Here is a 72,089-nt window from a genome sequence, read left to right as displayed (position 1 = left end):
TAATACACCTTTACCTCAGAAGTCCTTTACCTCGAGACCTACTTACTCTTTCCCTTACTTCCTCAATATTAGATCAATTTTATCAATTCCATAACTGTACAGGGGGCTGAAAACACTTCTGGGTTAAATATACATACCAATTGGTTTCAAGGTGCATCTCAGTTTCAGAAATGTGAAATGCAAGAGAAAAAATTATCTCAGAAGAAATACGGTAACAGATGACTTGGAAAACTAAGAAATTCCTGCAATATCCAAAGAACTGAATCTCTAATGGTTGGAATTAAATTGAAATCATTGTAGTCCATGACAAAGGGATGGGAAGATGGCATCCCATGTAGACACTGATTTAGACCGGTTAGCTACACCTTCGAAAGATTCTTAACATCACTAAAGAGATTTTCAGTGTCCATTGGACCTGGAGAGTGAGCAAGGAAACAAGAGAGCAAGAAAGCTGCTCGTACTCACATAGAGTTCCTTCATTAAGAAACAGAGCACTGTAGGGGCGCCTGGGTGGCTCAGTCGGTAGCATTTGCCTTTGACTCAGGTCATGATTGCAGGGTCCTGGGATCGAGCTCCACATCAGGCTCCTTCCTCAGCAGGAAGCCTGCTTCTCCCTCTCCTTCTGCCTGCTGCTCTCCCTGCTTGTGCTCTCTCGTTCTCTCTTTCTCTGTCAAATAAATAAATAAAATCTTAAAAAAAAAAAAGAAATAGAACATTGTACATAGACTGCTCTATTAGACACAGGGTTTTTTGTTTTTGTTTTTGTTTTTTTTTAACCAGAACCTTCTTTTTAGATTCTTACAGTGGTCTAGTTCCTCCTCATAGGAATTCTATAAATACCCAGTAGGCAGCCAATAAATAATGAGTAACTGATTTGATATCCACTTGAAGCATATTAACACAGGAGCAATATTAATGCCAAGTAGCCTCCATCTTTATTTCTGAGGATGAGGATATGTAGCTGTGTTCCTTCTTGATCTTATTACCCATTTCTAATCGAGAGGAAGAGTTCCCTGTAAGGACAGCCACCTCCCAAGGGAAAATGTGAAGCCAAAATTCCAGTCTCTTTCAAGTACTTCTCTTTCTACTTCAACACTTCACACTCAAGTAAATCACTTCAGTGTTCAAACTGGACATTAAACATTGAACAAATAGAAACTGAACTCTAAATGCTTATCTTGACTGATTTCCCCAAGACGGACAGCCTCCAGCTGGCACTGCTATCTCTCTCGAGGCTTTTGCTTACCCCCCAAATTCTGCCACCAGCTCCACCTTCCCGCTCGCTTCTTCAGGAACATTTCGAATGACTGAAGGCAGGTGAATAACAAAATCGATGTCTTCTCTCCCACTCCGAGCATTTACTCGTTTCTGCAGTTTCTAAAATAACCCTCTTTGGAAATCATCTGAAAAGGGTGTCATTCTCATTTTGATGTTTCTAACCACAGAACCCATGTCGGGACTGCCCTGTAATTGTTTTTCTTTGGTGAACTGATCAAAAGTCCCCTGGCTAATTATATCATCTGGGAAGCAGGGAGAGGCCGTGGAGGAAAGTGAGTGCCATTCATACTAATTTGGCTTCAGCGAAGAGGTCGCCACTGTGCAAACAGGTTAATTCTTTGGATGTTGACCAAAAAGAAACAAGAGGGAGAACCAGCACAAGCAAGACAAACAGGCTGCTATTCCTGGATCCATAAAAATATACCTTTGGAAGTGGCCTAGGGAGGAAAAAAATATTTTGTAATTCCCACCACGGCATTTGTCAGTCTCGTGTCTCTTCTGAATAAACAGTGCTCGGTGGGAGCCAAATGATACATGCAATTTTCCAGCTACATGCCTTTTTTGTCTGTTATCAAGGTTATGAATCCATGTGGATTGCTGCCCGGTCACTTGCTCATCCAGGTTTAAGGCAAAGGCATAAATTGTGCCCATTTAATCCCTTCGCTTTTAAGAGAAGGGGCGTGAGGGCAATCATGAGGCATTTAAGTGCTGGGAAACTTCTGAGCCTGAGCGGTCTTTCTCAGGAGTCAGCTTTCTCCACCAGTGCCTCTATTCATGTGGGATATAATGTTATTTCATTTTCCTCTGGTCGTCTTACATCCCTGGAGAGAGCTTGACTCATGATATAATTATATGCTCGGCCAGTTCCCACTGAGAGTCACTCCAGACTGCCACCCGCCTACCCCCCGCTGACCTTCCACTCCAGTGCCAGAGAGCACACCACCCTGCCAGAAACAGAGTGACACTTTCTGCAGAACGGTTAACGATTGGGTTCTCGGAGAGCAGTTCGCAGTGACTATCTGCTTTCCTCCGAAGGGAACGGTGAGCCCTGGAGGGTAGTGACTCACTGCAGAACCAGCCCGATCTGTGGTCTCTGAGGCTGGTCAGCACAGCCTGTTCGGTCCTGGTGGTTCATAAATGGCTCCTGGAGGACAGATTTTCAAATGTTTGGGAATTTAGGCTTATTTCACAGAAAATATGAATACTGTTATTCAAGTCACAGCGTGGACATGAGTAAGGCTACCTGGGGGATGATCGTGACAGCCCCCTCCTGCTCAAGGGTTTACCTGCCCTCACTTCCACCTGTCCTGGATAGAAGTTAATCAGGGCCATGGAATCCCAGCTCTAGAGGGGACACAGGGAAATCATCATTTGTAGCTGCTTGACTTCACATGAGTAAATGGCTTTCATAATTTTTGCAATTACTTCCAGAGCTGGAAGTTTCTAAACCAACACATTTGAGAGTCACAGCAGAATTTTCTCTCCTTGCACTCGATGTCTTTCTCTTCTCTTATGCCCAGCACAAATTTGGACTGGTTCCATCTGATCTAGTTTTTCTGGGTTCCAAGGCTTTAGTCAAATCTTGTGCCTTTCCTGACCCCCAATCCAACTTATTGTCTCCCCATTTTTTTATCATAGCACCCAGCTCTTCCTTCATAACTTTTAGCATTATTTGTAATTATATATTTACTTGTGCAATTATTTGTTTAAAGTCTCTCTCCTTCCACTAGGTTGCAAATTCCATGAACAAACACATATCTGTTTCTTTGTTAATTTTACTGCTACTAAACCCAGGGTTTCACACAAAACCTGACACAACGTTAGACTTTGATATACATTTGTTATGATTAACATTATTATCACCATCATTATTAACTAAATGGATAAGATTTTTAGCATCTATTTAACTAAATTTTTCATGCTTTTGAAAACAGTCACCACTCTCTGGTCACCAATTTTTCTCTTGGACTTATTTCCCTATGTATCATAAAGGATCCTGGATCCTTTCTAAAGGGAAAACCATAAGGACAAGTAGTCCATATATTTTTCTGTCGTTTGAGTGTTGTGTTCTCCTCATGGCCATACGGTCAAGGCACTAACACAAACTGCTTTTTTCCCAGAAGGTCTCAGAAGCTTCATATTCATAGTGCAGTTGCTTTAAGAACACCCAAAAATTGTGTCAAATAGAAGTGTTTTCCACCCAGTTATCCTCTTTACCCCAATGATCTTGCTGAATTGGTTGGAAAGCATTCCATTGGATGACCCTGAAACTAGGCCCTGGGGCTCAGTAAGCAAAGGAGTCAAAAGGTCAGAAATAAGGGTAATGTCAGCCCAACCCTACTCCCCCTGGGGAAGGCGGGCTGGCAGTCACTGGGGAGAGCCTGTCACCAGTATGCAGTGTGATTGCACACCCTCCACACCTCAGGGGCCATCTGTTAATTCACATTTTCTATGATACATTTTGCGCCAAGACCCCGGAAAGGAAAGGTCCTATCATGCTTTCATTCCAACTGGTCTCCCTAAGCACAGCTCTTAAGACAACCTGGCAGTCATCTTACCCGCCTGTTTCTGAATAGCTGTTGTAAAAAGCTCTGTCCTTGGGGTCAGGATACATGGGTCCTCATCTCAGCTCTGTCACTTATCAACTGTATATGTTTAAACAACGTATACGGGTTCAGATACTGTAACGTAAAGTGAGGATACTGCTCCCAGGGTTGTTGTCATCATTTAAATAATAATAAATTACACTAATAATAACAATAATCATGCTTCAGAAATCGCAGTTCCTAACACTTCCTAGAATCATCATAAGTATTTATAGGATCTGTTCAACTAAGGTTCCCAGGGTAATTCATAAGCTTATTGAAATGTGGTTTTTAAAACTTGTTATCAATATCATCAAATATTTTTTTTAAACTACCACTCCTGTCAGAGCAATTGGAATGCAATGAAAAAAGAAAGGCTCTGCCCTTTAAAAGCTTTGATTTAGTCAAAGACACACAACAGAAAGATGATGTGGTTCATGGTCATAGAAAGAAATGTGTACTGAGCATCAAATGACTGGCCTGAAAACAAACACCTCCAACATCACAGATGGCAGTTCCTCTAAAAGGCGGGGCTAAGGGAGACATTTTCTGGGAAGCAATCACATCACTTTTGTTTCAGTTAAACTTTCCTGTGTAACAAACCACTCCAAAATGTAGCATCTTGAGAAAAATGATTTGTTATTTTTTATGACCCTGTGGGTTGGTTGGAGATGTCCTCCTGCTAATCTCAAGGCTCAGTCCCAACGTTGCATCAGCTGGAGCGTCTGCTGTTGCTAGCACTTGCTAAGGGCTGTTGACTGGGGGTCTTGGTTCTTCCCCATGTGACCTCAATCCTCCCCTAGGTCACTCTGCTGTCCTTGCATGGAGATCTCAGATAGCATCCCAAGAGGGCAAAAGTGGGAGCTCCAAGTCTCTTACAAGCTCAAGCTGTAAAACTCACACAACATTGTCTCCCCTTCAGAGGCCTAGTCCAGATTTAAGAGCGTGGAGAGGAGAAGCAGTCACACTGCAAAGAGGCATAAATACTGAGATAAGATTTGGTGACGATCAAAAATTAAGCTCTTCTACCAGAGCTTAATTTTGTAATTTTTTGTATATAAATTTGCCTTGTCGCTATACTGACAATCTCTTCAGAGCGGGTAAGATGTCTTATTAACTGTTTGCAGTGACTAATATAGTCTAGGGCAGAGCAAGATATCAATAAAGATTAGCAAATAAATAAAGGAAGACATAAATTATAAGAAGGTGTAGTATTATGTGTATGCATACGTCCAGCATGAGAGAGTAACAGACTAGATTAATCTTCCCAACTTAAACAATTAAATAAGAGGAACAATACGTGAAACAATCATTTTCAGACAACAGGCAGGACAGGATACTGATCTCTGGAAGTAGGAAGCAAATAAGGTGAGAGCTATAGGTGCTTCAGATTATGGCCTATAAAGAGTTTCCAGGGGGTACTACAGGAAGAGAAAAGTCAAACAGAACCTAGTGGGTGCCCTGAGTTGAGAGGACAGAAATCACAGTTTGAGGAATCCAAAGTGGCTAAAATTCACAGAGAAGAACACCAAAGAAAGAGAAAAGATTGCCTAGAGAATGGGAGCCCTGTGTATCTTTGAGTCTTTGGCTAAGGATCGATCGGCAAAGCTTTATGAAGAAACTATCAATGCCAGGGATAAAAAGATAGAAAAAGCAGGCAGAACTCACACAAGACTAGAGCTCACACAAGACTAGATAGTGGTCCCACCAAGGAGAGTGGAAAGACTTTGCTGTGGGATATATTGTGTTCCCCTAAAATTCATGTGCTGAAGCCCTAACCCCAGTATCTCAGAATGTGACTGCATTTGACCTACGGCCTTTAAAGAGGAGACTAAGTTAAACCGAGGCCTGTATGATGGGCCCTCATCCAATATGGCTTCTGTCCTTATAAGAAGAGGAACTTTGGACACACATTAAAACACCGTGCACACATGGAGGGAAGACCATGTAAGGACCCAGCAAGAATGTGGCCCTCTGCAAGCCGAAGAGAGAGAACTCAGAGAAAACCAACCCTGCTGACACCTTGACCTTGGACTTCTAGCCTCTGGATCTGTAAGACAATAAATATTTCTTGTTTAACAGTCAGTGTTTTATTATGGCAGCCTTAGCAATCAAATGCAGGCCTTGTAACATATGAGGCATTGGACTTAGACCCTCAAAAGAGTATTGGCTCAGAAGTGGATCCAACTTAGCCAGAGACTGAAGTCTGCTCTGGATCCATCTGACAAAGCTTCAAAGCAAGCCACAAACTGTTTCCAAATAACTGAAGTACACCCAGTACAAAACTAAAAAAAAAATTTAGGGGGGTAAAAAAGAAAAAGAGGAGAGAGAAGAAATCTCGCACCCAGCAATGTAAAATTCACAAGTCTGAAATCCCATCAAAAAATTACCAAGCATGTGAAGAAACAGGAAATACATTCATTATGAGGAATAAAATCAATCAACAGAAACACATCCAGAAAGGAAGAACACAGATAATGGAATCACTAGATAAAAACAGCTCTTATAAATAAACCCCATGTGTTCCAGATGATAGAGAAAAAAGCAAGAGCATGATAAGGATAGTTATGGAAGATATTTATGAAGATCGTGGGATATAGTTGTGGAAGGATAGTTATAGAAGTTATTTTAAGAGATCCAAATTGAAGCTCTCAAATGAAAAATACAATGTCAAGATGAAAAATATACCGGACGGATTGCCAGCAGTTTGTACACTGTGGAAGAAAGTGAACAAACTATCAGGGGACTGTAGGACAACATGAAGCAACCTCATAGATGTATAATCAGAGTCCCGGGAGAGAGAGAAAAAGAAAGGAATAAAGAAAAAATATTTGAAGAAATAATGATGACAACTTTTAGAAATATGATGAAATTACAAACACCCTGACCCAAGGAATTCACAAAATCCTAAGAAGAATAATGAAGACAATTACACAGGCACACGCAATAATCAAATTATTTACAGTGAGTAATAAAAAGAAAAATCTTCGCAAAAACCATAGAAGAAAAAGGACATATAGCCTCCAGAGGACAAAGGATAATAATTACAGGCTCCTTGTCAGAAACAATGTAAGCCAAAAGACAGTGAAGCAACAGCTTTAAAGTCCTGGGGAGTGGAGCTGGGAGGGGCTCTAACAACTTAAAATTCTATACTCTGATAAAACGCCTTTCAAAAATGAACACAAAATAAAGATTTTCTTACATATACAAAACCTGTAAGGATACATCCCCTGAATACTATGTTACAGGAAATGTGAAGCAAAGTCCCTCAGGCAGAAATAGGATGGCAGTTAGAAAGAAATTTGGATGAATATAAAGAAATAAAAAGTGACAGAAATGCAAAATATGTTTAATTATAAGTAATTGTTTATCATTATTTTAAATCTCTTTTTTAAAACTGGCAATTTAAAGCAAAAATCATTTTTAAATGTAGTGTTGGGCTTACAGCTTATGTAGAAGTAAAATGTATGATAATAATAATTCTAAGGTAGGAAAGGAAGAAATGGGACTATAGTCTTATAAATTTCCTATACTCGATGTAAAATGGTATAATATTACCTGTAATAAGCTAAAGTAGTCATGATAAACCATAAAGCAATCACTAAAAATATTTAAAAGGTAGTGTAATGAATAGGCCAATAAAGAAGATAAAATGGAGGGGCGCCTGGATGGCTGGTGGTGGTTAAGCATCTGACTTCAGCTCAGGTCATGATCTTAGGGTCCTGGGATCGACCCCAACATGGGGGTGGGGGAGTCCCACTCAGCGAGGAGTCTGCTTGTCCCTCTCGCCCTCCCCCAACTCGTGCTCTCTCTGTCAAATAAAATCTCTTTTAAAAAAATTTTTTAAGATAAAATGACATCATAAAAAAATATGCAACTAATCCAAAATAAGAAAGAGGAGAAAAATATGCAACTAATCCGAAATAAAACAGAAAAGAGGAGAAGCAGACAGGACAAACAGAAAATAAACAGCAATCATATCAATAATCATATTAAATGTAAATGAGCTAAACACAACAAGGAAGGACAGAGGTTACCAGATTGGAAAACAAACACAAAACTGAAAAGAAAGAAAATTACTCGCTAAGTACAAGAAACAAAATTTAAACATACAGACACAAATAGTTTGAAAGTAAAAGGAAAGCAAAAAGATATGTCATTCTAGTATTAATCAAAGAAAACAGAAGTGACTATATCAATATCAGACAACATAGATTGCTGGTAAGTAATATTAGAAGAGAAAAAGAGGGTTGTTTCATAATAAGAAAGCAGTTATTTTATCAGGAATACATATCAATCCTAAATGTTTTGTAGGAAGTAAAAACTCAGAAAAGTGAAAGGAGAAATAGGTGAATCCACAAATACCGTCTGATATGTCAACACCTCTTTCAATAAACGATGGAACAAGTACATGCACAAAAAGAAAAATTAATAAGGATTTAGAAGACAAACAACATTATCAAACAATTTTACTGAATTGGCATTTATAAAACACTCTACCTAGCAACAGCAAAATACAATTTCCAAGTGCACCCAGAATATTTACCAAGATCAACCATATTCTAAGCCATAAGACAAGTCTCAACAAATTTAAAAATACATAAATTATAAAAGAAATGGTCTCTGACCATAACAAAGTTAAATTAAATAAGGGTAACAAAAAGAACTTCGCAAAATCTTCCCAAATTTGGAAACTAAACCATGCACTTTTAAATAACCCATGAGTCAAAGAAGGCATCAACAGAAAATTTGGAAGTATTTTCAGTGGAACAAAAATGAAAACAAGACATATCAAAATTTGTGGGGGACAGCTAGAATAATAAAATATATGGTGCTAAGTGCTTGTACTAGAAAGAAAGAAAAGTCTCAAATCAACTATCCTAATATCCACCTTCAGGGACAAGGAAAAGAACAGCTAATGCAAATTAATAACAATAATACCAAAAGAGCAGAAATCAATGGAACAGAAGATAGAAAATAATATAAAATTTATTAAACCAAAAGTATGTTCTTTGAGAAGATAAGCAAATTTGATAAACATCCAGGAAAAGAAGTGAGGAAATATAAACCAATATTAGAAATCAGACAGGAGACATCACTATAGATCCTATAAAATAATGAGAATATTCACTGGCAAATACTAGCAAACAAGAAAATAATTTTAGGATGTAAATTCTTTCTAAATTTATGACTAGATACAACATAATCACAATCAAAATCCCAGTAAGCCATTACATACAAATTGATAAGGTGATTCTGAAATTCATATGGGAATTCAAAGAATATAGAATAATACTCTGGTTACCCTTCAGATCATATAAATTTTTCACCTTTTAACTAAAAAATTTTGAAACAAAAAGAACAAAATTGGAATAGTTACACTATCTTATTTTTTTTTAAGTTTTTATCTATTTATTTGACAGAGAGAGAGAGAGAGGGAGGGAGAGAGCAAGCACAAGCAGGGGGAGTGGCAGGCAGGAGAGAAGCAGGCTCCCCGCTGAGCAAGGAGCCTGACATGGGGCTCGATCCCAGGACCCTGGGATTATGACTTGAGCTGACAGCAGACGCTTAACCAGCTGAACCACCCAGGCGCCCCTACACAACCTTATTTTTAGACTAAATATAAATCTATAGTAATCAAGAGAGTATGGTATTTGTATCAACAAACAGATCAAAAAGAGAGTTCAAAATATATATAGATGGTCTATTGTCACATAATTATAAAAATTAACTCAAAATGAGTAAGAGAACTAGATATAAAAGACTAAACTATAAAACTTCCAGAAAACAAAGGAGAAAATCATGATGACCTTAGATTTGGCAAAGATTTTTAAAATAAGCATAAAAAAATCATCTGTAATAATAGATAACTACAATTTATAATATATATCTATAATTTATAACATATATAATAAGTTGAGCTTCTACCAAATGAAAAACTATTGTTTTTCAAAAGACACTGTTAAGAAAATATAAAGCAAGCCACAGACTGGGAGACAAGATTTGTAAACCTTATATCCAATAAAGAACTGGTATCTAAACTATATAAAGAACTCTTTAAACTCAATAATAAAAATACAAACAACTCAGTTTTTAAATGGGAAAAAGATTTGAAAAGATACAACATTAAGGAAGATATGAATGGCCAATAAACATATGAAAATGCAAATTAAAATCACAATGAGAAACAACTACACACCCACTAAAATAACTCTAAAAATTTTTTCACTCACCGTACCAAGTTAGCAAGTGGAAGAACTGAAATTTCATACCCCGCTGATGGGAACTAAGGAAAGCAAAATTGTATAATCCCTTTGGAAAACATTTTGGCAGTTCCTTAAATAGTTAAACATTTCATTACCCAGACATTCTACTCCTAGGCATTTATCTAAGAGAAACAAAAACATACCCACGCGAAGACTTGTACATGAACGTTCACAGTCCTTTTATTTGTAATAGCGCAAAACTGGAAACAACTGAAATGCCCATTAACAGTTGAAGGGATACATACACTGTGGTATAGCCATACCATAGACTTCTACTCAGCAACGAAAGGGAACTCTTGATATTCACAACAATATGAATGGATAAAGCTCAAGATAATTTATGTTGAGTTGAAAAAAGCCAGTCACAGAAGAGTGCATGCTCTATGATTCCATTTATGTAAAGCTCTAGAAAATGCCAATCACTCTGTATGGACAGAAAGCAGACCAGTGGGTCTTCCGGTAACCAGGATCCTGGGGAGGGAGGGATGAATTCCAAAGCATTCTGGGAGTGAGGGAGATGTTCATTATCTCAGTTATGGTGGTAGTTTCATGGGAGTATTCTTACGTCAAACTCATCAAATTATACATTGTATGTGCAGTTCATTATACAGCAATTATACTTAAATAAAGATTCAAAATTAATAATATTAATGCCTAATATGGGTGCCCAGCAGGCTCAGTCAGTAGAGCATGTGACTCTTGATCTCGGGGTCATGAGTTCAAGCCCCACATTGGGCATACAGCTTACTTAAAAATTTTTTTTAATTTAATTTTTAAAAATATATGATCCCTAATAATTAAATGGAGCCTACTATGAGCTAGATCAGCAGTTGTCAATCTTCTTCATCTCAGGACCTTTTTATGCTCTTAAAAGTTACTGAGAATCCCCAGAGCTTTTGCTTCTGTTAGTTTCATTTAACAATATTTACTATATTAGATATTAAAACTGGAAATTTTAAAAAGTATTTAAACAACAATATAAAAATGATAATAAACTCATTTCTATGACAGTGGACAACAGTATCCACCACACAGAGTTGTGATAAGGATTAAAATTTAGCAGAGTGCCTAGGACATGAGAAAACTCAACAGATGATAGATATCAATATGAAATTCTGTAGAATAAATAATTAAGAAATGAAATATTTTACTTCCAGTATAATTGGAAGTGATGCTAGGGGAAATGATGGCTGCCTGTATCTCTGTGGCTAAAGAAATAAAATAGAATAAAAATCCTATTACACACAGAGAGTTAGAAATAGCCTTATATATATCATAAACCTCCCCCCAAAAATTACCATGTGTTCTTGGGTTTATATGAACGTAGCATATAATTTTTTTCAAAGGCATTGTAAATCAATTGGAAATTAACGATTATTCAACAGTGACATAGAAAAAAATACTAATAAGGGAGGAAAAAAATCAACATGAAAACTGAATTAAAATCCACACACTAAAATAAGTTCTGAATGTTTATATGTGAAAACACCAAAATTCCATGAAGAAGAAAATCCGTAATGTAAAAACAGTGGGAAAACTTGCAAAGAAAAATAATTAAAATTCACAAGACATTTAAATTTTTATTAAGAAATAAGTGACATTTTACCCAAAAAAGAGGAAATTTTTCTAGATGAAATCTCTTGATTTAAACAAATACCTATGTGAGGAAAGTATTTCCACAAACGCTTATCCTATATATCTGAAGTATGAAATAATCTTAAGTAAAGTTTTTTTAATTTTATTTTTAAGTAATCTCTGCACCCAATGTGGGGCTCAAACTCACAACCCCAAGATCAAGAGTTGAATGCTCTATTGACTGAGCCAGCCAGGTACCCCTTAAGCAAATATTTTTAAAACTAAGAACTTCATAGATAATTGAACCAAAATATGAATACATACTCACAAATGAAAAAACAAATGCTCAGCCTTTATTGAGGACTTACTATACATCAGTCCCTGTGCCTGATGTGTGTACCATGTGTGTACAGATGTCAAACTATGATATGCAATTTTTCTTGTCGGCACAGGAATTTTTTTTATGTTCAGAGCATTTTCTAAGGTGATAACAATGACGATAAAGGTACAGGCAGGATTCTCTGCTAGTGTTAGAAACTCCATTCAAACCAACTTAACAAAAAAGGAAACATGGCGGGGGGGAAAGACAAGGAGTCAGGAGGGAAGGAAAAGAAGTTGATGTGTTGGCTCATCTAAGTGAAAAATTCGGAAGTAGCGGCTGCTGCTTTGCAGTTACAGGTGGCCCTGCCTAGAAGTCAGAATTCAGCTCTCCCTTCACCATCCGTCAGTCTGTTTCCACGCGGCGGACAAGTTCCCAGACAGGTGGTCTGCACATCCTAGAAAATAGGACCAACAGCGCTTCCAGCGTACCTGGTTCTCTTCATAGCTCACAATTTTGAATGAAAGAAAGAGAAACTCCCCTAATTATTAAAACAAAACAAACAAACAAAACACCCGTGCTAGCCCAGTCTGGGTACCATATTGACCTAGCACGGACTGCTGTGTTATTATTTCTATTTGGGGAAGCCAGGGAGGAAGTACTCTAGCTGACTGTCCCTGGTGAAGGAGATGGCAATGTAGACTGGCAACTCCAGGTGAATTACAAGGTGTCAGGGAGAGCAAGTTCTCAAAAGGAAGGGATACTAGAAGAATAACTTAGAATACACTCTTCCCTATAGCAGAAGAGTGAATTGATGCATATTTCTGGAAAGCAACTTGAAAATCTGTATCAAGCCCTTTAAGATGTTCCTGTCTTTCATTCTAGCACAAGGCTGAATCTCCTTGGAGACAGGGATTACATATATGTATATGTTTTTTTGAATTACAGAACTGAGAACATTAATATAAAAGAAGAAAGCAATAAATGATGAATAAAGGAACAAGTAAATAATTCCTCTTCTTGAATTCTATCTTAAGGAAATCAATCAAAACCAACACATGGATTTTAACACAAAAACATTTATTGTACCCAAAATGACAAATGAATCCAGACACATTAGGTAAACTGGAATAATATTAGTAACCATTAAAAATAATATTTACCAACAATTTTACTAACATGGGAAATGCTTATGACACATGTGAAAGGAAAAATACAGGATAAAAATAGGTATTATGTCTATGTATATGAATATACAATATATATTTATACATTAGAGGAAAACACACAAAAATATTTATACTGGTCATTTCTCCATGTATGGATTTCGTTCATATTTACGTTTCTTACCTCCATATTTTCAATTTTCTAAACCCTGCATGTGCTGTTTTTAAAACCAGAACAACAACAAATAAACTCATTAAGAATAGTTGACAAAACAGCTGCTTTTCATAACATAGTGATTTGAGGGCCATTATAGCGAGAGACGGGTGTCCAGATCTCACTGGAGATGGACCAGGTAGGGTGCTATTTTCAGAATTGCCTCCAGGGACAAAGGGGTTCAAGGCAATGGATCCAAGTGGAAGAAATGTTCCTGAAGGCTGCATGAGATGTGCTCTGGGCTGGAGAATCCAAACTTGAGAAGAACTGAAGCTATCATGAAATATACAATAAAATAAGTCAAATCTGAAAGTCCAAGAATGGAAACAAAGAAGATGGAACCTTTTGGGGCGCCTGGGTAGCGCAGTCATTAAAGCGTCTGCCTTCGGCTCAGGGCGTGATCCTGGCGTTATGGGATCGAGCCCCACATAGGGCTCCTCCGCTATGAGCCTGCTTCTTCCTCTCCCGCTCCCCCTGCTGTGTTCCCTCTCTCGCTGGCTGTCTCTGTCAAATAAATAAATAAAATCTTTAAAAAAAAGAAGATGGAACCTTTTTGGCTCTGTAGTGGAGAAAGTTGTCACTTCTTAAAGAGGCCGTTCTCGTTTAAAGTGGAAATCCTCCCAAAACAAACTCAACTAAATGTTCCACATTGATCAGGTTGGAAATGATAGCCGGGAAGGCTGGTAGCGGTGGTGATGGTGCACGTTCCTTGTCTGAAGGAAGGAAGAGATTTATTCTCCCATGACTCAAAAAAAAAAAAAAAAAAAGACAAAGATGTGCTTGCTAGCTTTTTGTGTGTCTCTACCCTATGCCTTCTACTGATTTTCTTTTAGAATGGAGCATACTGACAGATTCGATCCAGAACATAAAGGGCTCCAAGAAGTCACAGGAGACTTGGAGCACAGGTGGCAGAACTGATTCCAAGATACAGGTGACAAATTTCAACTCAGAGCTGATGAAAAGGAACCTGGCCACCCTCATTGCACCTCCACACACAGACCACAGTATGGTTTTGGCTGAGAAGCACAGGCTTTTGCACAAGCTGATTCTCTAACCAGAACCTTCTATGCTCTCCTCTGAAGCTAGTTAATTCCTGCCCAAACTCCACACTCAGCTCCATGGTCACATCCCAGACCTTCCTGAGCAGGCTAGATGCATGGTGATGTGCTGTGCCACGGGCTTTACCTTCATAGAATTTGCCTCATTTGCAATATGTCTTTAGGATGACTTGATGAATGTCGGTCTCCTCTGCAGATTGAAATTCCATGGATTCCCGGTGCCTAGTACAGTGCCTAGAGCACAGAAATCTTGTAGCAGAAACAACAAAAGAATTTTCAATGAATGAATGAAGGTAGAGGAGAACCACTAAGCTTTCCCTGCAGGGCAGGAACGTGATACCTTCGTAAACCGGTCCCTAGAGCAGGGATGGCGGCAGATGGCCATCCTTGAGTAGCTGGCAGGCAGCAGCTGACAAAGCACTCTAACAGAAAGGAAGGGATCGAATGGTATAGGCATCCTGGACTACAAAGAAAAACAATCAAGTCACAAAAAAGTGCGTCCATGTAGCAATTCACCCCAATTCACCCCTTCGCAGGAACACACTACACAGGACCCAAGATCTCTGTGGCAGAGCCTCTCGTTCCTGTGATTACATGAATCTTGCCCTAATGGGAGATGGAAATGCAGACTTACCATTGACTGAATTTCACTGTCTTCTTATCATTCTCTGTCCTCTTCCCCTCTCCACACAGTGTCCTCGTACTTTTTCTGTTCTTTCGCAAAACCCTCAGTTCGAGGGCATCTCATTCTGTCAGATGAAGGAAGGGAACGTCTCGGAACCCTTGCATTATTGAGCAGGAGGCTCAAGGACCAAGCCCCGAAGTCCCCCGAGGTAGCAGATCCAGGCTACTTGTCAATTAGCTTGGCATCCGCCTCTCCCACCACGGCCGAACCCCGGCACGCAGATGTTTGTGTGGGCTTCAGTAGGGACTGTTCTTGAACTCTTATATTCTTGGTTTGGGTTCTTGAAAGAGAGGGAAAAGGGAAAGAAAAAAAAAGGAGAAGGAAAAGAAGAAGAAGAAACTAGTGAAATCAGCCAAATCATGTTTTGCCTTCAGTAACCTAAGCGGGTCCCTAAGGGCAGGAAATCATGGTGATAATGGTGGTGGTGGTGGTGGTGGTGGTGATGATATGGTGAGGAAGAGGAGGATGGGGGCAGGACTCAGAAGATAACAGGTATCCATCTATAGGATGTGCTATATCTTGTCTGCTTACCAGGAACTACAGGCAAAGCCTCAGTCAGACCCTGAGCGAGTGGAATTATCATGACAAATCTCTGATGAAAGTCTTGAAACTGTCCTGCTTGGAAAAACCACTACAGAGACTACGGTTCTGTCAATCCTGGGCTGGATCCATGTCATTCTGACTTTGGGGACATTTGTGCTCCCCTACAGCCCAGAACACAACCTCACTGAGAGGAGACCCTGCCGAAGGATGACTTCTAGGTCCCTCCTTTATAACTAGCAGCTGAACTTCTGGAGAACCACCTGTAAGAATCAATCCATTGGGACAAGCATCTGAGTTTCTACTACCCAGAAATAGGTTAAAAGTGAAGCCAACGTTGTTGGCAACTGTGGTGTTTTTACCCTATTATACGGTAAGCCTAAATCTAGCCTTTATAACCCTGCTCTTTGGAGACAAAAAATCCTAGCTGGTTGTGGTAGCCTAACTAGCTTAACTAGTACTTCTTTTTGCATCATCTCTGATGTCTAAAATCCTACGGACAATCCACAGGCATTGAAAGAAATATGGGACAAACCCACAGAGGCGATGGAATCCATGTCTTAACTCAAATCCATCCTGGGCTCCAAACTCACTCCCTTGAAAGGAAAAAGCTTTTCAGAATACAGAAAATTGGCTATTTACCCTCCAAATTTATTTTGTTTTTATTGACTTGACTATGGAAGCCAAAAAAAAAAAAAAAAAAAAAGGCGGAGGTGGCGGCAGGCCACCATCAAAAAGTTGAACTCTGTGGATCTGTGTTACACCAATTTGGGTCCCTTGCCTAATGTGCCAGTAGCAATGCAGAAAAACGGCCATAAAAGGAAAAATGAAAACATATTAAAACAAAAAAAAATCTCTTTGCAAGCAATCTCTTTACTTAGTAGAAAGCCACAACTTTATGACCTTTTTCAGCAGAGACAGAAGTGTATTTTTTAATTCTCTCATTCCTTTGGGGCATTAAAGACACACTATAAATCAGCGGGCTGTCAATCAGTCATGAAAAGCTTAAGAAACGATGACATAAATGACAAGAATATGATCTATAGCCATGTTTTTAAACCATAGACTAATTTTTAATTCTCCAAACTTCACGTAACAAAAAGCACTTTCTGAAAAACAAGGGAAGAGTTAACATCTTAGGGAGGAGAGGGAACACTTTGTGTTGGTTTCCAAGTCCCAGTCTCGTCCAAGCTGAATATTGCATACAAATCTGTATTTGTGAGACACCCTCATCTACCAGTTAATCAAAGCCCTGGAAATTCAAGGAAACCTGTGTTTATGGAAATCTGGCATTTCTGTAAAGTTTTGAATGAGGGCTAAATAGAGCAGTTCATCTCATTTTGAAACTAATGATTCCTGCCAAGTGGTTTTCCAAAGCTGGGTCTTCTGGCTCAGTCAGCATTTAGGAATTCATTTATGAGTTGGGTTAGTTGGAGACTCTGGAATTCAAATTTATGTCTGCAACTCACTCGTTTGCTCCTGATAGGTCTCTGAAAAGAGATTGTAATCAATTTACCAAACGCAGACTTCAGGAAATTTTCATATCCCGAAAAGAAGTTCTGGTTTGGAGCTTTGTCCACTTTCTGAATTAGCCCCTCCCCTTCACTGCACGCTAAGAGCGGAGTCCTGCCAGGAGCACGAGCATGCTTAGTTGTCTACGGTGCTTTCCCCAAAGCGCATCCCTCCATTCAGGGAGCCTCACTGGGTGCTGGAATTCACCTCCCTTGATAGACTTGCCAGTGCTTTATAAAATGCTAGAATGTATATGTGGTTTGTCACCTTGGACAGTTTCTGTGCTATCCATCTGTTTCTTGATGGAAGTAGCAAAAGCTCTGATAATTATTCATCTAATTTCTTTTCAAAGATTTATCTGTCCAGAAATGTTCCAGGAAATTAGAATATGGGTATGGGTTCAGTGTGTGTGTGTGTGTGTGTGTGTGTGTTGCCCTCAGTCTTACAAGCGCACACTTTCTCTCAAGGCAAGGGGCAAGCATTGAGCAACCTTTCAATGTAACCATAAATTTACTACTTTAAATTTTTTTTTCCTTTGAAGAAGTCATCAAATAAATTAGCAAAGTTGGAAATGTGCCTCTAGTTTGTGCTGGCTTTGGGTTTTAGGGAGTTACTTAATAAACAAAAGTCAATGAATTCAAACAGTAACAAAGTAATTTCAATGATTAATCAAGTGTTAAAACTAGTTTAACCTCTCCTGTTTTACAAACTCTATATCACCCTGACTAAACTAATAGAGGAATAAGACACCCATCTGGAAATCTCATCTGAAATATTAGATTGGGAATCTAAAATTCAGCCAAATAGTGTGGCTTGTAGGGATATCCTGTTGGATAATAAATTGCATTAATCTTACTTAAATTTTCCATCTAAATCATGTCCTGAAGCCATATTACTCTGAGGAAACTATGCCTTACTTTAAATGCATTGTGCTACTGAAAACGATATTAAAGGGGGAGGGAGGAAGAACTCATGTTTTTTTTCTCCTGACTGGTTTTTCCAACGTTAAAAAATTCATGTGAAACCTTCTGACTCTTCTGGAAGAACCAAGGCTGGCTCAAGTGGGCTCTGGCTCTTTACGGTCACCAGTAGGAAACAGTGTTAGTCACAGGGCACTTTAAGGAACTTTTCTCTAATGTATCTGTTTTTTTCCCCATCTGTGAGCCCCGAGCCTTGGTGGCTTATAGCAAGGGGGGGGGGTGGGCTGAGGAGGGGGGGAAGACATCCTTTTCTTAGCTTCTTTCTGACTTTCACATATAGAGAAACACAACCAGTGTCTCCGTTGGAGATTCCACTGTGGCCTTCTTATTCTTTTCGTTTTTTTAATAGAAAACATCTAAATCTGCTTAAATTTCTCAACTGTAATAAAAAAAAAAAGTTGCCAGGAGGGGAACAAAATCTCCTCGTGGCTTTCCTAGAGCTGCAGGAGGGGATCCTGCTGGCACGAAGGCCCCTCCCGGCTCCGCGCCCCTGTACCACCTACTATCCACGGTAAATGTTAAGTGAACTAAAAGGTGTTAGAATAATGTTGACTCAAAGTTAAACACACAGACAAACCCTCAGAAATGCTGAGTCGTCTCTGCTGGTTCAGAGCGTCTGCTCTATTCGCGTTCACAGCGAGAGCCCCCCATGGCCCCACGCTCTGGACAAAAGGCTGAGCAGAGAGAAGGACAGGGAGCCGTGGCAGGAACCATGCCACCCACTAGGAGCCCAGCCCTCCAGGGTGCTTGGCCTCTCTCTCCAGAGTGGCCCTCACAGTGCTGGCCAGGCCTGGCGTCACTTCCATCACCTGCAGACGAGGAAGAAGAGCCTGAGAGACACTCACCTGCCTGCCGGCATCCCTGGCCTCCCAGCGGTGGAGGGAGCCAGGAGAGCTAAGCTGCCAGGCCTCTGACAATCCAGCTGCTAGTGGGTGGAAGGAAAGACATTCATTTCCGGTCGTCTCGGAGAATGGATGCCACCGAGGCCCCTCGCCTCAGCCGGCCACACCTGAGGGAAGTCAGAGGCAGCGCCATGAACTCAGTCGTCAAAGCCAGAAATCTCACTGTCCCCCCTGACTCCTTCCTCTCCCTATTCCTCCGTGTCCTAACAATTCCAGCACCCTCAGAATTGGGAATGAACAATGCTTCTAGAGCCATCGGTCCTTTCCTTTCTCCCTGCTGTGCCCTGGCCAAGTCCACAGAGCCCCTCACCTAAGCAGTCTCTGAACGCCGAGAGCATCGCCCTCCTCCTCTCCTTCCTCTCACTACTGCCAGAACGATTGTTCTAAAGTCCCCCATGCTAGTGTCGCCTGCAAGCCCCCCACAGGCTCTCAGTACCCACAGGATAAGTTCCCATGATGGAAACACGGCTCCTGCCCTGGTCCCCGTTGTGTCCCCCCATCACCCACCCAGCTCCACTCAGACTTGAGGATCCAGTGGCTCAAACATAGCAAAAGCAACATGAGCAAATATCATGTGGTTTCGTGTGTCCTCATGGCCTGTCTTCGAACTGGTCCCTCTACCTGTAAGAACCTTCCCTGCCCCCTCGCCGCTCCCCACCACACACAGACCTCCTGATGGGAATCAGTCTTCTGCCTCTAACATTCACCTGTGCTCCCCCTCACTGTTCCCTCCTCCCCTGTCTCAAGGTCAAACTGGGTCCTATACCTCTGTGTTTCCACGGCCCCCTGGGCACACCTCTGGCCCAGCACGAAGCCCAGCATATTGAAGCAATCCATGTACAGCTGTCTCTGACTCAGGGCAGGACCGCTTCCCACCCCCCTTCGTCCTCCACCTAGCCCTGTGCTCTGCAAACGCACAATGAATGTTTGTTGAAGTGAGCCCGGATCCTGCTTCTGTTTTAGTGTCTTACCTAAAAGTCTTTGCTGTTTCAGACCGATTGCAATCACATTTTTTTTCCTGAGGGAATTTTAGCCGGCCTGCTTATCTAATGGTTTCATTTCCCTTCCATCTCCCAGAGCCCATTGCTCCTTCCTCCTTAACTTCCCGTATGACCCTACCCAGGCAAACTAGAACATACTCTCTACCCCTTTTTGTGGACCATAACTTCTAATACTTCTATTCATGAGCTCAAGGCATAGCTCCCTCAAAGTGTTCTCTGCAAACCTTGCTAACTCCCCCGCACCCCCACCCAGCCCGACTATTCCAACCCTCCTTGAGCTTCAGCTCTGTCTGCTCCTGTGCTTGCTTCTGGGCTCCTGCCATTTGAAGTCGTGAGCACCTTCAGGGGCTGGTTCTGTGATCTTAGACGGGTGCTGTGTGAGGGCAGAGACTGCGGGCCAGCTGAATGGCCTCAGGAAGCACGCCCGGAGGCACAGGCTCACCGCACAAGCGACTGGAGCTGACGCCAGAAAACACCGCACTGTTTTCAGTCACTGAAACTTCCTGGGTCTAGTGCGGCAAAGCTGTGTTAGATGTGAACGGTTTCAAGTAGAACTATTACAGACCACCAACAGAGAAGAAACCATCTGCTCAGCTATCACACAGTCCTGCCAGTGGAGGATTACTCAGAGCCTACTGTCCATTACTCTGTTTCAACAAGCTACTCTCATAACATTCTTTGAGGTTAGATGCTCCCACTGAAATGAATAATGGCATAGTTTATGGTAAAGGGTGAACTGAAAAAGAGTGGTGTCATTATTGCTGTAAGTACCCACAAAAGATGTTTATTATCATACACGGACACGGCCACAAACACACAGCTCATTGCTAATAAACTCATTTATTTCCACATAAAGTTGCACAATGTTGTGCAATCCAGCAGAGGGCTGAGAAATGTCAGCAATTCAGACTGAGACTATTTGTCAACAAAACCAATCCATTTCACCAGCTTCAGCAAACCATTGCTGCAAGAATTTTTTTTTCCATAAAAGCAAATGGTTACACACAACCTTAAATAGAAAGGATAGATGCTCACAACCACACAGACAAAGCAAACATTACAAGCAGAGGTGAGATTCAAGGGAAACTCGGAGGTTGTGAGGTAGAGAAAGAAGACGCCATTTTGTTGCCTGAGGTAGCCAGACCATCATTTTGTCTGTTATTATAAGAAAACAAATCAAAGAAAAAATGAAAGAGAAAAAAGTTGGGGAGAGTTCTCACTTATTACAAAGCTGGTTTTTTTTTTTTTAAGAAACCTATGACTTTTTTTTAATATCCTACACACATTTATTGTGGACTTACTATACATCAGACACTGTGCTAGGTTCTTGGCACATAAAAATAAATACAGCTGAGCTCAAAGACTAATGAGAGAAAGAAACACAGGCAGAGATCATGATAATACAAGATGACTGGTTATGATAGAGATAGGTCATTGGGAATTACAAGCTTAGAGGAGAGGCAATTCTAGTTTGCCTCTGGTAGACTTTTTACTCAAGCCACAGCCTGTCTGCCTCATTTGTTTTTCTTACAATAGTCCTTGTAGGTCTTGAAAGTAAATACCTGAAACTATTTGAGGGCAAAAAAACACATATGAAAAGCAAATAATTGTTACCATGACTCAAAGAGAAACAAGGTCATTCGGAGGAAAGAGACCATGAAATAAAGCCAGAGAAATTTGGGAAATGAGAACACCCCAGGGGCTGTCATTTCACTTGTGGTAATGAGAATTCAAGAATCGATATAGAGGGAGCTGTGTCAAACCTGACTGGAATGAGCTCTGTGACAAGAAATAGAAGCAGCCTCTCAACTTGATTCTCTCCCGTCCCCACCACTGTATTTTTTCCTTTTCAGCTCATCATGCCCCTTGCGATCACCTACTAGTCTCAGGGCTACTCACAAGGAAAGTTTTGCATTCCCTAGCCTTCCAGGGTTCACAATTATCTTAGGGAGATAACACCAAAAGGTGTAAGAATCAAGGTGACATGGAGGTGAGACCCCAGAAACTGAGAACCAGGAAGGACCATCCCTATCTAAAGCTGTTGGTGAGAACGAGGAGTTGCCTATTCCAAGAGAAGGAATAGCATGAACAAAAAGATTCCGAGTCCAAAATTAGCAAAGCTGAAAAAACTTTTAAAAAGTTGGAATTAAATCCATGAAAAGCAGAGTTCCAGTTGGGGACACAGTGGAACTTGCAGTTGCTAAGTCAGAAGGGGGTAGACAAAGAAGAGTCCAGAAAGCCAGCCATAGGACTTTGGGGAGGCAGAGCATCTCTGTCCCCACTTCGAGCAATAACCAGTCTGCAGAACTGACCAGACCAGCTGCGGAGGTAATCAAATCCCACATTCATATGCTTGAAATCTGGGTTTTGATCAAACCCAGTATTTCCCCCTAAGTAAAAAACATTTATTCCTATTAAATATCTTCCTATAAATGAGAAAGGAGATATCTAAAACCCAAGAAGAGACTCTTCAAGGTGCCAATCTGATTTTCACAATGTTTCTACTTCTTTCAGACATTTAAGGACTGGGTTTGAAGACCTTGTGAGCCACGTATTTTTAAGATACTCTGTCACTGGGCATAACTTTCCTCTTCTCAGATAGTACAGCACACTCTTGCACATTTTCCATTGCGTTGGTACCATATCCAGAATGGTGCAATATTGGAGCCGTGTGGAGACAATCGAGAAAGCTAGTTTCTTTTCCGTTCCCAGCTCTGCCACTGACCGGCCACAAGGCGTAGAAAAGTTCCCATCTCTCTGCATCAGGCTCCTTCTTTGCAAGTTGAAAGGGTTAAGCTAGTGATCCTTCTGTCTCTTTCAGAACTAAAATTCCATCACAAACGGTGCCATGGAAGATTGAACTAAATCTTCCTGGCCCGAAATTCTACTGCAGAGGTTACATTTTCATAAATCCTGCTATCAACATGTTTACTTGTCAAGTGTCTCATGGACATAAAATTAGAGCTCAGGCTGTGCCCTCAACAAATTTGGTCATTTAAGCTTCCCAGATGTTTAGATTCCAAATAAACAGTAGTAGGTAGTTTGAAAATGACAGCAGAAAGTCATCACTCGAGGGGAAGAAGCTAAGCTTCCTAAACCACAGGCTGGGGAGGGGAGCCCTCCAGATGCCTTGGGCAAGGCGGCCCCGGCTCAGCCTGCAGCAGTGTGAGGCTGCCGGAGCTCTGTGCGCCTAGCCACACAGCCCAGGGTGATCAGGGCTGGACGCCCCCTAAAGGAGGGTGATGAGCTCAAGATAAATGATCTGCTTTCCTGCCAGGAGCCATCGGCTTGCCCACCTCCTACTTACAGAATTCAAAGACATTCTTTTCAGTATTAAAAAGTTTAGGTCTTTGTAAATGAGCTGTCTCATTAAACAATTCGATGTTTAAAAGGACAAGGTAGAGAGTGAGCCTATTTTATAGGTTTCCCAGCTCAAGGAGATGAAAATCAGTTGTAGTTTTCAGGTTCTGGTCTGGACGTGTCTGTATGAGGGGAGTTTTTACTTTAGAGGACCAAAACAACCTACATATTTTTTAAATATACACATCTTAATAATCTAAAAGGCATTAAGAATCCTACTCTTCCCCGGTTCTCACAACAACCCTACGATGTAAGCAGGGACAATATTACTCCCATGTTAGAGATGAGACAATAGGATGAAAAATCTTTAGATTTTTTAAGATTTGGCTTGCTCCAGACTTCGCAGCCAGTAAACGTAAATGAGTGAGGCTTGACCCAAGTTTAATTTGCTGATGCCATTCCACACTGTTCTGTGCTTCTACACCTCGACTTTTGGTTCTCCTTTTGTATTGACTTTATAACGTAAATAATTCTACTGTCATTTATATTAAAATGATGTTACTAGGACAATTCCTCCCAAATTAATACACAAGCTTAATACACCCATAACCAAAATCCCAACAGAAAGTTTTTCGAAACATAATTAAAAAAAACATTTAAAAAAAAGAAAGTTTTTCAAATGTAGTTTCTATTTTTTAATTTTTTATTTAAATTCAATTTCATTAACATATAATATATTATGAGTTTCAGAGGTAGAGTTTGGTGATTCATCAGTTGCATATAACACCCAGTGCTCATTCCATCACGTGCTCTCCTTAACACCTGTCACCCTGTTCCCCATCCACCGTCCTCCTCCTGCCGCCCTCAGTTTGTTTCTCAGAGTTAAGAATCTCTTATGGTTTGTCTCCCTCTCTAATTTCATCTTATTTTATTTTTCATTCCCTTCCCCTATATTCATTGTTTTGTTTCTTAGATTCCACATACGAGTGAAATCATCTGGTATTTGTCTTTCTCTGACTGACTTATTTTGCTTAGCATAATACCTTCTAGTTCCACCCATGTCATTGCAAATGGCAAGATTTCTTTCTTTTTGATGGCTGAGTAATATTCCATTATATATATATACACACACACACACACCACATCTTCTCTATCCATTTATCTGTTGACGGACATCTGGGCTCTTTCCATAGTTTGGCTATTGTGGACATTGCTGCTATAAATACTGGGGTGCAGGTGCCCCTTTGAATCATCATGTTTGTATCCTTTGGATAAATCCCTAGTAGTGCAATTGCTAGGTCATAGGGTAGCACTATTTTTAACTTTTTGAGAAACCTCCGTACTGTTTTCCAGAGTGGCTGTACCAGCTTGCAAATATAGATTTTAAAAATCTATTTTAAAGTAATTTGGAAAAATAAACTAGTTAAGCCACTTAGTTTTAAAATGGGAGTGATGATGAGGCAACTAGTACTAGAAGTTATTAAAATGTTGTAAGAATTAAATAAGAATGGTACTGACACGAGATTAAACAAAAAGATGGAACAAAACCAATGTTTCAGAAACAGACCTTGCTATAAATAAATATTAAATACATGAAAGCCATAACATCACAAATTAGTGGAAGATGGAAGCAGTCTCTACAATTGATGTTAGGATGATTCCTTAGATATTAATCCTTAAATTATATTTATATAATTTACACTGACGTCAATATAATACAGTAAAAACTTAAATATTTAGAAAACTAAAAATCACAAAATCAAAAAAAAATGTTGACAAATATTTATCCAATCTGAATGGAGAAGAACTTGCTAAGTTTAAATTCAATGGGAGAAATTGCAGAAGGAAAGTATAAATAGAATATGAACACTTTCATTTCCGTATATCACAAGAACATACTAACCAATATTAAAAAAGTAAACTGGGGAAGATATATGCATCAACTATGAGACACAACATTAGATACTCTCACTAGATACAGGACCCAATCAAACCAATATAAAGTTCAACAGATGAGCAAAGGATATGAGCAGATAACTCATGGAAGAGGAAATGCAAATGAGTAATAAACACACCAACAATGATCAACCTCACTAGGGCTCTCAAGACAAATTAAGATGATATACCACGTTTCACCTGTCAAAAGAGTGAGGTTTTAGGAATTACAGTTCCTGATGCTGTGAGGAAGCATCTAAGGCTCCACACCGGGTATGCCAGGACCATGTCACTGCACAACAACTTGACTTTGTGTCTCCGAAGTCCTCCAGCTGTTCATATCCTTGACAAGGAATCTCACCTAATGAGATAATCAGACACATGACCAAAGATTTCTAGACAAGGACATCTCCTTCATAGTAAAAGGAAAATGTGAAAAACCACCCGAATGTCTGAAACTGTAGAATGTTTAGGAATATGATGTTTCCCACAGAATATGAACTATTGTGAACCTATTAAGAGGGTAACAAAGAGTTTTTTATTATCTGAGGAAATACTTTTAACATATTTACTGAAAAAAAATCAAGAAACAAAATCTCAATACAATTGAGTTCAACAAATTGTTTAAATGTCTCAAAGTATACAGAAAGGAACTATACACACACACACACACACACACACACACACACACACACACACACAATGTTATAGAAATGCTGTTGACCTGTCATCCGTAGGGCTTTTACTCTTGATTTTTTTTTTCCAAGAGGGCACATGAGATTATACTGATCCATCAATTCCCCATTACTCATTTCCCTTATGACATAATGAACAAATTGCCAGTAAAGGCAAGCCATAGCCATGCAACAGAACACAAAGTCCTGAACCTTTAACTTTAGTAGACTACTTTGATCAATCGATGTGAAGAAGGAATTTTAGTGATGGGATGACGTTCATTTCAATACCATGACAGTTCTAAATCAACGACCACAAAAGGTACACACTGGTCAATGGTTTGTGTTGAATGGATGAAAATTCATAATTTCATTTCCATCTTATTTCCAAATATCCAATTACATGGCCAAAAATTATGAACTAATTATGTTTCTACTGATCAACGGCAGATTACTCGTGGGATAATCTGTGTTGATCGTGGGAATGGAGACAGAGCACCGAACTAAATTAAAACATTCGGGTTTTTTTTTTTTATTACTCTAGTTGGTTAGAATTTCAGTTTATCGCCTGAATAAAAAATAAGTTAAACAATTTAGGTTTTTCTGGAAAGTTAGCTGAATTGTTCCATTTTCTTCTGGTACTGATATTACATATATGTATCTCCAAGGTATGTGACACATAAGGTCAGATAGGGTCAGGGGTGGGCTTGCGACAGCTGCGCCAATTCTGCTCACCTCTCTCCAACTTTGTGTTCAATGACATTACATCAAAAGCAGGAAATCAGCCACGAGGGAAGGTACACACCCAGAAATCACTACATGCCAAAAATCAAGGGCTTTCAGTCCAAAGAGGAGACTTACCATCACGCCATTGCATAGTAGGCATGTAAAAATATTTGTTATATGAACAAATGAGTTAATTAATACACTGAACATGTTTCTTTCTTGTCGTTAATAATAGATCCCTTAGGGGAAAAGGAAAACATCAGACAAAGGCTATTCCACTGACTAGCACTTTCAAGACAAGCTGCTATAAATAAAAAATTTGAGTTCTCTGAGGCAAAATTCAGGAACTATTAGAATCTAACTTCTTAATTTTTCATCTAACTGAGTGGACAAAACCATGTCCCTTTTGAATTTAGGTATCCAGGAAAGGAAGCCTAAAATGTTTATGGATCCAAACCAATGGCTTATATAATGGAAAAAATACACCACCCCTCTCCATATATATCTGTGATTGTATAACGCTTTCTCTCCATGGAGACTAAGCAAGAACCACAAATATTTATCACCTTTTCAAGGTTCTTAAGAGTCCTAAAATTTGATCTCAGAGAATGTTAGAATAGCATAAACTTTTTTTGCAAAAAAAATAAATCTCTGCCACATGATAGTTACTCAGTTTCCAGATGATTTGATGGCTAATCCCAGGGCAGTCTCCAACTAGTTTCCACCCCTGCAGTGTGATGAAGTTTTGGCAGTCATCATTGTACAGCAGGCTATAGCTTAATACAATTCATTATAAACCAAGCGTTATCAATCATTATCTAACAATCTGGTACTAAATTTTTTTAGGTTAGCTCTGAAATAAAACGAAAATTAAAAGTGATCATATCAAGTGATTCTGTAATATCTTGAGGCAGCAAAATTAAAGTTAAATAAGAAGTCCAAGCACTTTTAAAGATCTAGTATCACAATGAGACAGTAGACATAAAATAAGTCAACCAGCCATGATGCAGGTAGCCAATGGAGTTGGCTGAGCCTAGCTTCCTCAGTGTTCAGCGGGTACCTTCTAAAACACAGGGTGTAACAGTGTGCACTCCAAACAGTGTAAGCCACTTAGCTCTTTGGGTCTCAGATTCTATAAACTCAGGATCACTAACCTCTCTCCAACTTATAACAACAACAATTGTTCCCAATAAATTGAACACCTCCAATGGTGTCCAATAGAACGCTAAGCATTTATCATAAACTAATTTCTGTAGTGGTCATACATGGTAAATACTATTAGCTTAATTTTTATATGAAGATAAATAAAGTTCAGGGAAGTAAAACTATTTGCACCAGGTCACATAACCAAAAATTGTTGAAGCTATGATTCCTTTCTAGTACAGCTTGACTCTAAAGTCAAGACCATACAGCCTATAATTTATAGGGTCACTTTAAGGAATGAATAAAACCAAAACTGGGCATGCACTTTTAAAATTACGAATTGTTCCATAATGATTTTCAAAAATAAAACAACCTTTCTTAATTGCATAGAAAAAGATATTTGAGGGGGGTGCGGGAAAGGGATAGGCTGGTGATGGGTATTGGGGAGGGCACATATTATTGCATGGTACACTGGGTGTTATGCGCAAGTAATGAATCATGGAACTTTACATCAAAGACTGGGGATGTACTGTATGGTGACTAACATAATATAATAAAAAATTATTATTAAAAAAATTTTTAAAACCATTATAATGAATGAATGAATCCATTTGAATAAATTTATAAGAAATAAATAAAATGATTTTGATAAATATGTTCAATAAATTATTTAGGTATGAAATAAAACAACACTTATTCGATTAAAATGAAAGGGATAAGAGCCCTTGCTGGAGGGGCTTATGGGAAGGCAGGCCTCCTGGTCCATTCTGCAGAGCACAGTGACTTAGAATCTGTCTCTACACTAATCTCTACGGGCAAAATTATTAGAACTGTTTATCCCTTTCATGTACGACTGCTTCTTTTAGTAATGCATAAGGAAATAATTTAAAACAAAAAAATTTTGTGAATAACGGTATTTATATCTGTACATTTATAATAGGGAAAAACTGGGCACAACCCAATTGCCCTGTCTCAAGGACTGGTTTTGCAAAATATAAGGTAAAACAATGTAAGCACAGAAAAATTAAAGTAATAACTTCAAAAAAAAAAAGAAAAATATTTGTTATAGAACTAAGACATCCAGTTGTTTTCTCTGTATGACTCAATCAGCTTTCACTAGTTAATTTATTACTTGAATAAAAAATAAGTCACAGAATCTTAACTTTTTCTCATCTCAAACACAATAATATGATAAACTTTATTGACAATTCCTGTGCCTGGTAGAGTCTGTTTATGTTTAGTAAGCATTTACGAAGTGTTCACTGAATCTCAGAGTTATTTCTGAATTATTCTAATTTTTCTATTAGAACATTCAGCTCCAGTCAAATGGATTTGCAAGCAGAAGGATTAATAATTTGGGTCCATGTGGCTCACATTCCCCAGTACACTCGTGAGTTTAATTTTTTTTTTTAATTGTGACATCTTAGTACTGAAACTGCTTCCTCTCCTAAAAGCCTATATGTTAGAGATTTTACTTTGATGAATCTTAAAAATAGCAAGACAAAAGCTACCATTAACTGAGCACCTTCCTGCCAATAACACACAATAGGGAAAGGATAGTGTCTTCAATAACTGAATCTCCACATGCAGAAGAATGAAATTGGGCCCTTACCTCACACCATATGCAAAAATCTAATCAAAATGTATCAATGACTTAAATGTAAGACCTGAAACTATAAAACTACTGAAGAAAACATCAGGAAAGAGCTTCTTAACATTGGTCTGGGCAAGGATTTTTTTGGATATGACCCAAAAAACACAGGCAACAAAAGCAAAAATTTATAAATGAGTTACATCCAACTTACCAGTTCCTGCTCAACACAGGAAACAATCAACGGAGTGAAGAGATAACCTACAAAATGGGAGAAAATCTTTTTAAACCATGTATGTACTAAGAGGTTAATATCCAAAATACATAAGGAACTCAAACAACTCAATAGCAAGAAACAAATAACCCAATTGCAAAATGGACAAGGGAACTGAAAAAACACGTCTGAAAAGAAGATATACAAATGGCCAACAAGTACATGAAAAGGTGCTCAACATCAGTAATTATCAAGGGAATCCATATTGAAACAACAATGAAATATTACCTCACACTTGTTAGAATAGCTATTATCAAAAAGATTAGAGGTAAGTATTAAGGAGGATGTGGAGAAAAGAGAAACTTTGTACATGATTGGTGGGAATGTAAATTGTGACGGTCATTCTGGAGAACAGTATAGTGTTTCCTCAAAAAAAAAATGTACATATATATAGGACTACCATATGATCTAGCAATCTCACTTCTGGGTATATGTCCAAAGGAGATAAATTTAGGATCTCTAAGAGATATCTGCACCTTCATGTTCATTGCAGCCTTATTCATGACTATCAAAATATGGAAACAACCTAAGGGTCTATTGACTGATGAATAAAGAAAATGTCTCACACACACACACACACACACACACACACACACACACACACTAGAATATTACTCAGCCTTACAAAAGAAGGAAATCCTGACATTTACGACAACATGGAGGAATCTGAAGGACATTATGCTAAGTGAAACAAGGCAGACACAGAAAAGCAAATACTGCACGATTTTATTCATATGAGGAAGGTAAAAAAGTTGAACTCACAGAAGCAGAGAGTAGAATGGTGGTTGCCAAGAGATAGGAGGCAAGGGAAGTGGAAATATGTTGATCAAAGGGTCCAAAGTTTCAGTTATGCAAATGAATGAGTTCTGAAGATCTAATACATAGCATGGTGATAGTTAATAGTTCTTTATGGTGTACTCAAAATTTACTGAGAGTAAACCTTAATTATTCTCACACAAAAATGGCTACGTTAATTAGCTGGATTGTGGTAATCACTTCACAGTGTGCACGTATATCATGGCATCACATCGTACACCTTAAATATGTACATTTTTACTTGTCAATTATACCTCAATAAGTCTAGAAAAAATAATTAAGCACCTCCTATGGACCATTCACAGTGGTATGAATTTTTTTTTAAAGATTTTATTTATTTATTTGACAGAGAGAGACAGCCAGAGAGAGAGAGGGAACACAAGCAGGGGGAGTGGGAGAGGAAGAAGCAGGCTCACAGCAGAGGAGCCTGATGTGGGGCTCAATCTCAGAACGCCGGGATCACACCCTGAGCCAAAGGCAGATGCTTAACGACTGAGCCACCCAGGCGCCCCCACAGTGGTATGATTTTTACATATATTTTGACTAATCCTATAACAACCCTTTATGATCAAAATTATTAAACGGTAATTATTGGGAAGCATTGAAAATCAAAGCATTCTAATGTATCAGCACAACAACAGAGCTGGGAAGTACAGGTGTACTAAAACTGACGAATCAGCCGAAATGGAAGAAAAGGCTGAAAAAGTACCACATCCATAGAACAAATTCCCTCTCACGCTGCCACCATGTTTCAAAGCCCAGCTGACTACAAATACACAGGTTTTCTCCATCCCCCATCCCCTGCCCCCAATGTGCTGAATTTTGGTGCATTTTATCTGACTGCTTTTCACATATAACAGGAACAAACAAACAACAAACCTTCCATGAGGCTTACATTTATTTGAAGAATTGGGTGAATTGTGAATCTTGAGGAGGTTATAATTCCCCCTTGAAATAACTGGAAAGAAACCCTTACATTCCAAAATCAAGGCTCGAAAACCCAAGGCTGAAGACCGAAGTCCAATTATTTGTAAGAGGAAACGTAGTTCTCAAACAGTTCCTAAAATTGTCTCGTTGGTTGACTCTCCCTCTGCTCAGTGGCTCCTGGGGTTCCTTATTTATTAGAGTGACCAAACACAAGTATATCTCCTCTGACCATCATGTCTTTCTTTGCTTTCAAGAGAGAGAGACAGAGAGAGAAGGGGGAATTTTTCATCACTTTGGGTAACATCAAGATGCCCAACCCTGGGCGCCTGGGTGGCACAGTCGTTAAGCGTCTGCCTTCGGCTCAGGGCGTGATCCCGGTGTTATGGGATCGAGCCCCACATCAGGCTCCTCCGCTGTGAGCCTGTTTCTTCCTCTCCCACTCCCCCTGCTTGTGTTCCCTCTCTCGCTGGCTGTCTCTCTCTCTGTCGAATAAATAAATAAAATCTTTAAAAAAAAAAAAAAAGATGCCCAACCCTAACTGGACCTCAGCACCTTCAGTGTGTTGATGGCAGCAAAAACAGAGAGAAAGATTGCAGCTGAGTTTGAAGTACCATATGGAATTTAATGTGGCTACAGTGGAAAAAGTTGTGTTTTGACTTGCAAAACGAGAAAATGTGATATAGCAATATTAGGGGAAATAATGAACATGAGCTGTGCCGAGGCATGAAATTTGTATACAAAATCACAGCTCACCAAAACCAACCGAGGGTAATATCTACTCACTTTCTCTCCTTTAGCCACAATAATTTCATAGCTTCAATCACCTTTAACGAAGTTGCAGCCCTAATAAATGTCACATCCCAAAGTTTGGAAACCTAAAAGCTATGCTAAGTCCCAGCAGTTAAAACAACAAATATCCACAACTCAATCACTCAAACTCCAAGGGACCTTATAAACCAACCCAATTCTACTCTCTCGAGCCAATGATATCACTTGTTAGACTTGCCTAATAAATTACTTGGTCAAATTTCATCTCCACGTGCACAATATTATTTGGCTCCTCATACATTCTGATTTCTGTACTTAAAGCAATTCATTAATTAGACATTGTCATATCTACACAATCAGGGTTACGCTTGCCATCCTCATTTTTCATATAAAGAAACGAAAGAGCTAAGATTTCTTGGCAGTAATGCATTAGACAGAAGACAGGTTACATCCTGTGGGTTGTGCCCTGTGCTTGGCTTTGCTATTACGCTAAAGATCTCTTATTCCTATGCAGATTTTCTGCTTTTTTTTATGTATTTTTAATGCTGAAAAAGAAATCATAAAAATCAGTGGGACAGAGTTTCACAAAGGGAATGGTGAATGGTGCAAATACAGTGAAGGGATCAATGCTTGAAAACTGAAACATTCTCATGAGATTTGGCAGGCTGGAAGTCATTGGTGGTTTGGATAAGAGTCAGGGAGGGAGACGGGGCAAATGGCAGCAGCTAGAGCAGTGATTGAGATGAAAGACAGTGAATATAGATTACTGTCTCTAGAAGCACAGCTGTAAAGGAAAAAAAATGAATAGTTTGTGTTCATTGGCACCTTGATTATACTAATCCTCCACGCTCAAAAACGAGTCTTTTTTGCTATCTCTGCTCCCTCCTCACTACACTGCAATCGCCAACTTGCTGAGATTTTTCCAAAATACATCCTATAAAATTAACAAATTTCTCTCGATTTCCGCTGCTACATCTTAATCCAGACCCGAATACGAGGAGCTTCCTAACTTTTGGGGCCAGCATTCCACACGCTCTGCGATCCGCGACCTTGCTACCTCATCAGATTTATCTTGAGGGCCCCATCTGAGTCTTCTGATCCAGCCAAGCTCTCCACCAAAATTGCTCTGCATTTCCCCACATCCTTGCCTTTGTTTTTGCCCCAATCTCCGCCTGTCAAACGCTTCACCATCCTTCAAGATCCATTTCAAGTATCATCTTCCCCGTGAAGCTGCCCTGCCCTCCCCAACCAGAGATGAACTTTCCAGTCTTCTGGCTCCTTAGACCAACATGTCACTCATCATTCATCTTAAGGCTTCTTAAGTTCCTTCGTAACAGGGCCATGTCTTGTACTTAGCTCTTATAAACACCTGAACTTGAGCGGTCTCTTTGTAGTGTATAAAAAGTTACTACTGCAGGTTTTTAGGATGGTGTTTCTTGTTTGCACCTATATGACAGGGATAGCTGAAAATGTGGCTTCTGTTTTTGGCCAACAGTTATCCATCTTACACATGGCTCCTGATTATAGAGATTAGGATGTCTCAGAGAGGAAACAACCGCCTTCCCAAGACTCCAAAGAGAACAGACTCCCGCAAACAAACTGTTTTCCTCACTTGAATGCACAGTAACAACAAATCGAGTTAAAAAATCAGCCGGGTGGCAAAGGGCAGTGGTCATTTGAAGCAATAATATGATCAGGTCTCAGTTAATGTTTTAGTTAATAAAACATTATGCAAGAAACTGTGTGTATGGTTCTTAGCAGAAATAATGTATTGGCATCATTTAAATTAATTGTCCCAAATGCACTCAATTTAATCAACTTGTATTGCTTGCATACCTTGTGCCCAACACTATATTTGATGCCATTTTTCTTCTACTTTTTAAAAAATTTCCAAGGAATGCTAATGCAGCCTCAAAATGTGGGCTGCAAAACCTAGTTCCACGAGGCTTGGCTTCAGGTCAGGCGCCCCTGACCTGAGACCTGCCTCTTCTAACTCATGGTCGTTTTAGTTCTCCCTCCGTGCTTCCCTTTCCCCTTCCACTTGCTGGGATGTGGAGAAAAGAGACAAAATAATTCCATTGGTAAACATAAATCAAGTATCCGCTACATGTAAAAATAGGTGTACAAATACTGTATTTGGAAGCAATCTGCAATAATCACAGTAAGTATGTCTCCAATAAATCAACAAAAACAGGAACATTTTGCAATATGGTATATGGTAGGAGAGAGAACTGGAATGCACATAAAATACAGAAGAAAGAAGAACTATTGATCTTTGAAGCCTACTATTTAGTCTATATAGAGAGAGAGAGATAGGATGTCTCAGAGAGGAAACAACTGCCTTCCCAAGACTCCAAAGAGAACAGACTCCTGCAAACAAACTGTTTTCCTCACTTGAATGCACAGTAACAACAAATCAAGTTAAAAAATCAGCCGGGTGGCAAAGGGCAGTGGTCATTTGAAGCAATAATATGATCAGGTCTCAGTTAATGTTTTAGTTAATAAAACATTATATATATATATATAAAGAACCTGAAAATAATTTCTAGACCACAAGCTGTTCCTTGTTAACTCTCATAAAACAATGACTGCCCTCCAAAACCAAGCTAATAACCCGGAAAGCTTTAAAAAATATATAGATTCCTTTGAGAAGTCAAGCTCATGGCTACTTTTTTTACTGTTTACTTTCTACTTCTTGATCTGGGTGTTGTCTGCAAGGGAAGACTCATGATGCAAATATTCAAGTTGTCACAGTTTGTGCATATTTCTATATGTACATTGTACTTCAATAAAATGTGTTTTAAGTGTGGCTTCCTTAGTCCCATCAATAGAAGGCAGCCATGAATCTGCATTTAAATATCTTCCCAGATGATTCTAATGACCAGACATTCTTGGATGGTCTTCCCCACCAAGGTCCTGGCAAAATGATGCATGGACAACAACTTCGTTTGGGGGATAAGTGATGAAGGTCTTTAGTGGAAGTGGAGGAAAAGTGTCACCTGATAACAGCGATGTCTTGGAGTCTTAGTCCATCAGTCAAAGAGGTGAGTTGAAATTGGGGAAGATTGGAGCCAGAGAGACAAGAGACTAAGCTGTTTTTATAATACAGGTGTGAGATGACAAGGGCTGAAATTAAGCTAGTGACTGTGGAAACAGGAAAGAAGGGCTGGTCGGAGAGACATTGCGGGCACATAATAAATTCCAGAGGATATATTGGCAGATGCCAAAAGACAAGGTTTCCCAGAATTAAATCCCAATGCTCATAAACTCTGGTATGTTCCTTTATCCCACAGTTGTGTGTGTATGTGTGTGTGGCGGGGGGGGGGGGGGTATTCGGTGTGCCTGAAGCTTCACCCTAAAGGATCAAAGCCTAATCACCACATAAACAAACATACACCCACATAAACACAAAACTGTCTCTGTTAACTGAGAAGTGTTGAAGATGTTCTTTCAACTTAGTAACTTTCACACTTCTTAGGTAGAGTCCAAAATACTAGCCATCTAATTCTGGAATCTTTATTCCAAGTTGAGATAAGATACCCTATTTCAATCAGGAGCTCATTAAATCAAAGGAAGTAAGACTTTCTATGCTCTTTTCTGAAAAACTGATGTAGAGAGACTCTATAAAAGCTTCCCCACTACACCTCGTTCCTTACACACAGATTATATCACCTACCATTCTGGGGGCCTCTCCCAAGAAGTTAGGACACTGTGCCCAGACATGCAGTGGTTTAGTGAAGTGAACAGACGTCTTAGAAGATGAGACCACTAGACATATTTCCACCAGAAAGCCAAGCCAAGCTTTCCAATGAGACCTCCAGAGGCAGGCCGCTGGCTGGGTATTCACCCACCATGCCACCTACAATAGCCCTAATAGGGTTTCTTCCCATAAAGGAGTGTGTTCATTGGCTCTCAGTCATGTTCGTTGAAGAAAAATCATGCTGCTCAAGTAATGGAAGTAATTCTGTAGTCAATTCAATAAATACAAAGATATAAGAGTAGGGGCGCCTGGGTGGCACAGTGGTTAAAGCGTCTGCCTTCGGCTCAGGGCGTGATCCCGGCATTCTGGGATCGAGCCCCACATCAGGCTCTTCCGCTATGAGCCTGTTTCTTCCTCTCCCACTCCCCTTGCTTGTGTTCCCTCTCTCGCTGGCTGTCTCTATCTCTGTCAAATAAATAAATAAAATCTTTAAAAAAAAAAAGATATAAGAGTAGATCAGAATCCACCTTAAGAGAAATGGTTTCAGAAAGCAAATGGAGTCATGGAAGTCTTGATAAACAATGGGGAGGGGAAACCAACTGCATCTTTTTCTGAACTTTGACGAGAAATAACCTTTACCGTTACCATCATGAAAATTTAAATGTAGAATTTGATGCGTTCTCTTGTCCTTTTACAAACCATATAAGTAATATTTATGAGCCAAATCTGCCAAACAAAATATTTCATTCTTAAAGCTAAAGGCTTATGGGTGTGAATGTTTTGTGACTTGGGCTTATGTGTGAATGTGTATGTGTGTGTGTGTGTCTATATCTGTGGTATTGTTTGTTCAGCAAACTGCCTTGGGGCAGATACTAGTTCCCTGTTCACCTGACTTTGATTTTTTTAAGTAGAAAGAAACAATTATAGTAAACCACTTGGCCCAGCAATGAACAATATTACATAAACATTATTACATTGAATAAAATTATGTTAACTAAAAATCAAATGCAACTATGAGGAAGGGGGTAGCAAATATTTAATATTTATACTTAATAGCAAATAAATAATTCATGTCTGAAAGCGAATCTGTTGGACTTTTCCATCAAGCCCAGGAAACACCAAAGCCAAATGCACACAGTACCAGTCCCTATAAGTAAGCCATTTCCTTCTCTTACTCACTGGAAGCTCTAGCCATGGAAAGAGTTTGAAACCACAATAGGCAAGGATAAGGGGAAGATGCACAAGATAGAGAAATCGAGAAAAAGCCTACCAGAGTCTCTACTTGCTACTGCAGAATGACTGGGCAACCATGGCATTTGGCAAGGTACAGGACAGGCTTGACCAGGTAGTGAGATAACTGGACAGCATAGGTGTTTCTTGTTTGTACCCTCTAGAGTTGTGATCCATTGGTCTGTTGGCATGAAAGTGCCCTGAGCACAAAAACAGAAAAAAGAGAGGACACGAGAGGGGCATGTCTTGCCAAGGATCCTCTGCACCCTGCCTCCATTGATGGCCATGGAACAGAACCAATCTAACCATACCATAGGGAATGGAATCCAGGGCTGCCATGTCATTAGGCTTTGGGCTCTTTCTTATGATCTGTGGAACACATGGACAGATGCAGTCCTACTCAAACTCTCTGAGAAAGGGAAGCTACCCAACTTTTCTACTTGACTTTAGACGAGGAGAAGGAGGGAAAGTGGACCAGAGCCTTCATCACTGGTACAGTGGAGGCTGCAGAAATGAAGTGATGAAACCTCCCCCACTTCCCAAAATACCCACCTCTACCATCTGGATGCTGAGGATCGGGAAAGTGGTGCTTCCTTTTTAAAAATCTGCATGAAAAGAACTGCACCTTGAGGAAGGGAGAACTGAACTATCCTTGAATGGTGTGATGGTTCATTTTATGTGTCAATGTGGTGAGACCATAGTGCCCAGTTACTTGGCCAAATATCTGTCTAGGTGTTGTCGTACAGGTATATCTTAGATCTGATTAACATTTAAATCAGTAAACTTCAAGTAAAGCAGATTACCCTCCATAACATGGGTGAGCCTCATCCAGCAATTCAAGGCAATTAAGGTCCGTCCGAAGCTCCCAGAAGAGGAGGGCATACTTCCTCCAGATTTCCTCCAGACCCAAGACTGCAACTGATCAGCTCTCCTCTGGGCCTCCACCTGCCAGCCTGCTTTTCACATTTCAGACTTGCCAGCCCCAACAATCACATGAGTCAATTCTTCCAAAGAAATTTCTCTGTCCCTCTCTGTCTCTTTGTCTGTCTCTCTCTCTTTCTCTCCCTCTCTCTATATACACAATATTTTATTTTATATAAATACATACTTTGTTTATTACTATTTATATGCACATACATTTTGTAAATATATCATTAACATGATTTATATATGTTTTTACATATGTAAGTGAAGAATTTATATATAACTATACATCCCATAGGATGTACATATACATGTATGTCCCATTGGTTCTACTTCTTTGAAGAACCCTGGCTAATACACCTGGCGTTGTATTGACATCAGCCTCTGAAGGAGACATCTGACCTCATGCCATTGGTATAATCCTACATACTAAATCCTGGGAAGAAAATTTATTATACGAGTTCCAAAGGCCCCGATGTTTATCATCAAAATTCAAGAACACTGAATGTAGAAAGGAGCAATGAAGCAGCGCCCGTGGCAACCTGAGGATGATTACATCTGTGATTCCTCAGAGGTCAGCTTTGCTCCCAGGGCAGGTCCAGTTTCACAAGGTTTACCTCAGTGTGACCGAGAATTCATTTCAAAAATCTCTCCTTCCAGGAAAGTGAGTTTTTTGTATACTTTTTCACCCACAAGAATGTTAGCTGAGCTTGTTTTTCCTCCAACCTCAGGATTTTCTATTGCTCACCTTTTAAAAAGAACTTTTTTGAGTACAACCATAAAAAAGAGAGAAGAGAAAAGCTGTGGGCCACTTATGGTCATTTGAGAGCAACACTGAGCTCTCAATCCTATCCATGCCCATCAGTTTTTCCCTCCTCAAACCCCCTTTTACCACCAATGATTCTCATCTGTTCTTCCTGTGAGAACCTATTCCAGACCATCATGGGAGATTTGCCCAGCGTCATCAGCCCATGGCATTCTATTCCTTCTCGATGGATTAGAAACAGCCCCTTTTTGCACTAGATAGAGTACTGCTTGTATAACTACTGATCTATTTTTAAATTGGGTTGATTTTTAAATTAGCTGATTATTAAAATTTTTAAATAATTTTTCACTGCAAAATACATTAAAAATGCAAAGAAGTAAATAAAACTTACCATAACCATGCCACTTTTTTAAAATGATACCAAACATAGAGGTGCCTGGGTGGCTCCGTTGGCTAAGTGGTGGACTCTTGATTTTGGCTCAGGTCATGATCTCAAGGTCGTGAGAAAGAACCCTGCATCAGGTTTCCAGCCGGGCAGGGAACATGCTTAAGATTCTCTCTCTCCCCCTCTCCCTCTGCCCTTCCTCCCATCTCTCTCTTAAAAAATTTAAAAATAAAGTAAAATAAAAATGATACTAGACATAAAAAGGCTCCTTCAGGAGACACCTTTGTTTATTATTTAGAGTATATGCTTCATTTTCTACACTACTTGTAACTTTATGTTAGGGTTTTATCATACACCTTACCTCTCAACTCAACTGTATGGTTTTTGAGGGGGGAGACGATGGCGTGTAACCACGATGCTCCACATCGTTTTACAGTGACCTCATTAGCTAGTAGCTGCTCAAACAACAAAACGAAACACCTCAGGTTGAATGAAAGTAGTCAGTGTTCTTAGTTCACATATTTCTCCCTCATTCAGATCTAATCTTTCAATAGTTGGACTTAAGCTCATGGGCAGATTATTGCAGATAGGTTAGTTGTGTTGTAAATCAAACAATTCTTTCTCACAAACAACAGGCTTCCATTATTGGCCCAACTATCAGCCGAGTCTCCAGTTCGGAAGAGATCCCTTCGTTGCCATGGAGATCACTACTGATATGTTATTCTTCATGGAACTCTCAAGTGAAATGAAGCCAAAGTGTATGTCAAAATAATGTCCACATTCTCTTCCTGCCCCATGTCTGAGCAGCCTCCTCCTAGCCCTTCGGAGCTGCTGGCTGTCTTCCCCTTGACAGAGCAGCGATCCCATCCTCCCCAGGGAGCTTCTCGCCAAGCCCTGGATGTGTGGGATAGATCCAGAAGGCATAACGAGAAGCTAGAGGGCCCAGGGCAAATGTCAAGGCAAACACAATTTGAAAGATATTAACTGAGAACCGATGGAGAGTTTCCCAAGAAGCTTAATATGACCAAATCATAAAGCAGCCACCAGATGGTTATAATTACTATCCCGCCCTGTTCTCCTCATACCCTCTTCATGAAGGGAAAAGAAGAGGGACAGTTACCAATCTGCAAGGTCTGCTATGGGCTTAGGCAGGAAAAGATGAGGCCTGTCTGGGCCCAGACATGACAAGTTAGTCCAAACATGGCCAAAAAGTATTAAGAGCCTAAACAGGAACTGTACGGCATGATTTTGTCCCAGACTCAAATCAAAGACCAACTAATTGAGGGAAAAGTAGGCAGCCACTTCCATATTGTACATTTGTGGGGAGCACTAAGCAAGAACTTGCCACCAAATATCTCCATTAGTCTTCTGCTGTGGTTCTAGACATCATGCTAGTAGAAAACTATTCCCTGCATTCTTGGAACTTCTGGGTCCTAAGAAGCCCCCTGCTGTCATGTTCCCACCACACCGAGCCCCTCTTTTCATAGCACTCCCCACACCACGGACAGCCTTGGAAATAACAAGTTGGGAAGAGAGGGCGAGGGCAGAGGGAGATATGGCTAATGAGGGTGAGCAGGGGATGCTATAGAGAGGAGGGAGGGCTGGGGGAGGAATCAAACAGCTTTACAATGTAGTCAGGGACTGACTCGGGAAGTAGGCTCTGCCGGCTACCTACCGAACTCAAGCCATTACGTGAGGAACTACAGCAGAAGTGTCCTAGGCAGCAATTGAGGTCAGGAACTGTGTCTCTTATTCATATTTTTCTCCAATCAGTACATGTAGATGAATGAGTACTGTTAAGTGCAACATGATTTCAAATAGTACAGAAATAGGTTTATGGAAATTCGGTTCTTGTGTTCCCATCCCAGATCAATGAGGCGGAGAAGCCCCAGAGAGAATGATCTTCCCTTCCACCAGCTCCTGCTGTGCTGCGTTATCTGGGAACCCTGTAGCTGAGCTCCATCTCCCTCTGTGCATCTAGATGAAGGCTGCCTCAGACCTGCCTTTTAGAGACCAATGCACAGTTGACTTTCAACACCTGACTGTAGAATGAATGTGGCCTGCAAGCCCCTTCCCAGAGTTCTTGCGTCTGCACCAATGGCTCCACAGCCAACCCCACGGTGATGAGAGTCACCAGATCCTCGGGAAGGCTCCCGTTTGTACCCACAGTTCTGTGGAAGAATCGGGGCTGACACGGGGCCCTCCTGAGGTGAGAGGCTTCTGCCCTTTGAAACCCCATGAACTCCAAAAGGCTTAGTGGCTTCCCAGTGGCTTCGGCTGTGGAGTAAAGGGATGGAGAATCCGGGAGCCACTTCCGCTCCTGCCTTCAGTTTCCATACAGCTTCCACCTTCTCTGTCTCCCAGCAGCACAGCCTCCTTGGCTCCCTCGAGAAAATCCTGTGGCATCTCCATAGGTGGTTGGGGGTGAGGACATTTGAGGAAATACAGGACCCACGAATGAGATCTTAGATCCCTATCCAAAATACTCTGTCCAGTTATCCAAGCATATCACGGAAATCAGGTCTCAGATACCAGTTTTTGGTTTCAGATGTGGTCAGGGGTTAACATGGGGCCAGAGACTACAGAAGTCAGTACTTCTGGCTACTTTACCAAATGTATATCTCTGGAAGCAAAAAGCAATATGGCCTAACGAAAAGAACACAGGCTCTGTCGCCCGCGAGGATCTAGTTTTATGTCTAGCTCTTGTACGCACTGGCTGTGTGGCCTTCGGCAAATATAATCTCAGTTTCCTTATCTGTAAGATGTGAACAGTAATAAGACTATCTAGTTAATCTGAGTAGATTAAAGATCATATATGTAAAGCATGTCACACTTATTAGGCATTTATTAAATGGTCATCATTATATGTCATTTAATCTAACACACTGTCCATCATAAGATGCACCTTTATTTTACGTATCCAAAAGAAAGAAAAAAATGCTGCCAGTTAAAGTATGTCACATTACTTTATCACCACTTATAATTTCCATTTCATCCTCATTGAAAGAGCTCTTCAGACTTACTTGACATGGATTTTTAAGCATATGAAACTTGTGTGCACACGTGAAAAGAAAAATATATACAAAAGAAAATGTTCATGTATTCTTTTTTTAAAGATTTTATTTATTTATGTGAGAAAGGAAGGGAGAGGGAGTGAGTGAGGGAGGAGCTGAGGGAGAGGGACAAGCAGACTCCACGCTGAGCATGGAACCTGATGCGGGGCTCGATCCCACAACCCTGAGATCACGACCTGAGAATCAGATGCTTAACCAACAGAGCCACCTAGGCAGCCCAAAAATATTAAGGTATTCTTAAAACTTATTCACATCAGGGATGCCTGGGTGGTCAGTAGGTTAAGCATCTGCCTCCAGCTCTGGTCACGATGCCAGAGTCCTGGGATCGAGTCCCACATTGGGCTCCTTGCTCAGAGGGGAGTCTGCATCTCTCTTTGCCTACCACTCCCCATGTTTATGCTCTCTCTCTCTCTGACAAATAAATAAATAAAATCTTTTAAAAAAAATTCTTATTCACATCAGTTCTTAGACCCCAGCTTTCAGAGATTTTAAAATACGAAAATAACTTATTTTATAATTGGTACAATAACGAGCTATTTCATGGGTACATAACAAAGCATAACAATTTCTTTACAGTCCCCAGCTCCACAACTAACCATGGTGCCTTTGGTAAAGTACTGACCATCCCTAGGCCCAGGGTTGTTGGAGGACTGCATAAAGTAGTAGCCAAACTTAGCACAGGGTATGGAACAGGGTAGAACTTAACAAATATCCCTTTTTTGGCAAAAGTCAACAATGTAGTCAGAAACAGCAGCAACAAAAGCCATAATAATTGCTGTCTGTATTAGCAACTCCACCCACGTTATCTCAGTTAATATCCCCAACAGCCCCGCCAGATGGGAAAACAAACATCACTTCCCTTTAACAGATGAAGAAATGGAGGCACAGAGAGATCAGGCCATTTGTCAAAGGTCACAAAGCAAACTAGTTGCTGAGCCAGGACTCAAACCCTGTCCTCTACCTATTTTAGGCTATTTCCATCACACTTGGATGCTGTTCTATTTGCACAAAATATTCTCACCTGTTTAAGAACAAGGAGAATCTCTCTGGCTTTTGAACCCTTGCAGTATGTGTAGGATACAGAGTCTGACCAACCTGGATTCATATCCCTATCTAGCTGCCTATTTGGGGGGAATGAGGCATAGGGGGCAAAGGAACTTTCCCAATGTCACAAGGCAACAGATATGAAAGTAGACTGTAGCGTGCCAGAGTCCACTCTCTTAGCCACTCAACTGCACTGCTTCCTCCACAAATGGGAAAAATCGTACCTACTTTTCAAAGTAGTCAGAATTAAAAGTAATTTAAGTCAAGCACCGAGCCCAATGGCCAGCATCTAATAGGCATGCAGTAAATAGCTCCCATTCTCACTGTAGTTGACAATAGCAATATTTGAACGGCCCTGCAGACACCCACCTAGTCCTGGCCCAGGCCAGACCTGCAGGGGGATAGTAGGGCCACACCATCCTCCTTGAGAGGACGACACCTTCCTCCAAGTTCCCTAGCTGCCTCATCTCCTTTCTAACTGTAGAAATAGACTGGAAGTGGAGCACAGAAGAAAAACCGCTAAATTAGCATTTGGGGACTAATTAATTTTGTATTTCCACCCAGAATTACTTTTTATCTTCAGCAAAAGTCTTCTGCTGAGAGAAGAGGATTAGTCTTACTCACAGTGTGTACACTGGCAAATTCAGCTTTCCTACAGGAAATGCAAGCCTTGTGACAAAGTTCTTGTGAAATCCAAACAAGGGTTCTCGCTCATGACTGCTGTTGGCTCATAACAAAGGGAAGACCATCAGCTCAACAATCTTCAGAACTGACACGTAAACAGAAGGGCAATCTGCAAATTTGCTAATGGTTCCTCTTTACCATGGCCTAAACCTAGATTCCAAGAAAACAAAAACAAAAGCAAAAACTTGGTACCTGGGGGCGCCTGGGTGGCACAGCGGTTAAGCGTCTGCCTTCGGCTCAGGGCGTGATCCCGGCGTTCTGGGATCGAGCCCCACATCAGGCTCCTCTGCTGGGAGCCTGCTTCTTCCTCTCCCACTCCCCCTGCTTGTGTTCCCTCTCTCACTGGCTGTCTCTATCTCTGTCGAATAAATAAATAAAATCTTAAAAAAAAAAAAAAACTTGGTACCTGAGGTCCCAAAGTAGCAAATGTCTGATTGTCCCATTGGCTTATAAATTCTCACTGGGAGAATTCTTACTCAAAATGTCCCATATGCGGATACTAATTAAAATCAGTTGTGGTGTCTTAGAACAGAGCCTCTTCACCTGTAGGATCTGCAGATCCATTCTAAGAACCTGAAATTTCATTCCAAATTCCCTGGGTACTTGGATATGTTTTCCTGGAAGCAGGCTTCAAAGCTTTCACTACTTTCTTGAAGGAGATCTGTACCCCCAACACCATAGAGAAATATTGATGTGCAAATAAAATTGACACAGAAAATTTGCACAATCCATTGTTAAATAATAACAACAACAAAAACGTACAGAGTGTTTTTACGTGGCATTCTACTCTTGCCCAAACAATACATGTATTTATAGACAAATATTTGAAATCTACACTAAAAATATTAACTCTGGTTATCTCTGTTTGTCAGGAGTATGAATGATTTTTTTTTATATTTTGTTCTTTATGCTTCTGTATGTTTGCTTCTTTTTCTACAATGAACATGTGTTAATTTTAGAATCTGCAAAAGCCCAATAAATGTTATTTTCAAACTGATTTCAAAAAGTCTTCATATCTGCACCTTGATTTCCCAAGTGACTCATGATTCTCCGTCTATACCGTGTGACCTGGGTCATAAGAATCTACACTCCAGTCTAGGAATGCCATCCATGGTCAGATGGCCATTTCTGAGTTGGAAAATCTGGAGGCACAATGTTAGGTCAGTTCAGATTTGAACACAGTAGAGGCCATTACTTTTGTAAGAAAAGAGGACTGGCAGCTTTGAAAAGAAGAGGAAGGAAACAGAAGAAAAGCTGTGTAATCGAGAGAGAGTTCAAGCTTGTAGGATGTTTCAAACTCTTCAGCTGTGCAGCCCAAACCGGAAAATACGGTTTATATCAAATGCCCTATGAGTGTTTTTTTGTTACTTGAAGCATAGTCGACATACAATACATTAGTTTCAGGTATACAACATAAAACAACCGTCATTCATGTGTTCATACAACATATGAACAACCCAGTTGGAGTATACAGCAAACCATAATTCTCCATGGTTTGAGGGTTGCAGATCTCATTGCCATGCTTTAGGAAATGTTCACCATGGTAAGTTTAGTTACCGTGTATCCCTGTACAAAATCATTGCAATGTTATTGACTATATTCCCTAGGCTGAATTACTATCTTGTGTTTGTGGCAGAACTAAGGAATTCATCCAAAAGCTAGAAAGCAGATACATTACTCAAGGAGAATCTGGTAAACTGTCCAGAGCTTGGCTTACTATTGGCAGTCCTGTCTGTGTACAGGATTTGGAAAGTGGAAGCCTTAGGGCACTTGGGATGCAGAAAGCATACACGCTAAGGTTGCCAGATTTTGCAAATAAAATTCAGGATGCCTCGTTAAATGTAAATTTCAGCTATACAACAAAATTTTTCCTGGTATATATATGTCCTAAGCTCTACTCATACTAACAATTATTTATCGTTTAGGTGAAATTCAAATTTAACAGAGCATCCTGTATTTTATCTGGCCATCCTATTCCACAAAGAACAAGAAAGGACCAACCTATGGGCATATTTTCTCACCCTAAACAGACAATGTACATATGGCAGGGAGAGAGCGTAGAGATGCGGGAAGTCTGGGGAGCTAAGGAAGGGTTCTTTAAGGAGCCAGAGAAGGCTCCTGGAAATACAGGGAAGCAAGGAGTTAGAGAAAGCCTCTCCTGCTCCCATGTAAGAAAATTAGATCTTTCTAATGTTGTTCTTCTGGTGGTTAAACCAATATTACCCCAAAAGCAGAAGGTAGAGAAGCCCAGGAAAGTCCCAGGGCGCAGTATGCAAGCTGACAGCAAAAGGGACGTGCTCATGGCAAAGGGGAAACCTCAGAAGTGCTACAGTTGGGGTTGAAGTAAGTGTTGGTTGATTACGCTTAGCTTTTCCTACAGCCAAGATTTCAACACTTCATCTGAATAACTTGCACCTTGCAAAATTGTTTTCCAGAAAAAGCTGCCTGAAAAATACAATCATACGTTAAAAAAAAAAAAAACACGATGGAAAAGAGACACGTGTTGATGGCTAGGTCTATAAGACACCAAATGAAGGAAAAATGGAAACATAGCATCCCTCCAGATGTTTCATCTAGGTAGTAACAGGGAACACGTTTGCTCTCTGCACACGGACGTTTAGTGCGTAAATGCAGACCGTGGCGATGATATTGGAAAGCGTTGATTAGAAAATCAGGAAACTGTCCTTTTTGCATTGTTCACAGATGGCCGTGGAAATATTTTCTGTCAATGTATTTTTAGCCTTTCTTGAAAACAGAATTAGCTATGTAATAACTAGCTCTGCAAACTGCTCAAGCAAATGAAAACATTGAAATACTTCTCAGTCTTCTGTTTCTGCATGGAGTACATCTCCCACCTCTGTTCTCTAAGCATTCGATTCAGGGAGTCCTTAGTTTCCCAGAGGCAAAGGGTTCAAATCCCACTGAAACCAGCCTGTCTTCTCTCCCCATACTATCCTTGCGAGTGCAGCCTACCAGACAGTTGGAGTCTGAGAGAGGCGAACAGCTACAGTTTGATGGGGGGAAGCCGAAACACCATAGGTGACATGAAATAAAGGGTTGATTATAGGCACTAGACCCGACATAATTGGGGGAGCTGGTGAAGAAGTCTGTTGGAGGCTACTGCATCTGAAGGGGGCCCTGAAGTCACTACGGGCCAGCAGAACCCGCAATAGGAAGATGAGCTGAATGTGAAGCAGGTAAACGAAGGACAACTTCAAACCCACGTCTCACTCCCATGACCTCCAACCTCAACCCTGTAGATAACCTATAGAAGAAGCTGGTGCTCTTTGCCACAACACTGCATAAGGCTTCTGGCCCAGGATTCCAAGAACCCACAAGAGGGCCTCTGCTGGGACCTGGAGAAGCTCTGGAACAAATGCTGCCCCACACCTACAAGGTGAAACTGCAGATCCGGGATGGCACAGGTGAGCTGCAAAAGTGCCCGGTGCCCTCACGCCCTCATCAGAATGGCAGCCACCTCCCTTCCACCTTCCAAGTCTCCTGCAAATTTCTCTCGTGCCGATCCCTGCCTGGAACCACACGGGAAAGGGGATTCTGAGCCACGTGACCCCCCACACAGCATAAAACCTTCACACAGTAGCAAGCCTGATTCCCTGTTCTGCCAGTATCTAGCCAGGCAAATTTGACGGACTTTTAATCTCATTAAATCTGTTTCTTCATCTATATGGATAATATTGATTAAATCATCCAAAAAACAAATGTACCAAGGGTTCGGCATATACAAATGAACCCAGGTTCCTGCTTTCATCCTGTTTATATTCTTTGGATAACAATATCTTCACTGAAATGTTGTTGTTTAGATTTAATAAGATAGTGAGAAGGACGTTAGGACAATCGATGTTACTGACCCAAGTTCGTTGTTAGAGCAAGCTGATCTTCAGCGCATCTGATGAGTTGACCCTCCTTTGGACTTCCCCACACATAGACTTGGAGAACTACCACCCGGAACAACCAACCCATGAGTGGATTCCTAGTGTCATTTATGGTCATTCCCGGATTTCTAAAGGAGTGCCCCACTCTGCCTCCTTGCCGTCAGCACCCTAGAAAACCTTGGCTCCCCTTTCTTTAGAGTCACACGCAGAGAAGAATCCGCTAAGGAAAAGGAAAAGAGGGTGAAATCTGCCAGGCAGAGGGGTTCAGGTAGGGAAGGAAGGAGCACGCTTTCCAAATGGCTGCTGTGTTGACAATACCCTAGTCACTGTCACACTGGATTGTGAGCCCGGAAAGAAAAATGGTCTCCAGCCCGGTCTGGGGGTGGTCAGAACAGAACTTCAAGGAGAACATAGCAAATGTCCCCACACCCCTACCCCTTACTTCACTTGAAGTCTTGTTAGTGCCGTAATTTCCAACCGGGCAACAACCACATCTGCCTCCTTTCTGTTTTCTCTACCATCTTCGTGGCAAGCTGGTGGTTGGGTGTTGTAGGTGGCTTCTATGCTGTGGTTTTCAACATTCTGCAGCCCAAAACCTAGCTCTCCCTTCTGCATGGAACAGCTGTGATTTATAATCTGCAGTCACGTAGTTCCCCAACGAGGGAGTATTGGGAACACAGAGGGTCTTTCTGAATAACAAGTATGAGTCCATCCTGGTGCAGGGATTTGCCCCAACATGACCATCCATACACAGTTCAAGATTCAGGGCTTAGTAAAAAACACCATGTTTGAAAATATCTCCGGGTCACTTACCTGCTAGAACAAAACCCTTCTAGTATCAGTTAACCGACCACAAAAGGAGAGATCTTGTCTTACTTTTTACAGTCTCTGGTCTTGTCATTTGAATAGTCACATAAGCAGATATATATTATCTCTCCTCCCTGACCCTCCCCCAACCCCTCCCCCTCTCTCATATATTGTCATGTTGAACTTCCACACTGGACTACTAGTTCCTGGTCTGTAGTCAAATTTATGAATTCGGATCATTATGAGAGATAATTATGCTCTGGAAATGATACAGTATTTGGATGTCAAAAAGAAGTCATCATTCTTCGAAATAGATGGCTGGTAGCTTTCTCAAGAACTCATTTTATGAACTCAAGTTAAAACAAATGAATACATGTTCCTCTTTCTGCTTCCTCTTTTGAGCAATTTTATGATTGAAAAGAAGACATTTTACCACAATGGAAAATACCTCATTTTTCCATTAAAATGTACTCTTTTTTTTCTGAACAGTTTTCAATCCACTTCCTTGTCCATTGGGTTAAAAGGAGCTGTTCCTAAGAGACGAAGTCAAGTTCTCAGCAAGGAAGGTGGAAAAGAAGGTGTTGGGCAAGTAAGTCTGTTAACCACCCAACACTAGGACAACCATGGCAGTGTCAACAATAACACCAAAGCAGCCAGGTGGAAAGTTGAGAACAAATCACACTCTTGATTGAGTTTAGTCTCCTTTGTGCTAGACTGATTTCCCCCACAGTTGGAGGCCTTGGTTCCATTAGCCCTTTTTATAACCAGTGGGCCCAGACTGGGAATGTTCATGGTACATATACCACTTTGTGTCATTAAAAGGAAAGGGTCCACATGACCCAACATCTAGTTGAAACTTGATTGAAAAGATAAAACAGCTTACTGGTGAGGTGAACAGCAATGTCCAATCGGTTGAATTTTAAGCGTTTTGTATAAGCGCAATGGCTTCCATCTCTTCTACTTAAATATCAACTTCTCCCCCGATGTAGTCTCCCAAAGACAAATAAGAAATCAATCAAACATACTCATGTTTAATATAATGTAAATAAATGGTTTGATCAAATGCTTTGCTCTTCAACTTGACTTTTTCTTCAGTAGTTAGGAAGTCACAATGTCATCAAAGAGAAATTGAGGAAGCTATGGGGAGTTCAGAATTTGGCTCCCCACACTAATTTTACTCTCACAAGTTAAGATTTCCTTATTGACCGTAAAATTCTTCCTTTTTCAATTCATCTTCCCAGAAGGCTGTATGTCTTCCCAAAGACTGAGATATGTCTGTAGACAACTTCAACCCTACAGTGATCTCAGGGTTTGGGCATGCCCTCCACATGCGGTGTATTATTCATAGCACACAGACGGGTCTTTATGTCCTTAATAGTTTAGCTTTCTAAAGTATCTGATGGATAAAATACAGCAATCTCTTGATGATCTGTTCTAACTGGACAAAAAGGAGAGGTGCTCATGAGGTCTAAGTAATTTAAATGTATAGGTATCAGAAAATATCAGTACCTCTCAGTTCTCTCTCTCTCTCTCTCTCACACACACACACGTTTATATAGGCATATAGGTGGTGTTTCTCACAAGGAATTAATTAATTAAATCCGTTGATTCCTTGTGGGGAATGTGCTACTAAGCAGTAACATCTACCTAAGATGAGAAACAACAAAGATGAAGAGGAGAAGCAAAGAGTTGGAATAATCTTCATGTTAGACTATGACTTAAACCCTAAGTAACCTGGATTTGGCTGAAATTCATTCTTTTTTATTGTTTTTTTTTTCCCCCAAATAAACTGCATGAGATTATGGTGTTAAAATAGAAATACAGTAGAATCATGTTATTGCAAAAATTTGGCAAATCTACCAGTGAAATCATGTCCCTTGAAACATAACAACCACACATAGTAAAAGCACAATTCCTCTCAACGCGTCCATAAACAGGGTGTTAGCCCTGTTCCTCAGAGTCAACACTATAAAAGGGTTCCCGCATAGTGAACCCACATTCAACTCAGTAATTCTTATCTTGCCATTAGCCTAGCGTGTTAAAATCCATGTCCCAGTAAATTGCTGTGTGGTACGTGAAATGTATTAAAAGTACGTGAAGTAAAGTTGTGTTCATTAAATCTCACTTGAATGTCTGATCGTTAAGAGTATCATTTTCCTATCCCTATGATTATGATTATTGCATTCTTCCGGTGTTTGCCCTTGATTGTGGAGGGGTGGGGTGGATGAAGGAGTGCAGGACTTTTTTGAGATCCATCAAAGGAGTTAGAGAAAAAAAGAGAGCTGAGATTTTTTTTTAAGCCCCCACACATTGTACCTAGTGGGACCAAGCCTTGTCAATGCCACCCGGTTGCTGGCAATGTGCCTCCTTCACAGCAATGCTCACAATCTAATTACCAGGCTTCAACCGCCATTGTAGGAGGGCCCCATGTGGAACGTTAGGTTAACAGGCAAGGAAGCTGCTGAGCCAGCCTTCGACGAGGCTCAGGGCAATTGGAGTTTCCCTGTGGAGAAGGTGTTCACTGCTTGTCTCCAGTTACATGGTTCCACAGTCCCACAGTGTCTGCTGGCATGGCCCAGATCCCTTCTACTGACCACCATATCTTTTCACCTCCATCAGGAGCAAAGGAATGTATCTGAGAACACGTGAGGAGCCCTCAGATTTTCCAAGAGTGTTTAAAGCATTCATGAAGGTAAAGAGAAGTAGGTTGGCTTACATTTTCCGTTTCAGTGATGTGAGTTGTCTGAGGTGATGGTGGGGCTGCTCCAGGAGGAAAGGGGAGTGAAACGCAGGCACTGACCACTCCTCGCCCTGGGTGTTTGCCCATCCCAAGCAGTTGGCAATAGCAACACTGCCCATTCTTTCCTGTGAGGCGCCTCCATGAGCTGACTTCAAGGAGCTGTTACAATTACAAGTGGAAGGACAGCACAGTTAGGATGAGAGAAAAGAAATCATCTCCACCTCATATTCCTATGGTTTAAAGAAGATTTAATTAGATGCTTCCAAGACTGGACATCGGACAGACACTAGGCCCTTTTGGAGGCTGATGGAATCCAAATGGGGAGGAGATCCTTCAGGGGGAAAGCTGTGTCTTTCATAGACCCTACATGAGACCAGGAGAGGCAAACAATTCAGTGGGAAAATAATACTGATTTTTCTAGAGTCAGTGCTATGAAGAGACCAAAAAAAAAAAAAAAAGCTATGGCTATTTGAACATTTTGTATTTTAAGAACTTAGGATGATGCCACTGGGCACAGTCGGGCATTCAGAGCATCTCAGGAGAAAAGGGGATGCAGCCAGAAGGTGAGCGTATGCAGTCCAGAAATCACAAGACCTGCAAGACATTTGGAGGCAAAAATATATAAAACCCACAAGGCACATGCTGATGTCTTTCCTAGAATTTGACTAGAAAGCCTCATTTCCCTTCTTGAAAATAGCCTTTTCGAGTTTTATTTCTCCAAAATGAAATCTTCCTTCCTTTCAAATCTGCTTCTCTCCTCAGAGCAATATGACTTTTTCTGGCGTTGAAGAATACCAAAACAATTTCCCCAGGAGAAATGGATTCATATAAAAATTAGTTCTTTCAAATTCAGCATGGATAATCCCACATCATTTATTCACTCATTCATTCCTTCATTCATTCATTTAGCAATTAACTACTATATGCCAACCAGTGTGCTCAGTGCAGGACTGAGGTGCCACCAATGGCCTCCTCTTCTAATATTTGGGGGCTTTGTATTAAATCAGGTCTGTGTCCTTTCTATATAGAGAGATTCTTCTTATGTTTGTGTCATATACATACATATATATATGACAAGTATAACAAAAAAGTGTAATATATATGTATATTGTGTGCGTGTGTGTGTGTGTGTGTGTGTGTGTATTTCAGAATTTTTAATTGTACTTAGCAGGAAGAATAGAGAAAAGTATCTCTTTTCCATCTTCCCCAAAACAGAAGTTCCTATTAGGTGAGGTTTTTTAAGTAATTGATATTAAGCAAACGATTTATCCATAGTGGCAAAGCCACTTAACTTCTAAATGTCTCAAGCTATGTCTAAATGGTAACAAAATACACCATCAATTCTTCTAAAAGTCTAGCTAATCATATTTAATAACATAGGGAAATATTTACCAAATACACTTATGTGAAAAAGCAAGCCATAGGATAAAATGTGGACCATGATTCCAAGCACATAAAACTTATACATAAACACACATAAACAGATAAAGAGAGATGGATAGATAGGTAGATAGATACGGATGATAGATAAGTAGATAGACAGACAGACAGATAGGAGAAATGTACCTAAAAGGTTGAATGAGTGAGAGGTGGTAGAGAGTTATGGATATTTTTATGTATATCCTTCCATACTTTTAAAATCATGTAAATTATTACAATGTCCACAATACCCAAAGTTATCTATAGATTCAACGCAATGCCTATCAAAGTTCCAATGACATTTTTTAAAGACATAGAAAATACCATTCGAAAATATGTCTAGATCTATAAAAGCAATTCTGAGAAATAACAACTCTGGAAGCATCAGACTTCCTGATATCGAATTTTATTATAAAATTACAGTAATCAAAACAGTATGGTACTGGCATAAAAACAGACACATGGACTAATGGAGCAGAATCAAAAACCAAGAAATCAACTCAAACACATACATCAAAGGATATTTGACAAGGGAGCCAAGTAGTCTCAATGAGAAAAGGATAATCTCTTGAAAAGATTGTACTGGGAAAACTGGATATTCACACGCCAAAAAATGAAATTGGACCCTGATTTTATACCACTTATAAAAATTAACTCAAAATAGAATAAGGACCTAAATGTAAGACCTGAATCTATAAAACTACTTAAAGAAAACATAGGAGAAAATATCCTTGACATCGCTCTTGGCAATGATTTTTTGAATATGGTACTGAAACCACAAAGAAGGAAATCAAAAATAAACAAGCGGGACTAGTTAAACTAAAAAGCATCTGCACAGCAAAGGAAAGAACACAATGAAAAAGGAAACTATGAAATGAGAGAAAATATTTGCAAACTATCTATCTGGTAAGAAGTTAATGTCCCAAGTATATAAGGATCCCATGGAACTGAATATCCAAACCAACAAGCAAAGAAATGATCTGATTTAAAAATGAGCAGAGGAGGGGCGCCTGGGTGGCTCAGTCAGTTAAGTGTCTGCCTTCAGCTCAGGTCATGATCCCGGGGTCCTGCTTCTCCCTCTCCTTCTACTCCTCCCCTGCTCATGTTCTCTTTCTCAAATAAAGAAATAAAATCTTTTTTTAAAAAATGAGCAGAGGAACTAAAGAGACATTTTTCCGAAGAAGACAAACAAGTGGCCAATAGATACATCAAAAAATAGACCTCATTAATAATTAGGCAAGTGCAAATCAAAACCATAATGAACTATCGCCTCACACCTGTTAGAATGGCTATTATCAGAGACAAGAGATTACAAATGCGGGCAAGGGTGTGGAGGAAAGGGAACACTTGTACACTGTTGATATAAATGTAAATTAGTACGGCCACCATGGGAAACAGTGTGGCGTTTCCTCAAAATTTAAAAATAGAGCTCCCTGATGATCTAGCAATTCCACTTCTGGGTACAGATCTGAAGGAAATAAAAGCACTCTCTCGAAGAGCTATCTCTACTTCGTGTTCATTGTGGCATCATTCACAGTCGCCAGGACATAGAAACAGCCTAAGTGTCTATCAATAGGTGAATGTGTAAAGAAGATGTGAGATAGGTGTGTGTGTGTGTGTGTGTGGACATAGGTATACATATATAATGGAATATGACTCAGCCATAAAAAAGAATGAAATCTTGTCATTTGCAACAACATGGATGGATATTATTAAGTGAAATTAATTAAACAGAGAAAGGAAAATACTTATGATCTCACTTATATGTGGAATCTTAAAAAAAGCCCAACTCCTAGAAACAGAGAGTAGAATGATAGTTGCCAGGGGCTGGAGAGTGAGGAAAACAGAATGATACGGTCAAAGGGTACAAAAGTCCAGTCATAAGGTGGATGCTCTGAAGGTCTAACATATAGCAAGGTGATTATAGCCAACACTACTGTATTTTATACTTGAAAGCTGTTAAAACAATAGATCTTAGAGGCACCTGAGTGGCTCTAAGATTCAGCATCTGCCTTTGGCTCAGGTCATGATCTCAGGGTCCTGGGATTGCGCCCCTCATTGAACTTCCCTGCTCCGTGGGGAGTCTGCTTCTCCCTCTCCCTCTACTCCCTTCCCCAACTCGTGTGTGCGCTCTGTCTCTTTCTCTCTCTCTCTCTCTCTCTCAAAATCTGTCTCCCTCTCAAATAAATAAAATCTTAAAAAAAAAATGGACCTTGAATGTTCTTAACACACACACACACACACACACACACACACACACACACAGAAGTAAGCATGTAAGGTGACGGATGTGCTAACTAACCTTAGTGTGGTTCTCATTTCCTGATGGATACACACATTAAATCATCACTTCATACACCTTAAACTTATACAATGTTATTTGTCAGTTATAACTCAATAAAGCTGGGGGAAAATTAGTGATTACCTCTGAGGACTGGGATTAGATGAAAAAGAGATTTTCACTTTCTATTTTATATCCACTTGCGTTATTTGTTGCATTAATCACATTTTGTTCTTTTAAGTTTTTATTTAAATTCCAGTTAGTTAACATACAGTGTAATATTAGTTTCAGGTGTACACTTAACTGATTCAACACTTTCATACAAGACCTGGTACTTATCACAACAAATTAAACTGACTTAACTTTAACTTAAATTTAGATTAAGTACTTAAAAATGTATTTATAAATTCAAAATTCAAATACATAAGAATATGATCATTTTGACCATATCTTTGTAATATAATCTTGAGAAATAAAAAAATTAAGTAGATAAAATCTGACTATACATGCCAAATAGTCTGTTCTTTTTCATCTTAATTTTTTTTCATTTCGCTTACGAAATTTAACAGTATTACCCATATAGTGTAAATTTGACCTTAAAAATTAGGTTTTAATATCGTATTTGAAAGGAGCCCAACTCCAAATTCCCAATTTTAACAAATTCTCAGTTTTGGGAACAGAGAATACTTCTTCACCCTTGGCAATTAAATTCCAAATGCTATTTTGGGGGCTATCCAGGGGTCTCAGATCATAGAGAATTGTACAAGCCCTCGTGCGCCTCAGTCCGAAAGTGGGGACTAGAATAAAGTTCTCCGGATTGGCTTCCTTCTGGCCCCTGATGCTTCAGTCACTCCACAAAAGCCTGACTGACTCCATGTGCTCCAGAAGAAGGGTTTGCCAACCCCAACAAGACGGAGAAGATCTCAGAAGTGCTCAAATTCTTGGCTGAGCCAGCTGATTTAACAGCCTCTTTATAGAGGATGTTTTTATTTTTGATCCTATATCCCAGAAATTTGAGTTTCTTGGAATAGAAAATATGAATGTGGGTGGGCCTACTCATTTCAAAGTCCTTTTCCCTCCCTCTCCCCCACCCCCTTGTTTCACATGTTCCAGTCTTTTCCTCCAAGCACTTTCTTCTCTCTGTGGGCTTTTCTTTCTCCCCACTCCCCTCAGAGACGTTCTCTCCGACTCTTTCTTTATTCTCAAGAATGGTTTTCTCTATCCTAGACCCAGCGATTGAATCGCTTCATGGCTACTCTAATTCAGCCGTCAAGATGACCTAAATAAACAAGCCGGCAGTAAAGTCTTCCTCATTTTCCAAACATCTCAAGCATCAAAGGAGGCCAACTGTGGCAAAATTCATCTGTTATTTTTAAGTGACTATTTTCTAAAACCCCAGCTCTCCCAACAAAGGACAAGAAACCCGCAGCCCTTCTGACAACTAAGTTGAGTCTCTGAATACAATTTCAACATTCTTCTATGCTTTTAATCTCCTTCTCCCTTCCCTTCTCCCTTGGCCAAAGACATACTATGAAATGATTTTTTTCAAAGATTCTATTCTGGCCACTGAAACTTAGAAACAGAGCAAGGAGTTATGAAGTGAATCTCATCACCAATTACAGTCTTCCCACCAACCATCCTCTCTCAATTCCTCCAGTTTGCGCGTAAGGCAAAATGCAGGTGCTGCAGAGGATAGGGCGGGCTATGGAACCACGCTAGATGTGAAGCCTTTTGCAAGTCACATCCCCTCTTTGGACCTTAGGTTCCTTGTAGTTACTCATTAGAGTCATTCACAGCTATCAGTCTTCTCCCCTGCTCCCAGTTACAAGCTAGCATTTCCCTTTCCTACACCCTTTGAAGGCAGGCATAGCCATAGGACTTGTGTTGTCCAATGAAATGTTAGCAGAAATGCATGGATCTCTTCCAAGCAAAAACTAAGAGCCAGTTCACCAGATGCCTGTCTTCTTTTCCAGAGACCATAGAAATGTATTTCAAAATGGAATCTCCATCAGCCTGGGTCCCTGTGTGACTTCAGTGAGTAGAGCCCCCTCTGCTACCCCATGTAGAACATACCCCACAGTAGCACGTATACTTTAAGCCACTGAGATTTGAAGGTTGTTTGTGATGTATCGTGATCTAACTTACCCTGACTGATACGCTCCTTATCTATAGAATGGGGATGGTGATAATAACATCTCGCAACACACAGTGTTGCTCTGAAGATCAAATGAGATGACTCACACAGTAAGTGCCCAGTGACTGTTGGTGATGTTTATTTCTAGGAGACACCTCAGGCAAGCTAAACGGATGATTAGAAGTGCAGCAATGTCTTACGCTAACTTGGAACAGTAGAAACAAAGGTGGAAAGCAACACCCTTAGAATCACTCTCGCTGGAAAATATCCTGGCCTTCCCCATCCTTGTTTCATCATCAATAACCAATTATCACTTTATGCACTCTGACCTGCCTACACAACCCACTGTCATCATGAAAACACATTCTTCCACTTCTTCACCTTCTTGGGATGAATTCCCAAACCAATCCTGACTCACGCAGGTGATCGCATATTATACAGTACACCGCTCTCTCAAATGCATATGTCCCTAACAAGCATTGTATGCATTGCTACTTAGGTTTCCTTAGGAATGTCTTCAGCTCATTTTTAATTGTCTAATTTTCCTAAAAGGACAGGAACCATGTCCTCTGTTTCTCTGATGCAGTTTCTCTGTTCCTCTTGCAGTTTCCATATTTCCCCACACGTACCCTTCCTTGTTTCTCTTGCAGTTTGCTCTGCAAGACCATCCCATATGCATCCTTAACCCCCACACCTCAGAACCTCTGGCAAAGACCTGCATTTAGCCGAGGTTCCATTCGTGTTCTTCGCTGGCTGGTTTAACCTGTGCCAAGACCTCAGAAAAGGTGAAACAAAGGAGGGCTTGCCCAGGATCGATCGTCAAGGTGATTGCAACTCCTCCTTCGGCTAAATCGGGGTTGCTTACAATTTGAACATGTTTTATTATCCAAAGGGGTAGCTGTACAGGTTTGCAAAGTATTGTCCCAAGAACCCCAGATGGTTTGTCATTTTGCTCACCTGATTACAGTAATTAAGAAAGTACGTGAGAACCTTGGCTACCCAAAGCATCCACGGGTCCATCTGGGTTCACCAGAGAAGCACAGGAATGATAATAACTCACTTCCACAGCATGGCCATCTCTTCCTGCGGGAATCTGCTGTGTAGACAGACCTCTTTGGGTACTTCCTGCCAAAAAGATAAATTTGAGCTTCCTCAGAGCAGAGCAAAGGCACTATGAGACACAGCATGACTCAGTGGATTTCCATAAATCACGAGTTGGCCTATCTGTTTGGGTCAGCAAGCCAGCTCTCAAAAACCCACTGAAGAGTGGATCAGGAGCAGAACGGACAACAGGAATCCAGAGATAACTGCCGAACCTGACTTTAATCTTACACTTCTCTCTTCCCCTTTAAATAGGCAATGTGCTTTGTTTGTGTTTGACAGCTCAGTGGCGGCGGAGCGTGTGGGGCACCGAATCTCTTTCAGTTCCACATTGCCGAGTTTCCCAGAAACCAGGCTTAGATCTCAAAGCCACAACAAAGAGATGCCCATTTAGTAAACTGACCCCCTTTATCACCACAGGAGCTTCTGTATTTTCAAAGTGGTAGGCTAGGAAAGGAGAGACGGCATTTCGTACTGCCCGCTTTCAGCCTTGCGATAGTTCCCTCTTAGACGTGCACGTCCACGGGGGCTAGAAATCAACTGGAAGAGTAAGAGCCATAGACCGCTCCACCCTCCCATTAGCCAAGCCCTTCCCATGTGCCCCCAGAATTAAAGTACTCACTTATGGGAGATCCACTTCCTCCCTTCTTGGTGAGGCCCCTTCTCCAGACAGCCTCCACACTTCCTTTTGGTTAATACGAAGAGCTGATCGTGTGTGTAATCTGCTTCCAAGTGATCGAGTGAATGGCCTCTACATGTGGGGATGGCAAGAGACACAGAAAGATAAGCGTACTTTCACACCGTCTGTCCATATAAAATTGAAGTTAACCATCTTATGTTAATGAAACTTAAAATTTTTTCATACGGGCAAATCTATATACGCTAAGTAAATGTGTCCTATTTTATTATTAAGTGATGACAGCACATGGTATTTTTAAATACTGTACAGTATTTACATTTATTATATTGCCAATGAAATTTCATCTCACTGGAGACTCCCTCTTCAACCACCCCATCTAAAATAATGTGCTCCTCCCTATTACTTTCTGTGCTCTAACCCTATTTTCTTTACAGAATTTACTATTATCTGCAATTATTTTATTTATCTCCTGGTTGGTTTGTTTATTACTTTTTGTACCATTGGAATGTAAGCTCGATAGGCAGGAGTTTTGCCTAGAACATTTTCTAGCATGTGGTAGGTGCTCAGTAAATGTTAGCAGTTTTAGGGAGAGAGAGATGTTTACATAAACACACGAAATTCCAAACTGGTAAGGAAGACACTTTTAACACTGATTATCTTTGGAGAACTGGCCTAAGAATTCCAAAAATTGGGGGGAAAATTCACTTTTCATTCTACCCTTTTGTACCATTTGAATTTCTACCACAAAGGTGTATTTCTTTCATAGTAAAAACAAAAAATAATAAATTTAAATATATGACAATATAGAAATTTGAAATTTCACGTGATGAAAAAATACCACAAAGTTAAAACACAAATAATGTATTAGGAGAAAAAAAAATTCATCACAGATACAAGTAATGTAATTCTTAATACACAAGCAAAACCTAAAAATTAATTGAAAAAAACAAGTCAATAAAAAAGTGGCAAAGAGCATGAATAGGCAATTCAGAGGAATGAACTTCCAAGAGGCAAAAAAAAAAAAAAAACCAGTAAAAATATATTTAAGGGCCGCCTGGGTGGCTCAGTCAATTAAGCGTCCAACTCTTGATTTCAGTTCAGGTCATGATCTCAGGGTTGTGAGATCAAGCCCCTCATCAGGCTCCATGTTGGGCATAGAGCCTGCTTAAGATTCTCTCTCTCCTCCTTCTCCCTCTGCTCCTCCCCTGCTAAAAAAAGTAAAAATTAAAATAAATTTAAATATATATTATATATATATGTTAAATATGTATTCAACCTCATGGATGGTTAAGATGAGATACCATTTTCCCACGCATCAGATTAACAAAAATTTAAAACAATCAGCACGAATGAGGAGCAAGGAAATAAGCTCCCCCATATACTTCTGGGTGCAGGGGTGGAGGAGAGAAGTGTAAATTGCTACAACCTTTTGGAAAGGAATTATGCAATATCTAAAGAAATTTAAAATATACATGGCCTTTGGTGATCAATGTTCTGGTTTGAATTCTTTCCTATAGAAATAAACATACATATAAGGATATTTTTTAATGTTGATGCAGCCCAGTTTTTAATGGCCAAAAAAACCCCTAAAATCTCATCAATAGAAGACTAATTAAACAAATTTTTATATACCCACATAACAGAAAAATTTAAAGATATTAAAAATGGGTATAATCTTTATTGACTAGAGAACTATTTATAATGTGAGAAAGCAAGTTATAGAGTAATGTAATTCATGTACTTAATAATCCCATTTTTTTAAAAAACATACACTATTCCCTTCAAAACTTTAAACATAGGGTTCTGTATGTATACATACATATGCACATACACACATAATGTATATATGTACACATAAAAGCATATGCTTTTATGTTTGCATGAGTGTGGAGAAAAACAGGAAATGATATGCAAGGCACTGTTAACATTGGGACCTTGAAGAGATTCTGGTGGAAAGTAAATATTAATTTGTTCATTTCTTTGAGTGACTTAACCTATTAAGATGAGTAAAAATAGCAAAATTAATTGCAAAGAAAGCAAATGGCTTTCCATTCACTACAAAGTCTTTAAGTCTAGTTCCAGGCCTTAATTTCCCTTTGCAAAGAAAAGCCAGCCCTATTATGGGCCTATTTGTTCCGTGGGAAGAAAGATAGCTGCTGACCAAGATTGACCTAGTCTTGTTCATCCTGAGCGACTGGGAAGTGTGGGACTCCTGCTGTCACATTGCAAGGGGCCAGGCCCTGATCAGTACATCTCCTGGACACTCCCTTGCAGGCAGCAGCAAGGTCCATGACAAGCACAGAGAGGGGGAGAGAAATGTAATTACTAGCTTTCTTGGGCGACCCCTGTTTCCTGGCTCAGGTTGGGTGCATACCCTCCATTAGACTCCAACATTGTGGGAAACCTCTCTCCCGGGAACCCTATGACTTCTGTCTATGAAGTTCCAAGTCCAAATATTTGACATGAGCCAGGACTGCAATCCGGAACTGCATTTAGCCAGCCCTGAACTACCTCTCAATCTCCCAACCCCTCCTCCACCTCCTTCTCCTCTTAATCTCTCCAGAATCACTCCAGTTAGAAAACTTAAGTCTTGGGGTGTCTGGGTGGCTCAGTCGTTAAGTGTCTGCCTTTGGCTCAGGGCGTGATCCCAGGGTCCTGGGATCGAGTCCCACATCAGGCTTCCTGCTGGGAGCCTGCTTCTTCCTCTCCCACTCCCCCTGCTGGTGTTCCCTCTCTCGCTGGCTGTCTCTCTCTCTCTCTCTCTCTGTGTCAAATAAATAAATAAAATCTTAAAAAAAAAAAAAACTTAAGTCCTGGTTTCTTTTTTTCTTAGGAAAGATCTCCAGAATGTAGCTTCCTAAACACCATCCCCCATAAGAGTCAGAGATCCAGAAAGAAACATAAAGTACACCTTTGAGGAGAAATGATGATTTATGAAGAACAGCAAAGGAAGCCAGGGAGGGGTTTTGCTTAAATATATTTGAATACCCTAGAGAATTGCAAAGTACTGTATATCTCTACTAGATTTTTTATCTGATTTATCACCCAGAAGGAGAGTTACCAGATAAAATAAAGGGCACCCATTATATTTCAATTTCAGATAGACAATGAATGATTGTTTTAGTCTAAGTGCATACCACAAACTGCATGAGTCCCACATCTTTATTTGCTAAATCTGGCAACTCTACCCAGAAGGGAACTATTTATCTTTTCACTCTTATTCTCAGGAATATCTTCATTCTCTGTATCAATATTCTTCACTTATAAATGCCTTAGCTTCACTCAAGCGTTCACAACAGCTCCACTCCCTTTTATGTCTCAGAAACTTAGAACTCTTCACTCAGTAATAGCAAAATCCAGTCTAGTTTCCTTTCTAAGCAGTGTTCAAATGGAAGTACAAGAAGTGTGTCTTGCTCAAATTACCTGATGACAGTGCAACCAGCTAGTTTATAGACGATTTCTCAGCAAAATGAGCAAGCATTTATTTAGATAGAGTGTTGCAAAAACAAAACAAAACAAAAGCCTCTTCCCAATACTGAGTAATGCTGATAGGAAGTGGTAATCAGTAATCATGGGGTTTATTTAATCACTATTAAGAGCTTAGTTAGAACATTCAGATTCCAGAGAAGTGTGTAAGACCTACACTGGCCAGAAGCCAACTGAGATGTGCTTCATCATCTCACATAATATGATCTTGCTCCCAGTCCATCATCAGGAGCACGTGCTATGACCTGATACTAAAACCAGAAAGAAGAAGAGAAAAAAAAAACATAAAAAAAAGAAAATTGCATGCCGATATCCCTGATAAACATAAATGCAAAAATCCTTAACAAAAATTAGCAAATTAAATTCAACAATATATTAAAAGGATCATATAACATGATCAAGTGGTATTTATTCCAGAGATGCAAGGATGGTTCAACATCTGCAAATCAGTCAATGTGATGCACCACGTTAACAAAACAAAGGATAAAAATCATATAATTATCTCAACAGATACAGAAAAATCATTTGACAAAATTTAATACCCACTTATAGCTAAAAACTCTTAGCAAAGTGGGTCTAGAAGGACTATACCTCAATATTAGACAGGCCATATACGACAAACCCACAGCTGACATCATACTCAACAGTAAAAAGCCAAAAGCTTTTCCTCTAAGACCAGGAACAAGACAAAGAAACCCACTCTCACCACTTTTGTTCAACATAATTTTGGAAGTTCTAGCCACAGCAATTAGGCAAGAAAAAGAAATAAAATGATCCAGCTTGAAAAGGAAGAAGTGAAGTAAAACTGCTATTATTTGCAGATAACATGATACTATATAAAGAAAATACTAAAGACTCCACCAAAAAAAACTGTTAGAAGTAACAAATTCAGTGAAGTTGTAAGAAAATTAATTATAATTAATTATAAAATTAATATACAGAAATTGGTGGCGTTTCCAAACACTAATAATGAGATGTCAGAAAGAGAAATAAAGAAAATAATTTAAAGTTGCCATCAAAAAGAATAAAATACCTACAAATGAATTTAACCAAGGAGGTGAAAGACCCACTCTGAAAACTGAGACATTGATGAAAGCAACTGAAGACAATACAAATAAATGGAAAGATACTCCATGCTCATGGGTTGGAAGAATTTATATTGTTAAAATGTCCATACTACCTAATGCAATCTACAGATTCAATGCAATCCCCATCAAAATAGCAGTGGCATTGTCCACAGAACCAGAACAAAGAATCCTAAAATTTGTATGGAACCAAAAAAGATCCTGAATAACAGACAAAGCAATCTTAGAAAGAAGAACAGAGCTGGGGGTATCACACTCCTGATTTCAAACTATACTATAAAGCTATGTAATCAAAATAGTTACAAAAGCTATGTAATCAAAACATAAAAACAGACACATAGATCAATGGAACAGAATGAAAAGCTCAGAAATAAACCCATCCATATATGGTCAATTAATCTATGACAAAGAAGTGACGAATATATAGTGCAGGAAAGATGGGCCGGGAAAACTGGACAGCTACATGTAAAAGAATGAAACTGGACGACTTTCTTACACCATACACACAAATAAATTCAAAATGGATTAAATGCTCCTAGAAGAAAACATAGGCAGTAAGTGCTTTTAGGTTAATCTTAGCAATACTTTGGGGGCCAGTCTCCTCAGGCAAGGGTAACAAAAGCTAAAGTAAACAAATGGGGTTACATAAAACTAAAAGCTTTTGCATGAGAAAAAAAAAGCATTAACAAAACAAAGAGGCAAACTACTAAATGAGAGAAATATTTGCAAATCATACATTCAACAAGGGGTTAATGCCCCAAATATATAAAGAACTTAGACAACTTAATACCAAGAAAACAAACAACCTGATTTAAAAAAGGAAAGAAGACTTCAATAGACATTTTTCCAAAGAAGACATACAGATGACCAACAAGCACATGAAAAGATGCTTAATTTCACTAATCATCAGGGAAATGCAATTCAAAACCACAATGAGGTATCACCTCACACCTGTTAGATTAGCAATGATCAAAAAGACAAAGAGGGGCGCCTGGGTGGCGCAGTCGTTAAGCATCTGCCTTTGGCTCAGGGCGTGATCCCAGCGTTCTGGGATCGAGCCCCACATCAGGCTCCTCTGCTGGGAGCCTGCTTCTTCCTCTCCCACTCCCCCTGCTTGTGTTCCCTCTCTCGCTGGCTGTCTCTCTCTGTCAAATAAATAAATAAATAAAATCTTAAAAAAAAAGACAAAGAATTATCAAGTGTTGGTGAGCATGTGGAAAAAAGGGACCCTCATACACTGTTGGTAGGAATGTAAATTGGTGCAGCCACGATGGTAAAGAATATGGAGGTTTCTCAAAAAATTGAAAATAGACTACCATGTAACCCACAATTCCACTCTGGGTATTTATTCAAAGAGAGTGCAAACACCAGTTTGAAGGGATATAGGCACCCCTGTGTTCATTGCAGCAATATTTACCATAACCGAGATACAGAGGCAATCTAACTATCCATCAACAGATGAATGGCTACGGAGGATGTGGTATATGTATATAATGGAATGTTACTCAGCCATGAGAAAAGAATGACACCTTGCCATTTGTGACCACACGGATGGACCGAAAGGGTATTATGCTAAGTGAAATAAGTAAGACAGAGAAAGACAAATGCCATGTGATTTCACTTGGGTATGAAACCTAAAAAATAAAATAAACGAAACAGAATAGAAAAAGACTCACAGATAAAGGAAACAAGCTATTGGTTACCCGAGCAGGGAGGGATTGGGGGTGGGCAAAACAGGTGGAGTAAAAGGTATGAACTTCCGGTTATAAAAGAAATGTCACGTGGATGTAATGTACAGCATAGGAAATACAGTCAATGAGTAGCAATGACTGTATGGTGACAGATGGTAACTAAGGGATCATTTCAGAATGTATAAAATATCAAATCACCATGATGTACACCTGAAACCAATAGGACACTGTACGTCAATTATACTTCAATTTTTTTAAAAAGTTATTTTCCACTAGTGGTAGTACATTGCAATGAGTCGTCCCCACTCTCTGGTTGGGTCTTGCTGTGACCCACAACACACAATTCTAGGGCTGGAAGCTGGGGCTAAAACAATTGCCTTTGTGCAAACCTCACAGATACTCAAGAAAAAGACCTGGTTCTGAGATTTAACAAACTAAGTGAACTGGCTGCCACTTCATCCATGTGAATTGTCTCATTTGATAATGTCTATTTTCCTTGGTCCAGTGGGCCTTGTTGATTTATTGTTACCTATTTATAAACTATATTCCTTTGACTTAAAAAGAAAATTAATAAAATTATTAATTAAAGGAAGGAGAAGAATGGATATGAAGTGGAAAAGATGGTAGGTAGAAGAGAATAAAAAATAGATTAAATATTGAACCTCGGGAGAAAACAAAGCTTGTTTAACCATGCCCACAGGCACTGTGCTGTGGCAGTCTGCCCCTCCTCTGTTCTCTTATGGTGTTCCACGCTTGCCCCAAATGTGAATAACTATGTCAGTTCAAATAAATGCATGGTAAGATTTTGTTAAAGAAACGTTGATTCTTCGGGGCGCCTGGGTTAAACGTCTGCGTTCAGCTCAGATCATGATCCCAGTGTCCTAGGATTGAGCCCGTGTCAGGCTATCTGCTCAGAGAAGTCTGCTTATCCCTCACTCTCTGCCCCTCCACCCCCCAACCCCTGACTCATGCTCTCATTCACGCGCTCTCTCTCTCTCAAATAAATAAATAAAATCTTTAAAAAAAAAAAAAGAAATGTTGATATTTAGCAAAATGTTGACTGGGTGTTACCAAGTTGAGTTAATATGGATAACTTTAACTTCTTGCTTGTTCTCTATTTTCTAAATTTTCCATTTCTAAGTAAACACGTATTACTTTTTCATTGGAAATATAGATTACATTACCATGACAGAGAGAGAGAGAGAGACTCAGTAACAGGCTCAGAGAGACTTGGATTCAGATTCCAGTTCTACTGCTTCCTCCCCGCAGGCAAGGTGCACCATCTCTGTAAATCCCAATTTCCTCACCTACGTAATGGATAACAATAATATCTACATCAAAGGGATTAAGGAGAACCAACCCATATAAAGTAGCGCCCAGCGCGTAGTACGCATTCATCGGATGCCAGTGTGGAACTGTCAGTAGGTAGCATCATCCCCATTTTACTGATGAGGTCATTAGACTTGAAGAATTTAAGTGGCACTTGCTCAAAGTCACACACATATAAGTAGAAAATCTGAAACTGAAACCCCATCTTCCATGAGAGTTTGCATCCTTCCTGCCATGATTCCCTAGTTCACTGTTGAAAAGCAGAACTTTTATGATGTCATTAGTGCAGTTTGGTTGAGTTCAACACAACCCCAAATGAAGCCGTAGCTCTTGTGCCAGAAACCCGAATAATACTTACACAGATCCTTCATTTCACTGACTGTGCCTGGACTAGACTCAGAAGGAAGGAAGACAATCATCTCAGTAAAGACGCTGTGAAAAACCACACAGGATTTCAGTCCTCTGGGCTCCTCCCTCCCCTCGAGGGTTGTTTGGAACTAAGGCTCGTCTGGTGTCACTTCCTGCTTCTGAGTCATGATCACAGATTAGTATCACTAACCCGAGCTGTGTTCCAGGAGCTCAGGAAAGAACATTCTCTGAGCTTCACTTTGGAATTGGCTCCTTCGCATAATAAATACTTTCTGAACTCATCAAGAGAGGTTAGAGAAGAATTAATGTCCCCAAAGAACTTCATTTATTTTACAGATTTATGAAATATATCATCTTGCCAAGACCTCATGTGCACTTCTTTTTTCAGTAAAGGTGACACAGAGTTTCTCCCAAAATAAAATTGACTCTTCCAGATGCTTAAATTGAGGGTCATGAGTCATCCTGGCTGCCCAGTATCACTGAGGACACAGTGTAACTTCTTAACATATAAGCCTTAATAGCATTTAGGCACTCTCCCTTAACACACTTGCCAAAGGTCTGCGGTGATGGTCTTTACCACTCCCATAACAGCTTCAGGTCAATAAAGTTTAGTGAGCGCCATCTTTCCTGACCGATAGTTTTTACAACTAACCTTGGAGTTAGATCAGGGTTTAAACAAACCCTGAGCACTCATTGTGGGCATGCACTGAGCCAGGCACTGAGAAAGTTCAAATCAATAAGCCCCTCTGTGTCCTTGAAACTCACAGTCCAAGAGAAGGGAGAGATGTTATTTTTAAGTTGAACTGTTGGATTGAGTAAAGATATAAGCCAAGCGCTGGAGAACCTACTCTGTTGAAGGGGCTTTACTAAGGAGGTGATATTCGGTCTGTGTGGTTTAGAAAGATTGCTGAGAAAAGGGGAGTAGAACATTCATGATAGATGGAACCACATACGAAGAACATGGAGGAGTGAATGAGCATTGGTGGTGGGTGGGTACGTGGAGGGGGTAGGGACAACATTCCAATATGGGGACACAGGGTTGGCCAGCAGCAAGAGCTGAGACTAGTGGGGACCAACTCCTGATAAGCTTTGCGTGCTCTGCTAAGGAGTTAAGATGTTATCCTCATACTTTCAAAAAATGTGGTCCTTTTGGTAATAGTAACACAGTGACTGGTAAGAATCGGCTTCTTGATAAACAATGTTTGTAGCCACTGGCCATCCATCCGCCACCTAAGGTTACCCTAAGGACACTTCCCCTGGATCTCTCTCTCTGGAATAGTGCTCTTCACACCCTCCTCCCCCAACACACACACATACACACACCCAACATATACCACCTCAAACCCCTCTCCTCTCAGAGCTGCAGCTCCTCACCTTCGCTGCTCCAACCCAGGGCTCACTACTCTCCTGACAGAGGCCTGCAGCCCCACCCTCACCCTATGTCCCTGCAGGAAAGCTTCTTTGTTCTGTAATAGAGCCCCCAGCATGAGACAGAGAAATGTGTTCTCTTCTCCCAAACTGGAAATTGGAGCACCAGTATCTCCCTATTTGCTAAACCCCATGTTTATTGCTTAATCTTGGTTTCTTCTACTGACTCACTTTGTTTTGCCTTTCCTGAAATTTTCTACTGTCTTGACTTCTGGGCATTGCTCTCTTCTAGCTATGGTCCAGCATCGCTGGTTGCCCCCTTGAAAGCCTCCTCGTCCACTCTTGCAGACTTGCTTCTCACCTGTTGTATTACCTGCCTCTACTGCTCCCGAGCACTTCCCTCAACTCCAACTTTCTGATCAGGGTAATGACCCAAGCACACATCTGTAAGGGAGCCTCTGCCCCCAGGTTTGTGCTTCCCCTCTCTTCCTCCCTTCCTCTCTTCCTTCCTTCTTTTCTTCTCTTTTTCTCTCTTTCTTTCTTTCTCTCTTTCTTTCTTTCTTCTTTCTTTCTTTCTTCCTTTTTCTTTCCTCCTTTTTCTCCTTTCTTTAATAAGGGGGGGAATAATATATTACCATTCTTTCTATTCATCTCGACATTATCTTACCACTAAATCCCATCTGTCTTCAGGCCCTAACAAATTTACTCTTAAATATCCCTAATCCATCCCCTCTTCTTCCCCATGTGCCCTTCCCTCAAGCCTTATTAATTTTCTCTGACAGAACTCCAACAGCCCCCGAGTCCCTCTCCCTATCCTGTGCTGATGGCCTCTCCCATCCAGTATAACGGAATGACCAAGTGAAGTTTAAAAGTGTGAATATGAACATGTCAGTCCCCTATTTGACATCTCACCTCCAAGTGGGGCAAACAAACCCATATTTATCAAGCCCTATTGGCCCAGCCCTTGCTTGCAAGGTAATCAAACTTCCCACCTATTCTTAACAGGCTATTCTTAACATCTTTTGCGTATTCATGCTGATTCCCCCTCCCATACCCAGAGAAAATTCCCACAAATTCTCACTTTCACCCCCTTCCCTGACTGCATCCTTCCCTTCTAGCAAAAAAAGAAAGAGTTCAGACACCCTCTGAGAGTCTTGTCCTGACCCCATGCACCTTCAGCTTACTGTCCTAGATACATAGCGCACTATTCTATCTTCTGTGATGGCACTTAGACTTAAGAAATGGGCATTTAACTGCCTGATTCAACCATGATGTCCTTACCATCAGGGACCCAGGTTATCTCTGTATTCCCACTAAGTAAGTACTCAATACATTCGTGAATGAATAAATAAATACCTATATCCTCAGAAACTTGATGATCAAGTTCTTTCGAACTAGTTTATAACTGCATATGGGTTGAGCATATTCTGTGGGCTAGCTGGGAAACCTACCTACCATTTATAAATTTGTTTCAATGGGAAAATGCATTGACAGTCCCAAAGGATAGACTTACAAACAGAATTTGGAACAGAACTCATTAGTAAACTGAAGATCAATTACATTTATCTCTTTGCATTTCTGCTAGCTATGAAGTTGGTCTATCATTGTCTGCTCTTGGATAGTGAGGCATTAGAATAGAGAGAATGTAAGTAAACCTCTAACACTAAGTATTCTTTGATTACCTTTCTAAATATTTAGTAAATAAAAACTCATAGGCTGGATACATGGGCATGGACCACAGGCACACTTCCCAAGAAGCTGCTTAGACATTTCTTTTGTTTTCTGGCCCTGTATTCATGTGATCCTATTTAGGAAAACCTGACATTTGGAAATCCAAACATAGAAACCAGATACATTCAAGGGTTATGACTCAGGTTACAAAATAATTTGTTACTTTAGAAATTTAATAGTGACTTACTCTGTTCATTAAAGAGTAATAAAAAATTATCATGGACCTCTGAAAAGAAATAGAGAATTTAAGAACAGAATAAAGCCTAGTTATATTTGCAGTCATGAGCATTTCTTTTTGAAATGCCATAATTTACCCCTCCCCACTTGGGATTTATTCTTGTGGCATTACAACTCTCCCTCTACTGAGAAGCACAACAAAAGACCATTTGAGTAGGAAGCAGATGTGTATCTTCTGGAGCTTAACACCCCTGGCTCAAATCTGACGGTGAAAATTTACAGCCTTTAAAATATACTAGACTGTGGTCGCCGTGACTGGGAGGCCTCCTCCCCAGCCGAGGGAGTAGAATTGCTAAAATGTTAGTGGCCAAAGGGGGCTGGTGGGAGGGAGGAAGGAGACTGAGTCTTCACTGGGAGGAAATGAACCCAGAGATTATCAGTGGATGATATAATCAAAAACTCATATACCAGTATCCAAGTTTTATTACACTACTGAGGAAAACAGTTCATTTATATTGGATTTCCTGTATTTTTTTTTCTTAATAAGGGGAATCACATATCTATGAGTCATCATGATTATTACAGATTTGATGGGACATTTTACCATGATAATACACATACTTTTTTGAAAAGGGAGGAGAAGCCACAATAACTGCATGTTTCTTAATTTATTGACAGAATAGTAAAAAGACGAGTTGATATATTTTTCTCATTTTTCATGTTTCTTGAAATAGCTTTGACTATTTCCAGTAGGCACACATTTCTGTTTAATAGTAACATACAAAAATTAATAAATAGGAAAAAGGCACTTTGGGAATAGACCATAATAAAGACAAATGGAATCCATATTTCAAAAGTTGGCAAGAGCTAACAGATACGCTCTCATTTTTTTTATTTGTGTAATAAAATGTTCTGTATTCAGAGTCATTTCTTTCCTTGTTATTTCTCTTGTCTTGAGTAGGAGCCATAAACGCTTCAACAAACAGAAAGTAGACTGAATGTTCAGTTAGTGTTGCTACAGTCTTTTTATGATGTACTACTTAATGCTGAAATAGCACAATAATGTTCCAATCAGAAAGTTCAATTTGTTTTACAAAAAGACCACTTACACAAATATTCTTTGGAATATTACAACCAGCAATTAGTCCTTCTTGAGTATCCAGTACTTAGGAGCCATACTGAAAACAATAAAGGGGTAGAATGAGCAGGACAAAGATGGAGCTGTATTTCAAAGGGCAGAAGCCTACTTATGAGACAAAGTAAAGAACTGGGCATTTTCAAAGCTGTAAAACAAAAGGCAAAATTAAAACCTAACCTTGAGGGGCGCCTGGGTGGCACAGCGGTTAAGCATCTGCCTTCGGCTTAGGGCGTGATCCCGGCGTTGTGGGATCGAGCCCCACATCAGGCTCCTCCGCTATGAGCCTGCTTCTTCCTCTCCCACTCCCCCTGCTTGTGTTCCCTCTCTCGCTGGCTGTCTCTATCTCTGTCAAATAAATAAATAAAATCTTTAAAAAAAAAAAACTAACCTTGGACTTTAGGGTAGGTTGCAAATAACCCTCCAACAATTGGCCTCACATCCCTTGCAAACAAATCTAGAATTGTTCTCTAGCCTCACAGCATTATGGAGTGTTGATAACTAAGTCCAACTTCTGAGAAAGAACAGACCTTGGAAAGTATCTAGTGAATAGAAGATCTGGACAGCAGACTTGGAAACACAGGCATTAACAATGCCCTCCGGTCTATACCCAAAGAAGACTCTATTATCAATAGAGTCTCTACTGAATTGGTTTTTCCAG

At 40.1% G+C, this 72,089-nt stretch overlaps 1 long non-coding RNA gene across 4 annotated transcripts; it reads right to left on the bottom strand.

Annotated features, from left to right (window-relative positions):
• Window positions 1-13,086: 13,086 nt before the first annotated feature.
• LOC113268716 (uncharacterized) lies at window positions 13,087-67,123 on the bottom strand. Of its 4 annotated transcripts, XR_008960518.1 has the most exons (10): window positions 67,007-67,115; window positions 59,040-59,168; window positions 58,274-58,441; window positions 51,459-51,641; window positions 29,665-29,711; window positions 19,024-19,187; window positions 15,096-15,426; window positions 14,802-14,924; window positions 14,589-14,710; window positions 13,087-13,907 (listed from the first exon to the last, which is right to left on the bottom strand). It is a non-coding gene; the product is annotated as an uncharacterized LOC113268716 (long non-coding RNA). The 4 variants fall into 4 exon arrangements; XR_008960519.1 differs by having other exon boundaries at window positions 13,087-15,426; window positions 67,007-67,123; XR_008960517.1 differs by lacking the exons at window positions 13,087-13,907; window positions 14,589-14,710; window positions 14,802-14,924; window positions 15,096-15,426; window positions 19,024-19,187 and adding an exon at window positions 24,073-27,492.
• Window positions 67,124-72,089: the final 4,966 nt, after the last annotated feature.

This window comes from Ursus arctos, unplaced genomic scaffold (assembly GCF_023065955.2).
Source record: "Ursus arctos isolate Adak ecotype North America unplaced genomic scaffold, UrsArc2.0 scaffold_2, whole genome shotgun sequence".
In the NCBI taxonomy this organism is placed as follows: domain Eukaryota; kingdom Metazoa; phylum Chordata; class Mammalia; order Carnivora; family Ursidae; genus Ursus; species Ursus arctos.
The sequence above is the reverse complement of the archived record's forward strand: the minus strand, read 5'-3'. Positions and strand labels throughout refer to the sequence as shown.